Here is a 72,089-nt window from a genome sequence, read left to right on the forward strand (position 1 = left end):
ATTTAAATCTCTAATACATATCTCCAAACTTTAACTAAAGGTAATAAGTCCCAAATTCCCTAATACCTCTGGGGTAAACAGGATACAATATTTACAATGTAAACAGGTGTATGCATTGCAATACCAGATTTTTAAAATTCAGATTTCAGGATCTTTAGAAAAATACTTCTTACCAATTTCTCTTTAACACAATGTAATAATCCTTTGAGACATTGTAAAACATTCAAACCTAATACTTTTCTTGAAGTTTTAAGATTAGATTTACCCAATTGCCTTTGTGTTTAAGTATAAATTTATCCATTGTTTTATACAGCATGCTGACAATTTAACCTTGAACATGTTCACTCACTCATTCACACACATTCATACTCAAAGATATTAAAGCGTGCAAAATTAATATCGGCTGTTCATTTTCCGGAAGTTTGTGTCAAGAGAGCTTTGCCAATTTTACTCTTGCAGGTAAGAACCAGGTTCAAAACAAAACTTTTTGCAAGGCAACTTAGCTGGAATTTATTTTTCCAGGGCTTGTTACAACTGCAGACATGCGGGAGCAGCCATACTAGGCCCAGAAATGTTCAAATAAATAACAAGGATGTGTGCTTGAGTACACACAGAAAAGCCATAAGGATCCATATTTAGAACTGGTACCAATTTTAAAGACAAAACTGGACAAGGAAAATAAGCCATCAGCCTCAAACTGAGTCTATTTTTTTATTTATATTTTTTTGCCAGTTCTGGAGCTTGAACTCAGGGCCTGAGAGCTGTCCTTGGACACATTTTGCTGAAGGGTAGCACTCTGCCACTTGAGCCACAGCACAATTTCTGGCTTTCTCTGTGTATGTGGTACCAAGGAATGGAACTACATTCATGCTAGGCAAACATATTACCACTAGGCTGTGTTCCTGGTCATATATATATATATATATATATATATATATATACATATATTATATATATTGTGTGTGTTTGTGTGTCATAAGGTTGGAACTTAGTGTGGGCACTGTTCCTGAGCTCTTCAACACAAGGCTACCACCCTGGCCCTGTGCCCGGGTCGTGTCCCTGAGCTCTTCAGCTCCAGGCTATTGCCCAACCTGTGAGTCAAGCCCCACATGCATTTTGTAGCAGTTAATTGGAGATGAGAGTGTCTGGACCTTTTGTGCCCAGATTGACTTTGAACCTCGATCCTCAGGTTTAGCCTCCTGATTAGCTAGGATTAAAGACATGAGCCACTGTGCCTGGCTTGCCCAAGAGATTTTGGTTAAACACTAGCTTAGTAACACATGAGCCACTGCACAACTTCTGGCATTTTATTTTATTGCTGTTGGACAAGAAGTGATGAGTCCGTGGGCTCTCCTGCCTGGGATCATCTTCAACTTAGATCCTTGGACCTGAGCCTCTAGAGAAACTGGAATCACAGGTGTGTGCCACCTATGCTTAGCTCATTTTAAACTTTGAAATTGGGCTCTTTTTTCTCTTCTTCCACCTTCATTTGATTTAGTTATTGTATTCTTTTTGTATGTGCTGGACATTGATCTCAAGGTCTGAGTGCCATTCCCATAAATTACATTGTCATTTCTGCCACTGGAGATGCAGCACACAATCCAATTTTCTGGGTTTTTTTGTTTGTTTGTTTGTTTTTGGAGATTAGTTGATGACATGAGTCACATGCCAAGCCATCATGACTGAGGCTCCAGGCTCAAAGCCAGCCCCAGCACTGAAGTCCAGGAGATGCGTATCTCTGAGAATTTTTTTTCCATTTCTATGGCTTGAACTCATGGCCTGAGCTTTGTCCTTCGGCTTTCTCGAGGCTAGATCACTATCACTTGAGCCATAGCACCATTTCCACCTTTTTTTCCTAAGTTTGTAGTACTGAGGAATCAGTACCAGAATGCCCACCTTTACTGATCATCAGAGAAGATATACAGGAGAAAAACTTAACACATGTAGTAAATGTGGAAAATCTTTCATCCTCAAGGCAGGCCTTATTAATCATAAGGGAAGACATAGAGGAGAGAATCCATAACAAATGTGCAAAATCCTTCACATATATATCAGACCTCAACCACCATTAAAGAATTCTCCCAGGTATGAAGCCTTTCTCTTAGAAGAAAACTCAGTTTGCATCAGAGTACCCACAACGGAGAGAAGGCTTTTGAATGTAGCACAAGTCACTGGTCAGGGTTCCTCACTGAACACCATGGGAGTGAAATCCTGTGAATAAAACCAATGTGGAAAGTTTTTCAAGAAGTCATAACTCAGAAAACACAAAGGAGAGAGATTGTATGAATGGAACAACTGTGGAATGTGCTTTCCCAAGAAATCGTGGCTCTGCATTTTTAGAATACATAGAGGAGAGAAACCTCATTAATACTACAAATAGGGAAAATTTTTCATCTGGAAGGCACAGGTAAGTGTTTATCAGAGAAGTGCTTGATATAAAAGAAAAGTGGTAAATAGAAAGAATGTTCAATGATGTTTAATCAGAAGTCAGTAGCCATTGTATTTGAGAAAATGCAAAGCAGAGAAAGTGAGTTCAGTAAATGTAGAAAAACATTTAGATGACCTATGCAGTGGCTCATGCCTGTATTACTAGCTAATCAGGAGGCTGACATCTGAGGATCAAGATTCAAAGCCAGCCCAGGAACACAAGGATCTCAGGCTTTTATCTCATATTAATCTCCTTAAAAATGGAAGTGGGGCTTGCAAAAGCATAGGGTTTGGCATCCAGCCTGGTGTCACCCAGGTCCCAACCATAGGTTGTGGATCCCGCCCTATGCCTTGGGGCCCCTACTGCCCACAGCAGCTGATTACTTCCCATTTCCATTGGAATTCCTGAAGCCTTCAGGAGGGGAAGCCTACCACTAACAATAAGGTTCATAGCCAACTCTAGCAGAGGGCATGCAACCAACCTCAGGGGGGACTTATCCCCGAGTGCCTAGGAACCCCAGCCTCCTTCAGGAGGTTTCTCTGCCCACTCAATCTGAGATCTCCAGCCACTCAAAGTAAGCAAGCTTATCTCTTACCTCAGAGGTCCTCTGCCCCCCTCAGGTGGCACCTTGCCCAGTGACCAGGCAGTGCAATGTAATGAGGAAACACAGAAAATGTGTTCTTGTTATAATGTGCAAACATTGTTGTCATGGAATTGTGCCAATAAAGGATGTGGTTTACAACCCTTCCCTTTCCTTACACCAGCTTCCTTCTAATTCTGTTTACCCAGATTTAAGCCCCTTTTCCCTGTCATTAGTTTACCCACACTAAAGCTGTATTTTTTTGTATATTTTTATTGTAATTAATAGAAGGGTTACATTATATTCACCAGACAGAAGGTGCATTCCTACACAAACATTGATACCCATTCTCATGTCTTGGTCCCCATATTTCCCTCCCCCAATCTTGTTTTCCCCCCTTCCCTATCCAATTTCAAATAACCAAATATGCATATATACACTATATCAGATAACAAGGTGAAATACTGTAACAATATGAGATAGCCAAGGGACAGCCAAAGAGATAAGAGATAATGTAGTACATTAAGGACAACAATCACTTATTCTATGGCTTTTCTTTCTATATCCTGGAGGTCCTTTCATTTAGCATCATACTGTATGGCCTTATGTATCTAGGTTTTGCTCTATTGTAAATCTCTGCTAGGAGATTCCAAGGTTTCTACTGATTATGACAAATGAAGGAAACCATTGAGCCTATGTTCCTTTGAGTCTGGCTTACTTCATTTAATATGGTATTTTCTAAGTCTTTCCATTTCCTTACCAATGGGGTGATGTCGTTCTTTCTGACAGCAGCATAGAATTCCATTGTGTATAAATACCACATCTTGTTGATCCACTCATCAAGTGAGGGTCATCTGGATTGGTTCCATACCTTTGTTATGGTAAATAGTGTTGCAATGAGTGTTCAGCATTTTTCTTATGTTGTATCTTCCTGTTGCCAAAAAGAGGGCAAGATATCATTGTATCAACCTTCATACCAAGGTCATCCTCACAAGAAGTTGACTACTCCCATTGTAATGGCATCAGTCTATTCAGGACATCCAAAACCTCATGAGTGAGGTGCTTCTGAATCCTCACAGTACATCCCTGCTACAGGCAGCATGATCTTGGTAACATATGATCTTGGACACATGTCCAAACCAGAGTAGCCCCTCTAAAGGAAACCTACCTATTCTACCATTTTGAGTTGCATCATCAGACACCTCCATCTGAAAAATGATAATGCCCTTGTACAAGGGAGAGTCTGTCAGAGAGGTCTGGCACTTGGTATTCTACTCCTATTCCACTGAAGTGGTCCTGAGAGGACACAGGTAGAGTAGTCCTCTGAATCTTACCCATAACCACTGTGAAAGGCCAATTTTAGATTCCTCACACAACTGTACATACAATTGCCATATGATCCAGGAATACGAATCCAGAATATCTATCCACAAGATGACAAGTTCGGATAGAGTAAAGCCACTGGCACAGCCATGGTAATTGTTGTAGCATTCACAACAGCGTTCTCTGGCTCCAAATTCTCAGACCTACAGTAGTGCCTTGGAAACTGGGTTTTCTATACTTGGGTTCATCTTGGGAATGTGCCCCGTGGGATGTAGTCCAACCATTCACCAATCCCAGGCAGCTTAAATGAGAAAGGAGAAATGTGGGCATTTCTTACTCCAGGTGAGGGCTGTCTGTACCCCTCTCAGATATGCCTCGTTAGAGGAGTGGTGTAGATCTCACAACTAAGCTCTCACCCACACCACCTCAAGAGTGGAGATGGACTCATACCACATCCCACTGAGATATGGTCTTGATAACTTTGTGCCCCTGTTGGCCTCAAACCACAAACTTGCCCCTCTCTGCCAATGAAGTTAGAGGCATGAACTGTGGCACCTGGGAAAATGAAGGGTTATTTTCAGTGCAACTTCCATACTTTATTGCAAATCAACACAGAGCTGAATGGTGGAGCCTGGGTTGACATACACAAGGCTCTCTATTCTGTCCAATTCGCAGCACCCAGAAAAGTCTTCCAAAGAAACAAAGTTCTTTTGAATCCTTTCAAACAGAATACTTACCTGAGACACACAACAACAGACCAGTGAATTCCTGTGCAAAGCAAAGCATCATGTGAAAAGAAACACGGCATTTCTGTATCATCTCGCTGTTCAGGTCTGCTGTCAAATTCCTGAATCTTATGCACGTACCACCTCGGATCAGGTCCAAGCAGTCTTTCGGGCCAGTTTCTCATTCTGCTCCTGTAATTGTACAGTGAGTATTCGGATCCTAAACCCTGGAGTCTTCATACTTTGATAACTGTTACAAAAGGAAAAGTTTGCCTCATTTAGCCATTAGGCATCAAAGTATCATGAATGATGTTGTAGGTTGATGAGAAATAAGTTTCTTGTATTTCTGCGTGTATGGTGCAGCCCCTCCTGCAGCGCGATGGAGTCAGCTCTAAAGGCAAGTCCTCAGGCCTGCTTCAGCAATGGGGCCTCATCCCCCCCTCCCTCAGGTGCCTCCTTTGGCCTCCAGACAAGGGCCTCTAGGCTCCAGGAAGGGCCGCTCCCACCACCTGGCCCTGAGCACATTGCTCCATTTCCATTTCCCGCTCACCTGACGACCCACCCTAAAAAGTACTATAAAGTGGGCGGTCCGAGCAGCCAGCAGGTCAGAGAGCTGTGGCTCTAGGAGCTCCCGCAGTCTCCTCACTAAGGGTGCCTCCTGTGCTAGCCTACCAGCAGCCAGCGTTCTGTGGAGGGATCGAAGGCTCCTCTGCTTCACAGAATTCTAGGAGGATTCCGAAGAGCTCCAGACATTGAGTTCTTTTCAGTGTTCCACTCGGGCTAGCTTCTGTGTTCGTGGGACCCCAGGAAACAATCTACATGATGTGGAGACAACACAGGGGGAAGCGCTTCCTGGTGAGCATGCCCTCCAAGTACCAAAAGAACATCTGGATCAAGAGAGGGGACTTTCTCATTTTTGACCCTATTGAAGAGGGACAGAAAGTGAAGGCTGAGATTTCCTTTGTGCTCTGGACCATGTGCGCTCTCTGCAGAAGGAAGGGCTGAAGCCTTCTCTGAAGTGTCTGAGAAACAGAACAACAAGAACAGGCAGGCTCAGTCAGAGCTCCCAACTGAGTGACAGACCTCAGGAGAAGAGTATGGCTCTGAAAATGATTCTGACCTCTTCACACCCACTGCAAACAGTATCATGAAAGTGAAGAGGAAGAAGCAGCCTGAGACCCAGGGACCCACTTCCCCACTTGCTCAGGGACTAGCCCCTGGTTTCTCTGGGCTTGGACATTCCTAGGGTACCCTGCAGATCTTCTGCCCTGGATGGGAACAAGGCAGGGTCCCCCTTTGAACTGACTTTCTGACGTAAGACTATGAAACCCCTGGTGGGTAATGACTTGTAATGGTATCTGAGTAAATCTCTCTGTGGAAATGAACAAACAAACAATTCAGCCTCTTTGGGAGGACTGCCAGTGGGCAGTCTGGGGAGAAAATAGGGATGAACTGTTATAAAGGTAATTTATTCACAGTCTCATTAGGCACTTAGAAAGTGCAAGGCTTAGCCTGTGCTTCACACCTGAAATCCTAGCTACTCAGGAGAATGAGCTTTGAGGATTGTGGCTGAAGGCCCGCCCAGGCAGAAAAAGCCCATGATAGGATTGTATCTCCTTTGGGAAAAACCAAACCAAACCAAACAAACAGGCAAACAAACAAAAAACATAGCCTCTGCTAGTGTGTTTTGCCTGTTATCCTAGCTACTTGGGGCTGAGATTTCAGTTCAAAGCCAGCCTAGGTAGGGTAGTGTGAGACTCTTATCTCCAGTTAAAAACCAAAAATGTATGACTCTGTAGACATGTTTTATTATATACATTAATATGTATCTATTTTAATTATGTTTTCGAGAAACTAAGTACCAGTGATTATATAGAGAAATTCCCTTCTTCAAAACTTGTTTGATACCATGTCTTTGAAATATGCATACTAATCAACATTAATAAATTTTTTAAATAAATAAAACCAAAAAATTCAATTTCCTATCCTCAGTTGTTGTGAGGATCATAGCCTAGGGGTAGATTGTTTGCCTATCATGCATGAAGCTTTGAGTTCTATTGCTCATTAACACATACACAGAAAAAGTTGTGGCTCAGGTGGCAGAGCCCTAGCATTTGAGCATAAAGTGTCCAAGATTGTGTCTAGCCCTTAATTCAAGCCCCAAAATTGGCAAAAGGGAAAGAAAAAGAAAGAAAGAAAGAAAGAAAGAAAGAAAGAAAGAAAGAAAGAAAGAAAGAAAGATTAAGAAAATTTCCTCCTGCCCTTTTCATATGTGTCTCAAAGTATAAAGCCTGTTCTAAAGTGATAAATAACAAGCCATCAAACCTGCACTAACAACAACAACCAAAATAACAAATGAAAATGTAGGCCAAGAGGTGCCAGTTTAATATGTTAAAATCTAGACTCATACCTGTAATCCAAACTGTTCAGAGTGGATGAAATCTGATGATTGTGGTTCAAAGCCATCCTAGGCCTGGAGGTTCATGAGACTAGTATTAGAGTCAGTAAATGGGCATGAACTTGAGGTGTTTCTCAAGGCTTAAGCTGTACTACTTCATGGCTCTTGGTGATAAATTAAAGATAAGAGTCCCATGGACTATCCTACCCATGCAGTCTTTGAACCCTGAGGTTCACCCTCAGAGTTCTCTGTATTCCCCTAGACTACTCATGGGATTACTACTGTAATCTCCCATTAACTATCCAACACAAAAAGCCCACAAAATAAAGAAGTTTAGCTGTGCCTCAAGTAATAGAGCATGCTATCCTTGAGGAAGGCAGGAAAGAACGAAGAAAGGAAGGAAGGAAGGAAGGAAGGAAGGAAGGAAGGAAGGAAGGAAGGAAGGGAGGGAGGGAGGGAGGGAGGGAGGGAGGGAGGGAGGGAAGGAAGGGAGGGAGGGAAGGAAGGAAGGAATTGAGGGAAGGGAAAGCAGGTTGGCAGGCAGGCAGACAGTCTAAGACATTGGGGCAATGACTTGAATCCAAACTCTAGAATATCTACCAAAAATATAAAGAAGTGAGCTGTATTTCAAGGTGTGAACCAGAGAGAGAGAGAGAGAGGGAGGGAGAGAGAGGGGGGAGAGAAAAAGTCTGGATATGTAGCTTAAACTGCTTGGGTGGCATGCATGAGGCATGAAGCCCTTGATTATATTTATCAGTAGTACAAAACCAGAAAGAATTATATTAAAAAGAAAGAAAATGTACCCAAACATCAATGAAAGGCAACATATGAGATGTCCATCAATGTAGATTCTTGGGTTAGAAATACTTCTAGGTACTAATCCTTTGAAGAGAATGCAACAAGAGGAAAGAACTTCAGAGAAAGTGGTGAGGATTTTAATAGCATGGAATAAAAACAAGAAGAAATGAGAAAGGGTATCAATGTATGTTAAATAATTCACCTTCCATCTGGCGAATGTAATGTAACCCTTCTATTAATTACAACAAAAATTATATGGAAAAAAATGAGGGGTGGGGGTGGGGGGGATAGAAATGGGGACCAAGACATGAGTAAGGGTATCAATGTATGTGAATTAATGTACCTTCTATCTGGCCAATATTATGTAACCCTTCTATTAATTACAATAAAAATATACAAAAAAGAAGAAGAAGAAGAAGAAGAAGAAGAAGAAGAAGAAGAAGAAGAAGAAGAAGAAGAAGGAGAAGGAGAAGGAGAAGGAGAAGGAGAAGGAGAAGGAGAAGGAGAAGGAGAAGGAGAAGGAGAAGGAGAAGGAGGAGAAGGAGAAGGAGAAGGAGAAGGAGAAGGAGGAGAAGGAGAGGAGGAGGAGGAGGAGGAGGAGGAGGAGGAGGAGGAGGAGGAGGAGGAGGAGGAGGAGGAAGAAAAAGAGGAAGAAAAATTGGATAGAGTGGCTCCCAACTCTAATCCTAGGTACACAGGAGGCTGAAGTGTGAGGATGGCTGTTCAAAGCCATCCCATACACTAAATCCTATGAGACTCTTATTTCCAATTTACCACCAGGAAACAGGAAGTCACACTGTGGTTCAATGGGTAGGGTACTGGCCTTGAGCTTAAAAGTTCAGTAACAGGGGCAGGCCCAGACTTCAAGGCTCACGATGAAGAAGAAGAAGAGCAAGAGGAAGAAGAAGAAAAAGAAGAGCAAGAAGAACAAGAAGAAGAACAAGAACAAGAAGAAGAACAAGAAGGAGTAGTACTTGGAGGAGGAAGGCAAAGAAGGGTTGGTTAGTGATTTTAAAATTGAGTCATAGGCTCATACTTGTAATTCAAGCTGCTCATGGAGAGGGACATCTGAGGATGATGATGCGAAGGCAGCTTAGGCAGAAAATTCCACCAGACTTATTGTAGTGACTTCATGACTTGGGCTTGAACTTGAGGTGTTTTGCTCATAGTTGAAACTCTACAACTACCTGCCTACTGATGGAGATAAGAGTCTCATGGCCTTTCCTGCCCAGACTGGTTTCAAACCACCATCTTCTTCTGATCACTGGCCTCTCTGTAGTGTTCCTTCTTACCACGGGATGCTTATCTCTTATAAACCACCAAAAATAAAATATAAAAAAGCAGTAGTTGAGCTGTGGCTCAAGTAGTAGAGTTGTAAGGTGAAGCCATATTTTGCAGGGTAGAAGCTTGGAGGTTTTGTTAAAAGGGCAGTGACTACATGGTAGAATCCTGTCACAAAGATAAGCAGCTAGCAAATACACTTAACACAGTGAGGAAACAGGCCAGAAAGAAAGAACAAAACTGTCAACAAAACACCTCCGTTCCAATGGAGAGCTGGATTGGGACACCATGGTGACCAGACAAGAACCAGGAAACTGGATATGAACTCACTTACATGAGCATGGCATGATGGCATCTGAGCTGGTTCAGGCATAAGTAAGCTCAGGCCAGGGAGCAGTGTCATAGGAAAACTCCTAGTCCCAGGCACTGGACTGACAAGTCTACTAAAACAATCAGACAAGTACCCACACATGACTCCAGGTGTTATGAGCAGGGAAGTAATTTAGCAATAGGCAGGTATACGATGCAACAGAGTTTATTGATTTAATAGAGCTTAGCAGAGTGAACACTATATTCTTGTTACTATATTCTAGTCCTAACTTGCCTAATTCTCTCCTGTGTGTCCAACATGCCTGCTGGACTCACCTCTCTGACATCTTTTAGTCCCAGAGTCAGACAAGGCCTGTCTGACAGTTGTTAGACACAGCTCCCAGTCCTGTCATGGTGTGAGCTCTGGGGCCATATGACTAGTCTCAGTCCTTGTCAGTACTCTCAGTCAAGGAGCATCTCCTGCAGGCCAAAGATGCTCAAACTATAGTCTTGGTTAAGGCCAACAGCAATGCTGCTTCTCATTCTGGTCCTTTGATTACATGGGTCCTTGGCTGTTCCTCTCTGGCCCAAACTCTACCAAGACGACAAGATGACAGACCTTTAATGGACACACTTAGATATTAGCAGAGCTTTTCAATCTACTGAAGATAGGTCTAAACCTTCATTCAATTTGCTTACCTCTTCTTGGTTCAATGTGGGTAGCCTATATTTATTTAAGAAATCATCCATTTCTACTAGATTTTCCTGTTTCTTTGAATAGAGGCCCTGGTAGTACTTATTCATACTGGACTGAATTACTTGGATATCGGTCGTGATTGTTCCCATAGGGTCTCTAATCTTGTTTATTTGAGTCTCCTTTCTCCTTTTTTTGATTAATCTTGCCAGGGGTCTGTCAATTTTGTTGACTCTTTCAAAGAACTAACTTTTTGATTTACTAAAATTATGTATAGTAGATCTTATTTCAATCTCTGATATTTCTGATACTATTTTTGTTATTTCTGTCCTTCTAGTTGTTTTAGAGTAACCTTTTTCTTGTTCCCCTAAGTGCTTCAAGTTCTTTAGGTTATTTACATGCTTTTTTTTTCTGTCTTTTTTTTTGCCAGTCCTGGGCTTGAGCTCAGGGCCTGAGCACTGTCCTTGGACTTTCTCAAGGCTAGAACTCTACCACTTGAGCCTCAGGACCACTTCTGGCTTTTCCTATATATGGTACCAAGGAATCGAACCTGGGTCTTCATGCATGCTAGGCAAGCACTTTAACCACTAGGCCAAACTCCTGGCCCTTTTCTGTCTTTTTAATCTGTGCTCCTAGTGCAATAAATTTGCCCCTTAGAACTTCCTTTGTTATGTCCCATAAGTTCCTTTGTGATGTATCTTGGTTGTCATTACATTCAGGAAAGTTTTGAATTTCTTTTTTGATTTGTTATGTAACTATGTAACCCAGGAGTTATTCAGAAGTGTGTGTTCAGATTCCAAGTGTTTGAATGGTTTTTCCCTTTTACTGTGTTGTTCTGAACTAGTCTGATTGCACTGTGATCCAATAGAATGCATGGGATTATATCAGTCCTCTTGTATCTGCTTAAGTTTTCTGTTTGAACTATTATATGATCCATTTTGGAGTATGTTCCATGTGGTGTGAGAAAAATGTATAGTTTCACGATTGGAATGAAGACTAGTGTATAACTGTTAAGCTCAACTGGGCTACGGTGTCCATTAAGTCAATGGTGTCTTTGCTTATCTTTTGTTGAGTTGACCTGTCATTTGGTGGGAGTGGCATATTGAAGTCTCCCACTATGACTGTGTGTTGAGTCTATCTTGTTCTGTAATTCTGAGAGTTTGCTTGACAAATTTGGGTGTTCCCGCGTTGGGGAAGTAAATGTTTATAACTGTAATATTCTGGGTATGAATTGTACCCTTTACAAATATGTAGTGTCCATCTTTATCTTTATGTACTAATTTTACTGAGAAGTTAATTTTGTCAGAGATTATGATTGCTACTGCTGCTTTTTTGCAAAGTGCATTGGAGTGGAAAATTCTTTTCCATCCTATCACTTGGAGTTTGTTTCTGTCCTTGTTTGGTCTCTTGGACGCAACATATGGATGTGTCTTTTTTCTTAATCCAGTCTGCTGCTCTGTGTATTTTGATTGGATTGTTCAGCCCGTTCACATTTAGGGAAATTATGAAGAAGTGGTTAGTGTCCTTTGTCATTATTTATTTTTACTTCTGAGTTTCTTTCTCTCTTTTTCCCCCTTTGTTTTTGGTGATGGGAGTTCTTTCTGTTCTGGAATTTGTTGTTGATTATTTAATATTTTTTGTAATGCTGGTTTAGTGTGCACTTATTCAAACAGTTTCTCTTTGGAATGAAATATTCTTGTTTCTCCCTCAAATGTAAATGCTAGTTTCACTTGATATATCAGTCTGGGTTAAAGTTGTTGGTCTTCAGGGCTTGAATGATATTTTTCCAAGCTTTTCTTGCATAGAAAAAAGTGGACGTGGGGCTGTGGCTCAAGTGGTAGAGCTCTAGCCTTGAGAAAGTCAAGGACAGTGCTCAGGCTCTGAATTCAGTCTCCAGGATTGGCAAAAAAAGGTAATATAATTTTATTTTAATTCAGGTGTTTCCTATCAAATGTAAACTTGGCCCTGAGGTACCTATCCATTACAGTAGACCTTAGCTCCAGTGACTACTGAGGAAAGATGACTTTACACTGAGATGCCATAAGTGTAAAATACTCCACTCTTAGTATTTAGCATGAAGAACCTGATGCTGGTGTTTCATGGTTATAATCCTTCCTAACCAAGAAATTGAGATCTGAGGATCAAGGTTCAAATCTGACCTGTGCAGAGAAGCCCATGAAACTCTTCAATAACCACACAAACACAATCCAGAAGTGGAGGTGTTACTTACAAGCAGATACACATACACACCAAAAAAAAACAAAATAGAAAAGTATTTGTACAAGTTTATTTAATTTTGTTGTTTGTTGGGAAGCAAATAGCTGTTACTATGTCATCCAGAAACTATAAGTTTCTGTAAACTGAAAGAACCTAGTAACTGTAAGACTCTGCCCGCAAACTGAAAGAATTAGTTATTGTTCCTACTACATTTCCCATGATGGCGCAAGGGCAATATCCTGGTGGGTAAAAAAGAACTTGATTTATATATTTTGCTTGGCAGAACAGCTTGACTGCCTCCTGACCCCATCCCCATGCCTGCTCCAGACACATGCCCAGACCTGTTTCAGGTACATGTTGTGCAGGTACAGTAACTAAGCAACCCACTTATGTCAATTAACTTTTTTAAGCATATATATTCTGCTGTGCAAAAACAAAGTTTGAGACCTTGATCAGAATACAGTCTTGGTCTCCTTTATCGTGACTGGTTTGTCTCTCATTCAGGTCTACTCCTCCTCGAGCTTTAGTTGACTACCCTGCTGGCTGGGGCAGTTGTTGTTGGTTGTGGTGCTTGAACTCAGGGCCTGGGTGCTGTCTCCAAGCTCTTTTGCTCAAGACTAGGGCTCTACCACTTTGACAATATTTAAAGTAAATGATCCTAAAAATAATAATACACTGTGCTGGAAATGTGAGTGACCTAGTGGTAGAGTGCTTGCCTAGCATGCAGGAAACCCTGGGTTTTATTCCTGTGTACAACATACACAGAAAAGGCTGGAAGTAGTGCTGTGCCTCAAGTGTTAGAATGCCAACCCTGAGAAATCCCAAGGACATTGCTAAGGCCCTATATTCAAGCAGCAGGACTGGCAAAAATGCTATCATAGATTAAGAGCAACTTTTTTGTTTTGGTTGTTTTCTGCCAGGCAGGTGATTGAACTTAGGACCTGAGCACGGTCCCTGGGCATTCTCAACGGTAGAATTCTACCACATGAGTCAAAGAACCACTTCTGGCTTTTCCTTTTTTCTTTTTCTTTCTGGTTCATGGCGTATAAACTTAGTCTGGGCATTCTCCCTGAGCTCTCCTGGTCAAGGGTACTGCCCTGACAGGGATTCAAGCTCCACTTTTCCTTTTCTAGATGCTAATTGGAGATAAGAGTCAAAGGAACTGTTGAACCTTTATCCACAGATCTCAGCCTCCTGAGGAGCTAGGATTACAGGTGTGAGCCACTGTGCCCAGCACTCCTGACCTTTTCTATGTATGTGGTCAAGGAATTGAAGCCAGGTCTTCACACATGCTAGGCAACCACTCTACCACGAGCCCAGACAAGAGCATCTGTGTGTGTGTGTGTGTGTGTCTGTGTCTGTATGTGTGTCTGTGTCTGTGTGTGTGTCTGTGTCTGTCTATGTGTGTGAGATAGGCATTGAACCTGGCCTGGGTGCTCTCCCCGAGCTCTTCAGCTCAAGGCTTCTACTCTATCCATGGGGGCCCGGGCACTGTCCCTCAGCTCTGCAGCTCAAGGCTACCACACTACCCTTGAGCCAAGCTCCACTTCTTATTTTCTAGGGGTTAATTGAAGATAAGAATCTCAGGTCTTTTGTGACTGGACTGGCTTTGAATCTTGATCTTCATATCTCAGCCTCATGAGTAGCTGGGATTATAGGTGTGAGCCACAGCTTCAGGCCACATTTACCATTTAAATTTCCTTCTCCTAGTCATATATATCTGTTGGCATAATTTGTTATTCTCCTTAATGTGAATAATATCTTGTAATACCATTAAAATTCAGATAAGCTAGTAATGGATTAGTACTTTCAGGAAAATATATTTTACAAATAAATTTTTAATAATTTATATTTTTAAAGCAGGGATGAGTGGTTCATTCTTTTGATCCTAGTTACCCATGAGGCTGAGATCTGAGGATCAGGGTTCAAAGACATCCTGGGCTCTAAATCCCTGAGACTCTTATCTCCAATTAACAGATAGAAAATCAGATGTGGCCCTGTAGCTCAACAGTTAGGGCATTAGTGCTGAAGTGCTCAGGGATGAAGCCCAGGCCGAGAGGTGAATCCTCACAAACAACCAAAAAAAGATTTAAAAATGCTATATTAAATATATGAAAAATTTTCAAAGAAAATATCTTTACTAATGTAACTCTGGATTTCTATATTTTACATAATACTCTTCTTTGTGGAGAATGTATTTCATACATGGATCATATCATCTCCAAAGCCTATTGCCAGTCTATCCAGAGGAGAAAAGACCAGAATATACAAGGGAAGTCATGGTAGCCACGTCCTAACATTTACCTAAAATCAGTTAAGGGTTAGAGCAGCTTAAACATAGAAAAGAAAAAAAAAGAAAAGAGGAGAATAGGAAAAACACATCAGCATTCCAAATGTGTGAGATAAAAGAGTGGGTTAAAGATGGAATAATGCTTACAGTACGTTCTTGAACAAACTTATTTTAGTATAAAGAAAGAGCAAGCAATTAAACCTCAAAGGTTCTTCATTCTTATTTTTTTTTCCAGTGGGGCTTTGACTTTGAGCCTGTTCATTGTCCCTGAGCATTTCAGCTCAGGATTCGGTCTCTACCACTTGAGCTCCAGGGCCACTTTCAGTATTCTGATGGTTACTTAGAAATAAGGGTCTCATGAACTTTTCTGCCTTTGGATGGCTGTGAACTGTGAAGCTCAGGAATCATGTGACCGTGAAAGTCCTATCTTTAGTTAACCACCAAGAAAGCTGAAAGTGGGGCTCAAGTAGCAGAGTGCTAGCCTTGAGGAAAGAAAACTCATGGACAGTGCCTAGACCCTGATTTCAAGTCCCAGAACCAGATACAACAAGAGAATAAGAGAACAACAAGGGGATGAGGAGTAGTGATTCACCAGTCATCAGATAAAATGTCAGGAGCGAATGATCCACAATGTAGGCTAGGTGCAAACAAGGCATCAACCTGAGGCACAACTCATCAGCTATTTGGAGAAGGCCAGGGACAATCAAGTAAATAAACAAATACATGAAGCAACCATTGCAAGATGAACAGTGCAGGTGAGAGTGCTTAAAAGAGTGATTGTGATCCTGTGAAGGTGGCTCTTGCCTATAATGCCAACTACTCAAGAGGCTGAGATCTGAGGATCATGGTTCAAAATCAGCCTGGGTAAAAAGTCTGTGCAACTCTTATCTCCTATTAACTAGCACTAAATCATACGAGACAATGGTGAATCATGTGGAAGAATGCCAGTCTTGAAATTAAAACTGAAACTAAAACTTAAAAAAAGTGTCCACAGTGTCCAGATCCTGAGTTCAAAATATTCAAACTCCAGAATCCACACAAGCACAAAGGGTCTCTGTGAAGAATTGACATTGAAGCCAAGACCTGCAGGATGAGTGAGCCAGTTACAAGAACATATGGGAAAACATCTGACAGATGCAATAGCTAGTGTGAAAGTCTTAGGGGTGGAATAAACTTGGAACCAGAAGAAAAGGGTGGGTGGCTGGCACAGAGTGAGAAAGAAAAATGAGGAGAAATGACATGAGAAACATGGGGAACATTTGGGCACATGTTACTCATGGCTGCAATCCTCTCAACCCAAGAGGCTGAAATCTGACAATTGTGGTTTAAAGACAACACAATCAACCACTCAGAAAAAGGTGGAAATGTGGCTGTGAGTCAAGTGGTTATGCACTACCCTTGAGCTCAGGGTAAGGTATTGAGTTCAAACCCCAGCTTGATCTTTAGCTTTAGCTTTGGTAGTATCTAGGATTACAGGTGTGAGCCTCCAATGCCAGGCAACCCTTTATTTTATATCATCTCATTTAATACCCATGACTCCCCCAATAGGAGGGCTCAGTCTTTTTTTTTTTTTGCCGGTCATGGGCTTGAGCTCAGGGCCTGAGCACTGTCCTTGGACTTTCTCAAGGTTAGAGCTCTACCACTTGAGCCTCAGCACCACTTCCGGCTTTTTTCTATGTATGTGGTACCGAGGAATCGAACCCGGGTCTTCATGCATGCGAGGCAAGCACTTTAACCACTAGGCCAAACTCCTGGCCCATGGAGGGCTCAGTCTTAAAGTAGCAGTTCTAGGTCAGTTTCAATTGGTGGTCAGCTATTATTTCCCCTGGAAATTGTCTTATCTCTGGGATAAGGATAAAGTCCCAGAAGCCATCCTCCCTGCTGTGTTTATCCTATATTGTTTAAGTGGTGAAATGTGCCTGAGGTTAAAACTGAATCTTTTTATATATACATATTTTTTGTTGTTGTTGTTAGTCATGAGACTTGAAGTGTGGGCCTAGGCCCTGGCTCTGACATGGCTGCTCAAGGCTATTGCCCCATCCCCTGAGCCAGAATGCCACTTCTAGTTTTCTGTTGGTTAACCGGAGAGAAGAGTCTCACACACTTTAGTTCCTGGTTTGGCTTTGAACCTGTATCCTCAGATCTCAGACTCCTGAGTAGCTAGCGGGCCCACTGCACCCGGCTAAAGATGTGTTCTTATTTCAGAGTCTCTGTTGTGAGATGGTTAGGCTGTTGCATAGTTTTGGTCAACAAGTGACTTTAGGGAGATATGAAAAAAAAATTCCACATCTCAAATCCATATACGTGAGGTATCAAAGAAAATCCATCAAATTTGCTGGCAACTAGTGGCTCACAATTATAATAGTAGCTACCCAGAAGTATGATAACCAAGGATGGAGGCTTCAAGAAAGACTGTTCAGAAAAGTTTCTGAGACCCTATGTTCAATTAACTACCAAAGAAGCCAGAACATTACCAAGAAAAGAACATCAGCCTTGTGCAAAATATTCAACCTGGAATGGTGAATGAATGAGGTGGCCAGTGCTGGCCAGAAAGAGCAGGCTTTCTTGATGCATAGATTTCCTGGTCAACAGCACTGTGGCAGACTACACAAAGCCAGCAGTAGGCTGAGAAGGAAGGGCAGGGAAGATAGGACAGTTTTAAGTAACTCTTTCTTTTTTCCCAGTCCTGGATTCAGAGCCTGGGTTCTGTTGCTGGGCCTCTTTGTGCTTAAGGCTAGTGCTCTCCCACCTGAGCCACAGCACAGCTTCTGGCTTTTAATGCTGGAGAAAGGTCTGAAGGAAATTTCCTGCCGCACTGGCCTATAACTGACATTTTCAGACTCAGCCTTCTGAGTAGCTAGAATTAAAGGCATGAACCACTACAGCCAGGAACCATTAACTCTGTGTGTCATCCTCAGAAATAGGGCCCCAATCACCACTATGGTAGGGACAGAAGACAGATGTCACTGGGCAGTAGGCACTGACTGCACTCCCTTTTATACAAGGGCATGCACACATTCAAGCTCTGTATTCTTTGACATGAATAAACCCAGGGCCAGGGGACCAATAGTGCACACCAGTTACAGCATGGATCCGAATCAATGGATGAAGATGCTGATATCCTAGTGTCCAAGCAAGTCTTGCTGTGCTCAGCCCCAGACCCGAGTGACTGGGCATGGGAAGGATGGGACTCCCTGACCTAACTCACAGTAGCAGAGAAGGCCAGGATCTAATCCTAGGGTGCACTGGAACTCTGCCAAAGCCCATCCTGGGCCCAGTGGGAGCCAATTAGTGTCCTAGAACACAACTCTGCATTTCCTCTTTGCCTTTGTGTGTAGGGGACCTGTGGAGGAGCGGGATTTACCACTGCGGATCAGGCAGGGGGAGATCTGATGTCAGGGTCCAGGTTGCACCATAATAGGCTGGAACAATCCACAAGAAGGTAGAGATTGATGGATACAAGCACTCGATAGCAAGTGTACTGGAGGCAATTTGGAGCCTGGAGGCTCCACTGTTCCAGACGTTGGGTATTGTCAGCGGCAACTCCCCTGGCTGAGTGGACTTAGTGGTAGCATCTGGCTCTTGGCGGGCCAGGAGATGGAAGCTTCTGGGCTGGAGCTGGAAGTCCTTTTGGCTGCTGGAGTTTGTTCTGGGCTGCTGTTGGCCCTGCTGGGGAATGAAGGCATGCTTGTGGCATGGAACCAGAATCAGAGCTGAGGGGCGCTGCTGAGGCTGAAGGACAAGCGGCTTATGCAAGTGGTGGTTCTGGTATTGGCTGCCCAGGTCTTTCTGCCAATGTGGGTTGTGTGCCCTGTAACATGTGCAGCTGCCTTTTGCCACCTCAGGGCTTTGGGAAGGCAATGGCTCCTGCACTTGGACAGGTGAGTGCCTTGGTTGTTGGTGCCCCCTCCCCCTGATTCTGGGTCTGGTTTTACTTCAAACATGGTACATCTGCTATTGAAGCAGACAAAACTATTTTGAACGGTTGAACAGTTTTAAGCTCAGCCTCTTCTGCTGGTTAATGTTGAAAACCTTCCTAAGGTATCTTGTGGATCTTCTTGGCAGAAGTTACCACATTGACTCTGTAGGGCATGTGGAAAGGTGCCTTGCTTTTTAATTAATTAATTAATTAATTAATCAATTAGTCCATGAGTCCTGTATCTCCAATTTACCATTAGAAAACTGGAAGTAGCACTGTGGCTCAAGGGATAGGGTGGTATCCTTCAGCTGAAGAGCTCAGAGACAACACACAGCTCCAGAGTTCAAAGCCTACAACCAAAAAAAAAATCCCACAATCTTAAGCTGCATGTTGATGTTGGTCTGGGAGTTTGGCCTTGTGGCAGGGACCTGGCCTCACATGTACAAAGATCAGGGTTGAATTTTGGGTATCACATACATAGAAAAAGCCGAAAGTGGTGCTGTGTCTCAAGTGGTAAAGCTCTAGCCTTGAGAAAACCCAAGGACACTGCTCAGGCCCTGATGTCATGCACCTAGACTGTCAAAAAAATGTATATTTCCTTTATTTCTGTGGGTCATTGGGCTTCAGATCAGCTTGTGGCCTGAGCTCTTCAGCACAAAGCTACCGCACTTCCCCTAGTGCTGAGCATGTCCCTGAACTCTTTAGCTGAAGTCTACCTCCCTTCCCTTGAGCCAAGCCCCACTTTCAGTTTTCTAGAGGTTAATTGGAGAAAAGATTCTCAGGTCCTTTTGTGCCCTGGCTGGCTTTGAACCTTGATCCTCAGATGTCTGCCTCCTGAGTAGCTAGGATTACATGAATGAGCCACAGGCTCACCTCACCCGCACTTTAAGGATCTTTTTGATTCGAAAATTGAGATCTGGTATTTTAAGACTCAAAGCAGTGGTTATTGGCTTAGAAAAATGGCATCCACTTTGGTTTTTTCTTTGCTTTGGCTCCATTTTGGCGACAAGTATTAGAAATTTATATGTGAAAGTCTATTGGTTTCAGAAGCTTTGTCTGTCTAAATCCACTTGTGTATTTAGGTATCAAAAGAAAAGGACAGGGAAAACCTAGAAGTCCACGCATGGTGGAAGACAATAAATAAGCTGGCATGAAGACACTTCATCTCAACCTAGTGAGATGGGCATACTGGACTGTCTTCATCCTGTCTCTTTTCCTTGCAAACTGACACTGAACATCTGATGTAGATGATGTGATTGGTATTTCTAGAAATAGATCCTTGGGAAACTTTCAAAGAGGGTTCAAAAAGATTTATCTGAGTGATGTAATTTGGTTTCAGTACTATTTGGTAATTGGTTATAGTTTTTCAAAAGAGGCACTTGCTAAGCCTGGAATTCTTGGTATAGTGTTGGTCCTTTACATTTTCTTTTTCATTAATGGGACATGGGACATGAACTCTTGGCTTGGGCACTGTCCCTTTTCTCTACAACTCCAGGCTATCACCCTTCCCTAGAGCTAAGGCCCAGGGATAAGACTCTCCTGTTCTTCTGCACTCCTTAGATCCTTGCCTCCTGAGTAACTAGGATTACAAGAGTGAGCCAACGTGCCTGTCACCAATTATATTCCTAATAAAATAATCCAAAATAGAAAGCTCCAGATTTTAAGGAAGGGTATTCACTTACTAATGTATATAAGAATAGTCCAAATCCTAAATCAAGACGTCCAGTTTAACCTGCTTGACCACCTGCATGTGGTGCTTACCTTTGAAAGCTCAAACCCACTGAAGCTTGGGGCTATTTCCAACCAGTTCCAAGATGGAGAGCAGTCTCTGTGCAGCTATTAAAATGACTCCTAACTGTATTCACTGAATGCTGTTGACTTTAATGCTGTGGGTTTGAGTCCCTCCTGAATGGATTGGATTTAACATAATTATCTCACCCTGCAGTCATAACATTTCTGGTCTCAATCATTGTTAATATGAAGACTTAGCATTAATTGAGAAGTATTTTATACATCCTTAAGGAGTATTTTCAGTAATAACTAGTTTTAGTGCAGGTGTAGTATGTTTTCATTGGTTTCAGTTATTGAATTGTTTTTATACATGCAGTTGTTCTAGAAATTCTGTATGTATATTTAGAACAGAATTGCTTTTATAAAACTTATTTCTAATAAACTGTGGATTCATCTTTAGTGGAGAGTATAATGCTCCATTAAAGATTGAGCCATTAAATATTCTTATCCCATAAGAAGGATTTATGCTTTTTCAGCCCACGTATAATTTTTTTCATATATTTTATTGTAATTAATAGAAGGGTTACATTATATTCATCATATAGAAGGTGCATTGCCTCACAAACATTGATACCCTTTATCATGTTTTGGTCCCCATTTCCCTCCCCCCTCCCCTTGCCTCCTATAATTGTGTGTGTGTGTGTGTGTGTGTGTGTGTGTGTGTGTGTGTGTGTGTGTGAAACTTGAACCCTGGGCGTAGGCTTTGTCCCTGAGTTCTTCAGCTCGAGGCTACCTTTCTACCCCTTGAGCCACAGCTCTGGTGGTTAATTGGAGTTCTCATGGACTAAACAGTCTATTGGACTGTTTAATATCAGGGCTTGCTTTGAACTGCAATCCTCAGGTCTCAGCCTCCTCAGTAGCTACGATTATAGGCCTAAGCTACTGCACCTGGAGCAGTGTAATGTTGTGAGTAGGAGAATCAGGCAAAATCACACAGGTTCTTTCCTGACTACTTCATTTGCCTTCTCTGCCATCATGCTTCCAGAATCTTCTGTTCCATGTCAACAGCAGGAAAGAATGGAAGAAGCTCTGGTGTATTGCTTTTTATTTCTCACCTTGTATTTTACGACTCTGATCTTGTCCAAGAATTAAAAACTGAAAAACAGAGTCAGTTTTGGAAACACGCTCATAAGCCAGATAAAGATGATTTGTGGATTTAGTTGATTATAACATCTTACATTCTAAGTTAGTGCAGATTTGCTTCAGTTTGTTTCTAGTTTTTCTAATGTGAGAAAAAGTAGTCACACATGTAATGTAATTCAATGATACCTATTTGTTTCCTTCATTGTTACCTTGATTTGTAGTGAATTTTATCAAAAGTTTCACTATCAACCCATCAGAGACCACATCCTCATGACAAACATTAAACTATGTTACTAAACTTTTACCGTAGTTACTGATATAGTGTGGTCAAACACAACTTTAAATAGTCTGGAGGAATGAGTTAGCTATTTGTCCTTAAATTATTCTCCATACAGACTTTTTGAAGTGCTTTGTTTACTTGAAAGATAAGTTTACTGGATGGTATAGTTTATGGTGTTTCTAGAAATCCTTTCTTTTTTTTCTTTTTGTCAGTCTTGCAGCTTGAACTTGGGGCCTGGGCTCTGTCCTTTGGCTTATTCAAGTCTAGAGCTCTACCACTTGAACACCAGCACCATTTCTGGCCTTTTCTATATATGTGGCAACGAGGAATCGAACCTAGTTATTTTTTCTTTCTTTCTTTTTCTTTTTGTCTTCAACTCAGGGCCTGAGCACTGTGCTTGGCCTTTCCCCAGGCTAGAGCTCTGCCACTTGAGCCACAGCACCACTTTTGGCTTTTGTTTTCTATGAATGTGGTTCCAAGGAATTGAACTTGGGTCTTTCTGCATGCTAGGCAAGCACTCTACCACTGGGCCAAACAACCAGCCCCAAACTCCCTCCTTTTTCTTTCCTATGGTGTCCTCACAATTTTTTTTATTGACTTTTCTCTTTAGTCTGTTTCCTTTCTCTCCTGTGTATATCTATTTTTTCTCTTTTTCTCAAACCCTCTTCCCTCCATATATGTTTTTTTTTCTTACTTTTTTTTTCTTTTCTGTGTCATGGTTCTTGATATCTGGGCCTGGGCAGTGTCCCTGAGCTCTTCAATTCAAGGTTACCCCCTTACCCCTTTAGCCACAGTCCCACTTTCTGTTTTCCAGTGATTAATTGGGAATTAAGAGTCTCAGGTTTTTAGTGCCCTGGATGGCTTTGAACTATGATCCTCAGATCTCAGCCTACTGAGTAGCTAGGATTACATTGGTGAGCTACTGAGACCAACATAAATGAAAATCTTATTTAAAAAATATTTTATGCACCTTCCACCTCTATTCTTTATTGTAGCATGTAGGCAATGTTCATAAAAGTTTGTGCTAGCAGTTCTTTTGTTTTGGAAGGAGGAATCAGGCTACAGATGATCAGCCTTAATCTCTGGAAATTTAATAACAAAACAGATTAACATAGCATGTTTTTGTGCTATTTACATTTTTTTACATGTTTTGATTTTGGGACCTAAGTCAAATCTTGTAAGGCCCCAATCAATCATTAGCTGCCTTCTTGAGTACTGGTACTCTCTTTAATACTTACCTGAAAACTATGCTTTATGAAGATCTTCTGATGCGGTTTGTATGCCCTGTGATTGTATTCCCTGTGATGTCCTGTATGTTTTGATTGCTTCAGAGGGTACTTTTTCATAGTAGGTCTAAATGACTTTTTCCATGAGGCAGAATATGAAAATGCAGAAATTATTTGTTTTCTTCTCTGTTACCTTGATTTGTAGTGAATTTTATCAAAATGAGTTAAAAGTACTCTTTCAGACACTTATTATAACTAATGTTGTCATGCCTGATTATTAGCTCCTTAGAATTTTCAGCTTTTCTCTATTCCTAGCGCTATAAATGTGTTCTGATGTATTAGGGAAACTTTGTATTGGTAATTACCTACTTAATATACGGGAACTATGTCTATTTTGAGTTTTTTTTCTCCCACTCTATGGATAACACAGAAAGCTCCAAATAGTTTATGTAAGAAAAAAAGCATACATGTGAAGAATGAACTTCCAGAATTGATGTGCTCCTGATTCCGGGCTAATTACTTGATGGAAATGTGCCATTGCAGGAAATGGTTTCATTTGGTGATGTGGCTGTGGACTTCAGCTGTGAAGAGTGGCAGGACCTTAGCATTGCTCAGAGGACCCTGTATAGAGATGTAATGCTGGAGAACTACAGAAGCCTGCTGTCACTGGGTGAGCAAAAGTCAGCTTATCTTGCAAGACCAAGTGATTTAATTTTAGTGGCTAGGTGAATTTTTACCACACTTTTGGTGCTATTTAGATGTAATATTCCTGCCCATGGGAAGTATCATTTTTTTTCTTTCTTTTTAAAATTTTATTGTTGTTGTTGATGGTGGTGGTGGTGGTGGTGGTGATCATTGGGTATGATCTCTAGGATTTGGCACCATCCTTGAGCTCTTCAGCTAAAGGCTGGTTCTCCACCACCTTGAGCTACCAGACCAGTTTTAATTTTCTAGTGGTTAATTGGAGATACACATTCTCAGAGAGTTTTGTGCCTACACTGGGTTTGAACCTCAATCCTCAGATCTCAGTCTCCTGAGAAGCTAGGATAACAGGTGTGAGCCGCCGACACCAACCAGGATGGTTTCCTTCTTTTTTTTCTTTGGCAGTCCTGGGGCTTGAACTCAAGGCCTGAGCATTGTCCTAGGACTTTTCCTCAAGGCTAGCGCTCTACCTTTTGGGCTACAGTACCATTTTGACTTTTCTAGGTATGTGGTAACAAGAAATTGAACCTGGGTCTTCATGCATTAGTAAGAACTCTACCAGTAGGCTAAAGTGCTGGCCCTAGTATCCTTTTTCATCTAAGGAAAACTTTGACTCGATTATGTAATTCTTGAGGTAATTTTATAGTCATTATTTAAGCAGACAAATCATTAGTTTGACAAAATTGTAAACTATGTTCCCGAATAAGAGATTGTCTTCATAAGCCATAGGTGATTATTGTAGTTGGACATAAAATCTAGAGTAGAATGTATATGAATACTGGAAATATGATTTCGGGAAGTAGAGCTTGGGCTCAAACTGGTAGAAGGCTAGCCTGAAGTAAAAGAGCTGAATTCCAGCCACACAATGAGAAAAAGAAATCTAATGCTAGGGAAAAATCAACCATGGAGCAAGTGCTAAATGGGAAAGAAGATTTAGGTGTAAGCTTGTGGACAAGATATGTGAGACCTTACAACACAGATGACACACCATGAGCAATACTTCACTATTTCTTTTCAACAGGGTATTGTTTTCCCAAACCTAAATTGATTGAAAAGCTGGAGCAAGGTGCAGAACCATGGATAGGAAAGGTCTCAGAAAAGAAATTTACAGGTGAGTTAACACATTTTGTATAGTGTTGGTGGAGCCACAACCCAGAAGATAAATACATCTGGAGGTGTACTGAGCAATAATATTCCTGCTTCCCCTGAGTTATGAGTGTGGCAAAGAATTAGGTGATCTTTTTTCTTAATGAATTATGAATCAAGAATTCATATGGAGTCATGTTGAATTTTGTGTGGCAGTAGAGTTACAGTTAGAAATTTTCTTTCTCTTTGTGGTAATCATTCTGAAGCAAAAAAATTAGAGACGTAGAAAATGAGGTTTCATTTACTGTATAACTAGAATAGGTATAATTTATAAAGGACTATGCCAGTGCTGGTGTTCTGTGATAAGAAAAATGTTTTAACAGTGGTGGTCAGAGACTGTGACTCAGGATCAAAGATTTTAGTCTACGGTGGATGATTGAGAGCATCCTGAGCTGCAGTACTCTTCATTTTTCATGGTTCTGATGGTCTGAATAGCCAGAAAAGGAATTTGGACTTAAACTTTGTCCCAGATTGACAGAAATGAACTTTAAAATTTCCACAAATAAATAAAGGAATTGATAGTGAGAAGTTAGTATTGAAGAGATTCATGTACTAACCTTTAATCTTGGGAACCATTCCTGCTTAGGTGAAAGGAAAGGGATGGATAAAATACTCCACTGGTCTCGGAATCTAGAAAATCTTCCTGTTCCTTACCTAATGGTTGAGAAAGAAAGCAGAAAAATATACATATTTCAAGAAAATAAAAGCAACAGCCTAAAGCTGCATGTCGTAGCTCGCACCTGTAGTCCTAGCTACTCAGCAGGTTGAGATCTGAGGATTAGGGTTAAAAGCCAGTCTGGGCACAAAAGTATCTGAAACTCTAATGGCCAATTAACCTCTAGAAAATGGCTTGGCTCTAGAGTAGGGTGGTAATTGGGGCTTCGCTCAAGGGTAGGGCAGTAGCCTTGAGCTTAAGAGCTCAGGGACAGCGTGCAGGCTGAGTTCAATCCCCATGACCCCCCCCCAAAACGGAACAGCTTATGTACCTATGAAAAATCAAAACAATATTTGAAAAAAATAAACCTAAGGATAGTATATAGAGATATTAAGTACTCAGCCAATACATAGTTGAATTATTTGAGCAAATGTTTCTTTCTCATATAAAAAGAGAGAAAACACAGAAAAACATTATTTTCCACTATAAAATATCAGTATTAGTTAATATGTCATGGAAAAAATATATATTTCTCATAAGTCAATTACTCTTTTGATATCTTCAAATACTAACTGTTAGGATGGGAGAAAATGTCTTTACCTTGACCTGGCATGTTGACTCATGCCTATAATCCTAGCTACTCAGGCTGAGATCTGAGGATCGTGTTTCAAAGCTACCCTGGGCACTAAAGACCCTGAGACTCTTATCTCCCAATTAACCACTAGAAATCCAGACATGGCACTGTGGATCCAGGGGTAGCAAGATAGCCTGTAACTGAAAAGCCCAGGGACAGTACCCTGGCCCAGACTTCAAGCCCCATGACAAACCCAAAAAAAATAGAGAAAAAGAAACAAAGAAAATGTCTTTACATTAAAAATATTTGAATCTTTGTTTTTGTCTTTTTTCCATTTTAACATATTAAAGCTGTTCAAGAAATGGAAGACATAATCAAGTTCAGCCAGAAAAATTCAGTTGAATGTCTATGTGAAGTAGCAATGGAAGAAAGACTGAGGTTAGTTAGAACTTATGATTGGAGTTCAAAACATAAGGCAGAGCTGATTAGGAAAAATCAGTGTTCCTTTCTGATGGAGACAGAAGAATTCAGTGAGTGTCAGAATATGCTTCTTTATAGTGAGCCTGATGACATACATGCTGCAGATAAGCCAGTTGTGTCTCCTGTAGTTGAAGAATCCTTTAGATATTCACAGTATTTTAGTCAAAAATTTGAGCGTCCTAATGGCAATAACAGTAACAAGCACAGGGAAGACTGTGAAAAGTCTACTCACTATACCCAAACAGCTGTTCAGACAAGGAAGAAAACACCTGAATTTACCCACTATGGAACACCAGATACCCAGAAATCAGCTCTTAGAATCCATTGGAGAATTCCTACAAAAGAGAAGCCATATGAGTGCAACAAATGTGGAAAGTCTTTCACCCAGAAAAGAGGCCTTAATAATCATCAGAGAACACACACAGGAGAGAAACCTTATGAATGCAAAGAATGTGGAAAGTCTTTCACCAGGCAGGCAAACCTTTCTAGGCATCAGAGAATACACATAGAAGAGAAATCTTATACATGTAACATGTTTGGAGAGTCTTTCACTTCGAAAGATTGTCTTACTACCCATCAGAGAATACACACAGGAGTGAAACCTTACACTCATAACACCTGTGGAAAGTCTTTCACCCAGAAGAATCACTTTTCTGCTCATCACAGAGTAAATACAGGGGAGAAACCTTATACATGTAACATGTGTGGAAAGTCTTTCAGTGATAAGTCAAGCCTTACTGTTCATCAGAACAGACACACAGGAGAGAAACCTTATACATGTAACATGTGTGGAAAATCTTTCACCCAGAAGAAACACCTTACTAGACATCACAGAATACACACAGGGGAGAAATATTATACATGTAACAAGTGTGGAAAGTCTTTCACCCGGAAGGAAAGCCTTACTAACCATCACAGAGTACACACAGGGGAGAAGCCTTATACATGTAACATGTGTGGAAAGTCTTTCACCTGGAAGGAAAGCCTTACTAACCATCACAGAGTACACACAGGGGAGAAACCTTATACATGTGACATGTGTGGTAAGTCTTTCAGTGACAAGTCAAGCTTTATTGTTCATCAGAAAAGACACACAGGAGAGAAACCTTATACATGTAACATGTGTGGAAAGTCTTTCACCATAAAAAAAGAACTTACTGCCCATCAGAGATCACACTCAGGAGAGAATCTTCATAGATGTATTGAATGTGGAAAGGTATTCACCCGGAAGACAAACCTTGTTAATCATCAGAGAACACACACAGGAGAGCAAACTCATGGATGTAATAAATGTGGAAAGTCATTTGCCCGGAAGACAAACGTTACTAACCATCAGAAACACACATAGGAGAGAATTCTTATGAATGTAACAGGTATGGAAAGGATTTCAAAATGAAGTCATACCTCACTTTGCATCAGAGAACACACTCAGGAGATAAACCTCATGAATGTAAAAGGTGTGGAGAGTCTTTTGCCCAAAAGACACAACTTAACATCCATCAGAGAACACACACAGGAGAGAAAACATACATGTAACATGTGTGGAAAAGCTTTCAGCCAGAAGGTAGGCCTTATTATACATCAGAGAAGACATACAGGAGAGGATCCATATGAATGTAAGTAATATATAAAATCTTTCACAAAGAAACTACATCAAAGCAACCATAAAAGAATTGTCACTGATGAGAAACCTTAAGAACGTAATAAAATATTTGAAGGCTTTTTCCTAGAAGAAAACTCAGTTTGCATCACAGTACCCACACAGAGAGAAGGCTTATGAATGTAGCAAATGTGCAGTCCTTCACTCAGAAGTCACAGCTCAGGGTTCCTCACTGAACACCACATGAGAAAAATTCTATGAATGAAACAAATGTGGAAAGTATTTTTTTCCTTGTTTGTTTTTACTTTTTATTTGTCAGCTTGAACTTCGATTTTCTGGCAGTTAATTGGAGATAAGAGTCTCCCAGACTTTTTTGTGTTGGGCCTGGCTTTGAATCACAGTCCTCAGATTGCAGCCTGCTCAGTAGCTTGGCATAAGCCACTAGTGTCTGGCAAGTTTTTTCAAGAAGTCATATCTCAGTTTGCATCAGAAACCACACAAGAGAGAAATTGTATGAATGGAACAATTGTGGAATGTCCTTTACCAACAATCCATGGCTCTGTACTTACAAAGACAGTAGAGACAAATCTCCTTACTATAACAATGGAGGAAAATCTTTCATCTGGAAGGCACACCTCAGTGTTTATCAGAGAAGTGATTCATACAGAAGAAAAGTAGCAAACAGTACAAATGTTCAGTGACTCTTGTTCAAGAACACAGAAACCATCAATTTCTTCACTGCTCTCCTACCAGCTCCTGCGTATGTGTGGTCCATTAATTGGAGATAAGTGTCTCTTTGTTTTTAGTGCCAGGGTTGTCTGTGAACCTCAATCCTCAGATGTCAGCCTCCTGAGTAGCTAGGAAAACAGGCATGAATCACTGTGCCCAGCTTGTCTTAACACCTTTTATCTCCTTGTTACTTCCTGAAACATTCATTGAACATGGAAAGACACACAGTAGGGGATACATTTTTTTGTGTGTGTTGGTACAAGTGTTGGCAGCTTGAACTCTGACCTTAGGCACCATTCTTCAGCATTTTTGCTTGAGGTTAATGCTCTACCAATTGAGCCACAGCTTCATTCTTGTTCTTTGGTGGGTAAATAAGGATAAGAGTCTTAAGAATTTGGATGAGTAATCCCAAAATGACTTTAGGTTTTCTTTTGATTGAATTAATCACTGGTGAGTCATTGTTTGTGATTGTTTACTCTTGCCCATTTAGTTTTTTTTTGTGAGTTACACTAAAGCACCATTGTATATATTGTGAAGAGCCCGTGTTTTATACATGTTCTGTAGGTTGAAATAAATTTCTCAGGACGATGAATATCTCTCTGCCATGACTACTTTTCCTTTCTCCATCTCTCTGAAAACAGCTGTACCAAAACACAATTAAGACAGGGTTTTGTTCACCTTAATTCTGGTAGTAATGGAAAAAATGAACTAAAGGAAGTTGGATGATTAGATGGAGCCAATTGTGGTGTTTCACACCAGTATTACTGGCTACTGAGGAGTTTGAGATCTGAGGATCAAGGTTCAAAACCAGTGGAACCAAAGGACCTGAGACTCTTATCTCCAATTAATCTGTAGAAAAAGGGATATAGAGCTCAGGGACAATGCACAGGCCCAGGGGTAGGGTGGTAGCCTTGAGTTGAAGATGTAAGGGACAGGGTCGAACCTAAGTTCAAGTCCCATGATCCACCAAAAAGAAAAAGAAGATAGTTATATGGCTAGAGAAATCCAAGGGATGAGAGATACAAAGGTAGGAAGATGCTAGACATTTGGTAAGGTAGAATTCGGGTAAAAAGTAATCCTTCGTGTGTCCATGGATGTCTCCTTGTGTGTATCTCTCTGGGTATGTCTCCCATGAGACCACTCACACTGTTGGAGTGTGCCCCTACCTTTCTATGTGTCTGCTTTTTGTAGGGTTTTTTTTTTGCCAGTCTTAGGGCTTGAACTCTGGGCCTGACCACTGTCCTTGGGCTTCTTTCTCAAGGCTAGTATTTTACCACTTGAGGCACAGTAGCATTTCTTCCTTTTTTCTATGTTTGGTGTACCAAGGAATCAGACCTGCATATTCATGCATTCTAGGCAAGTACTCTATCACTAACCCTAACTCCCAGCCCCCAAATAAACAATTATAGAATATGTGCCTAGTATTTCTCCTATAAAGGTAGTATTTCTCCAATAAACATCACATTTAGCGTGTGTTTCAGAATAATTGACAAAAGGTGCTTTCAGTGGGGATGACTGCATCCTTGCATATCCCCAACTCTCATTCTTTTTTTTTTTCTTGCCAGTTGTGGGACTTGAACTCAGGGCCTGAGTATTGTCCTTGGACTTTTCTCAAGGCTAGAGCTCTACCATTTGAGCCACAGCACCACTTCCAGCTTTTTTCTACGTATGTGGTACCAAGGAATCGAACCCGGGTCTTCGTGCATGCTAGGCAAGCAATCTACCACTAGGCCAAACTCTGGCCCTTCATCTCTCTCTCTTTAATCTTTCCAAGGGTGGACTCCAGAAAACCGGTGGTGTCTGGGGAGTGGTGCATGAGGAGAAGGAAACAAGGGGAGCTGACAATCAAACCTGGAGCCAGGTTCTACATACAGGTCACCATCTTATGCCCCAATGAAACACCTGAGTGACTCACTCATCTTGGGTCCTGGGACTGTGGCAGTGCAAGGCTATGATAGTACAACATAGATTTGTGGCACATGTGAAGGCCTGGTACCCATCTCTTGTTATGTGGCCTCTTTCTGATGAGGAAAACAGCTCATTTCTCCTAAGCTCACTGAAGGCTGGGTGCCAGTGAATCATACCCATCACCCTAGCCATCCAAGTGGGCAGAGGACCACACTTGCCATCCCAGCTCCTCTAGAGGCTTCAGATCTGAGGAGAAACATTCAATGACAACCCAAGTTGCTCTAATCTCCAAAATACTGGCAGTGTTAAAATACTGGCCTTAAGTAATAAAATCTAAGGCACAGGAATCAGACACTGAATTCAAGTTCTGGTATTAGCAGAACTAAAAATAATGTACATTTTGTGGTACCTACATGAAGCATAAAGGTGTGAGACACTGTCAAATGCTCTAAGGAACACTCAACTGTGTGGCTGGTGGCCTGCAACTGGGAAACAGGGAGGGGTAGATGGGAGCCTGTATGAGGGATAGAGCCCTGAGTGGAGGTGAGGGGTAGGTCTAGGAATTGGGCATGAGGGGTACAGCCAGAAATGGGTTTGAGGGTTGGGCTCATGGGTGAGGAATAAGAAGTGGTCCTGGAAAGGGGGAATGAGGGATGGGGACTGGAAAATGAAGTGAGGGGTGGGGCTGGCAGTGGGGAAGTTGGGGGCAGTTTGTGGGGGAGAGGATGGAGCAGGAAATGGTAATTAGTTATGTCAGGAGTGGTAGTGAAGGGTGTTGCCTTGAATGGGGATAAAGGGTGCTGGGGGCAATGAGCATACAGAGTGATTCTGGAAAGAAAAGGGATGTGTGTGCAGCTGGAAATGGGGCTTAGGGGTGGGGTCAAAAGTAGGGTGAGGAGTAGAGGTGGTAGTGGGGGACCGGGGTCAGTCTGGAACTTTCCCATTAACCTATCTCCATGTCTGATCTCTTCATTGGAGCCCTTTCCTTGATTCATGAGGTTCAGCAAGTCAGTGCTGCTTTCTTTCTCTGAAGCAGGTCAGGTCCATTCTCTCCATTGTGGGAGTCCTTGCTGTACCTGGAGAACCTACTCCTACGTAATTGCATGGGTGAAGCCCCTGCTCTCAGACTCAATGTCTCCTTGTCAGGGATATCTCCTCCCCTCTCCGCTATAATATTGTTTTCACCTCATCATCGGTCTTATGCCTCTGATTTCTGGAAAGGATCATTGTGAATTCAGGCTTTCTTCTCCAACATGATAGCAGCATAGAGGCACCACATCAACTTTTATTTCTCCAATCCCTTCAGTAGTGTCTCATCCTCAGTGCTCAGGGTCCTTGTGCTCCAGCTCATGTGATCTTAGCATCGACCAGGACAGCTCATCAAGCCATGGTCTAGTGGGTGGCAGTCATTGCCTCTCATAGTTTGTGCCTCTCTGCGTAGCTGAGTCTAACTTAGTGCATGACCAGTGCCTGACATCTACCTACTGCCAAGGCAAAGATGGATGTGACATCACAGAATTTATGGCCATTCTTTTGTGAAGCAGGGGAGTTCTCCCATCCCAACCTGAGGTACCCAAGACAGGGTTCATCCATGCCAGGAGTACATTCAGTTGCTAGCAACTAAACCTTCACTCACTCCCTGATGCATTCAGGCAATAAGACCTACCTTTTATGATCTGTCATGAATCATAGTAGTTAAGTTTTTTCTTTTTTTCCTATGTTGGGCACTTGAACTCTGGTCCTGGCACTGTCTTAGAGCTTTATTTTTGCACAAGGCCAAAGCTCTACACCTTTATCCACAGTGCCACTTCTGTCTTTCCTTCCCCTTCCTCTTCTTTTCTCCTCTTCCACCTGTTTCTCTTCTTCTTTTCCTTCTCCTCCTCCTTTGTCTTTGTCTTGTACTTTATTGGAGATAACAGTCTCACAGAATTTCCTGCCCAGGCTGGCATTGAACTGAGATTCTCTGATTAGCTAGGATTACAGAGGATGAGGGTTGCAAATTACTAACCCTCATCTCTGGTACATCACCCATTTCTGCTTTGACTTTTTCCAATCATGTATTTATACTGATATGTATATACGTACATTGTCTAACTCTACACCTGCACACAATAATGTATAAATCCAAGCTGTTTCTCTCCTTGCTATGTCCACAGTGTGTAGAATCTAAAAGGAAAGTTTTTTTTAATCTAGACTTTTTTCCCCTGGTGCTTTCCATCACTCCCTTTCACTTTACCCATTTGTAATGATGTCTTCCTGGGTGCATTGGCTTCTCAGGCCACTCACACTGCTTAGATTCAGATAGAATGCAACACTGGCTTTAGTCATGCATGGACAACAGAACAGAAAGCATCCATTGTGTGCCACCCAACACCTGTCATCCACATGCCATGCCACCTCAACTCTCCCGGCCACACAGGCAGCATTTTGTTAGCATCCTTGCAGTAGCCTAGGGATGGGTTTATGGGATCATCGGGACAGCTGTCCCTAGACCTGAATCCCCTGCATAAGGCCACATTTCCCTGGATTCCATGTATATTGGCTGATCTGGGTAATCACTGGGGTTGGAGAAAGCCAGGGCTGCTGCGCCTGCACTGCAGGACATGTCTCTCTAGAGAGGGAGCTAGGGCTCCTCCTTCCCAGACACAATGGAGATTCTGGATGAGTCCCCCTGCCCTCACCTATTAGTAATGAAAGGAAAAACTACACAGAATTTGTCAAGGTACTCTCCTGCTCTATCATCTTTATGTATACTAGGCAAGCGCTCTACCACTAGGTCAAACTCCTGTCCAAGAACATGAGACTCTTATTTCCAATTAAACACTAGAAAACAGGTAGTGGGGGTTGGCTAATGGTTACGGTAGTAGCCTTGAGCTGAAGAGCTCAGGCACAATGCCCAAGTCCAGAGGTAGGGTGGTAGCCTTGAGTTGAAAAGCTCAGGGACAGTACCCAGGCCAAGTTCAAGCCCCATGACCCACAAAAAAAGAACAAAAGATGCAAAGAAAAAAGCAAAGGAAAATTTAAAAAAAAATCAGAGGGCTGGGATGTAGCTCAGTGGCAAAGCCCTTGCCTAGGAAGTGCAACATCCTGGGTTCGATCCCCAGTGCCAAAAAAGAAAAGACAAAAAAAAATACAGTTTAAAAAAAATCAGAAGTTGAAGTGAGTCTCAAGTGGAAATGCTCCAGGGAAAAACATCCTGGAAAGAGCCCAGGTCCTGATTTCAAGCCCTAGGACCAGCATACAATAATGATAATCATGTATTATTATTATTATTATTATTATTATTATTATTATTATTAGCGGTAGTAGTAATAGTAGTAGTAGTAGTAGTAGTAGTAGTAGCAGTAGTAGTAGTAGTAATGTGAATAAAAAGGAAAGTGGAAGAGCCTATTAGCAATAGTAAAATGAAAGGCAGTGCGGTGGCTCATGCCTATGATCCCAGCTACACAGGAGGCTGAGATCTGAGGATCAAGTTTCAAAGCCAGCCTGGCACAAAAGTACCTGAGTATCTCCAATTAACCTCTAAAGAATGGGAAGTGGGGCTTGGCTCCAGGGTAGGATCATAGCCTTGAGCTGAAGAGGTCAGGAATACTGCACATGCCCAGGGTTAGGCTGGAGGCCTTGAGCAGAAGAGCTCAGGGACAGCACCCTGGCTGAATTCAAGCCCCATATCTCACAAAAAATAGGAGTAGTAAAATGGCCTGGCTGGTAGCATACCCCTGTAATCCTAGCTACTCTGGAAGGGATATCTGAGGATTGCATTTAAAGGCCATCCTGAACACTGAAAATTCCATGAAACGCTTATCTCCAATTAATCACCAGAAAATCAGAAATGACACTGTGATTCAATGGGTAGAGAAGTAGGCTTGAGCTGAAGAGCTCAGGGGCAAAGCCCAGACCCAGAGTTCAAGTCCTAGGACCAAAAAAAAATTTAAAAATTAGGGCTGGGAATTTTCCACAGTGCTTGCCTATCATACATGAAGACCGGGATTGATACCTCTGTACCACATACATAGATAAAGCTGAAAGTGGCACTGTGCCTCAAGTGTTAGAATGCTTGCCTTGAGTAAAAAGCCCAAGGACAGTGCTCAGTCCCTGTGTTCAAGCCCCAGTACTGGCAAAAAAAAAATAGTAAAATGACCCAGGCATTGGTGGCTGATGTATAATCCTACAAGTCATGAAATTTGAGAATGGTGATTCAAAATCCACCTAGACAGGAAATTCCATGAAGCTCTAATCCCCAACTCCAAGCCAGAAGTAGGTCCTGAACTGTGGTTGATTCTTTGCATAGCATTTATGAAGCCCTAGGTTTAATTTCTCAGTAATATAGAAACAGAAAAAAAACTGGAAGTGGTACTGTGGCTCAGGTGGGACAGCAACAGATTTGAGGGGGAAAAAAGCCATAGTAACCAGTCCCAGAGATCTATGGCTAGGACCACATAAACAAAGAAACACAAATGTATAAATAATAAGGGTGGAGAAAGAGCACAGAGAGCCAGATGTTACAATGAGTAGAAAGTTGATGGCGCACATTTGCAGCTCAAGATATACAAAAGACAGAACTTGAAGGTCATGATTCCAAGCCAACTCAGGAAAGAAAGTTCATCAGGAATTTATGATTATGTGTTGGCTCCTAGGTATGAACTTAGGATCTCAAATAGAAATATTGTTTTAAGGCAGCATATTATTTTAAGGTAAAACCCTGTGTTGGGGATTAAATGAGACTTATGGACTTACTTGCCTGGGCTGACTTTGAACTCCAGTCCTCAGATTTTAGGTACTGATATATATACATGTATATATATATATATATATATATATATATATATATATATATATATATTTTGCCAGTCCTGGGCTTGAACTCAGGGCCTAAGCACTGCCCTTGGACTTTCTCGGAGATAGAGCTCTACCACTTGAGCCTCAGCACCACTTCCAGCTTTTTTCTGTGTATGTGGTACTGGGGAATTGAACCCGGGTCTTCATGCATGCTAGGAAATACTCTACCACCAGGACAAACTCCTGGCCCCTAAGCACCAATATTTTCATCTCAGCTTTCATGAGGTTCTTGAACTAGGATAAAAACAAAGCATAACAAAAAGCTCAGAGTTTCAAACCACAATCTTCATCTTTCAAGCCTTTCACTTTTTCTTTTTTGTGGGTCCTGGGGCTTGATCTTTTTACCTGGATGTTGTCCCTGAGCTCTTTCAGCTCAAGGTTACGGCCCAAAACTGGAAGCCACAGCCCCATTTCCCATTTTTCTAGTAGTTAATTGGATATATGAGTCTCTTGTTCTTCACTGTTCTTTAGTGCCCTGGCTAGCTTTAAACCCCTATCCTCAGATCTCAGCCTGCTGAGTAGCTAGGATTACAGGCATGAGTTACCATCCAGCCTCTTATCTCCTATTTACCAAAAACACAAACAAACAGACAAACAAACAAACAAACAAACAAGTAAAAAAAATTAAACCTGCAGAAGTGGAACTGTGGTTCAAGTAGTAGTGTTATAAGGTGAAAATGCAGAGAAGCCACATTTTGTGGGCTATACTCTCGGAGGCTTTATTAAAAGGCCAGTGACTCTATGATGGACTCCTGTCACAAAGATAAACAGCCAACAAATACACTTAACAAAGTGAGGAAATAGGCCAGAAAGAAAGAACAAAACTACCAACAAACTGCTACACCGACTCCAGTGGAGTCTGTGCAGCATGGAGCAGAAAGAGCTTGAATGGCTGCCAGTCCTGAGGTTCGCACCAATGATGATCAGGCCTCCTGGAGGTCCCTGGCAGAGACTGGGACATATGCGTGGAATGCTCATAATGCTGGGTGCTGGGATTCTTTTATCACTCTTTTCATTTCTGATAGTTGATGGCATGGCAGTAATATTCTGTGCCAGCTACTGGCCTAAACAATTGATTGAGCGACTAGATGTTCCAGGAACTAAAAGTGCATGCCCGGCTACTCTGGTGCAAGACACACCCACAGCAGCCTTGATGACCTCAATGCATTCTATTAATAATAAGACAGAATTAGAAACTAAAATGGAAAACATGATCTGTGAATTAGTAATAAATGTTAGTTTGCCTGAATATGCCTTTAATGCGTCTGCATTACTTGTGTAAATGTTGCAAGTACATAATGAATCACATGGGAAAGGATTAGAAGGGCTAGAGCACCATGGTGTGCTCTAACTGAACAGCAACAATGGACTCTTAGGTTTAAGGTTTTACAATTCCTGGCACAGGGTATAATTACTGACTCAGAAACAGAATCATAGGAAGAACTAGAATGGAACAGATGGTAAACAAAGCTAATATTGATTATTAATGCCAAGGTGGATGATGCCTAACCACAATGTCTGACTTATTAACCATAGCTTCTTAGAATGAAGGGAGAAGTTTCTTTTCTACTCAGAAAAATGTACCCTGTAACCATTCTTAAACATGATTGTAATCTTTTGACCTTATGCCAACTGAAAGAAAGTGCTCCTACTTTGACTGTATATAATCTCACATTCAACAAGTAAAACTTCGCAGCAGATTTCAAACCTCCCTTGCGTTTGTGTCTGTTCGTCATCGCCAAATCCATTCCTGACCTGTGAATCCAGACTTGGTCTCCCCGCACTCCCGCTGAGTCAGTCTGCGGCAAGTGGCACCCGAACTGGGTGCCACCTGACTGGACAGGTAATACTTTATCCTTTCTTTTCACTTCCTTCCAAGGAGTGGTTAGGCTCTCACCAAGGGAACTGCAATCCTGCCAGTAAACCAAGGGAGACTGGTGAAGGGTGAGTAAGATTAATCATGGGGCAATCAGGAACTAAAGGACAGAAACTTTTTGTTTCAGTTCTCAAGCACATGTTAACAGAACGAGGTCTAAAAGTCTTGGGTGCTACAGGCAGAGAATTTTACACACTCTGCCAAGACCTCATTCGTCCTTTAAGGAAAACAGGTTCATTGCAAGATGAGAAATGTATAGCCTTAACTGTAATTCCCAGGATAGCAGAAGTGACTCCATTTTGTGTAGCAGCTGCAGTTTAGTTATAAAAAGAAATTGAAAAATAACCAGCAAGATGTTCACGGTCAGGATGACCGAGAACTGAAATTGTATAAACAGGATAAGGAGTAAGATAAGGTGTGTGTGTGAAACATCTTATGACCAGAAGAAGGACACGTAAGCCCTTCTCTAGCCAAAAAGGAAAATTCCACTACTATCCAGAATAAACCCCCCGCCCTATTTGAATTAACCAATCCCTACCCTGTAACTATGCTTCTGCTTCTGTAACCACGCTTCAGCTACCCATAAATACTCCCCTCTCCCCAGCCTCGGCGCGCAAGTCTTCTAGGAGACTTTGTCGCCCCGGGCGCCCGTGTACCCAAATAAACCTCTTGCTGTTTGCATCCGACTGCGTGGCCTCGTTGTTCCTTGGGAAGGGTCTCCTTCTGTAGACATCCCGTTGAGTCGGGAGTCTTACACAAGACTATATGAAAACATGTGCTGACGCCTCCCCCGCAGTAGTGCAAGGAATGGCCTACGCGGCAGCTATGAAAGGTCAAACTTTTCAGTCATATGTCAAGCAGACATATGGGGGTGGAGGACCTAAGAAAGGGCCTCAACCTACTTGTTTTGAATGTGGAGAATCAGGACATATGAAAAAGTATTGCTCTAACAAAAAACAGGGAGGAACATACAAAAAGAATCCTTCAGGAATATGTCCCCAATGCCAGAGAGTAAGGCATTGGAAAAATGAATGTAAATCAAAATTCCGCAAAGACGGAAGTAAAATAGAAGAAGAAGTCAAGGAATCAAAAAACTAGAAAAGGGGCAGCCTCTCAGCCCCAATACAAGAGAGGAAAAGGAGGGCAAGGCCAACAGTCAGGCCCTTAACCCAGAGGCTCCAGATTTCACAATACATAATTTGCCTAGAGCCAGTCCAGGAAGTGCAGGGTTAGATGTAGCGGTGGGCAAGGATGTAATCCTGTCTGTGGAAGATGGGGTTCAACTGGTGTCTACTTCGGTTCAAGGAACTCTACCCTCAGGAATTACAGGATTGTTACTGGTACGAAGTTCTAACTTTAAATTGGGGATTGAAGTGCTTCATGTAGTGATTGATTCTGGCTTTACTGGAGAAATTAAAATCATGGCTAAAAGTGTTAAAGGAACAGTAGTCCTAAGAAAAGGACAAAGAATAGCACAATTACTTTTGCTTCCTTATTTAAAATTACCTAATCCAGAGTTGTCAAAGGAAAGAGGTCAGGGCTCTTTCGGGTCAACTGACACAGTAGCTTGGGTTACGGAAATAGGAAAGGATAGGCCTTTTCTGTCTGTAAAAATCAATGGAAAAACTTTTAAGGGTATTTTAGATACAGGAGCAGATAAGACTTGTATTGCAGGAAAAGATTGGCCTCAAGCTTGGCCAGTAATAAAAACTTCCTCTTCATTACAGGGATTGGGAATGGCTTCTAATGTAGCAAAAAGTGCAGAACTCCTACGCTGGGAAGTGGATGGGAAAAAGGGAACCATCCATCCTTATGTCATTCCTTCATTGCCCTTCTCCTTATGGGGAAGAGACATAATGACAGAAATGAATGTTAAGCTATTTACAGATTCAGACATTGATGAACAATATTTTTCATAGGGGCCATTGAGGCTACATTATTTGCAGATCAAATATCTTGGAAATCTGAAGAGCCTGTATGGCTTAATAAATGGCCCCTTACCATAGAAAAAATACAGGCCATAGAAGCTATTGTTCAAAAACAGTTAAACTTAGGACATTTGGAGGAGACTACTAGTCCCTGGAATACTCCTATCTTTGCCATAAAAAAGAAATCTGGTAAATGGAGATTATTACAAGATTTAAGAGCAGTAAATGCAACCATGCATGACATGGGCGCATTGCAACCAGGGCTGCCAAATCCAGTAACAATTCCAAAAGATTGGAAAATTACAGTCATAGATTTACAAGACTGCTTCTTTACAATAAAATTACATCCTGAGGATTGTAAGAGATTTGCATTCAGTGTACCATCAGTAAATTTTATAAGACCCTACAAAAGATATCAATGGAAAGTGTTACTTCAAGGAATGAAAAATAGTCCTACGTTATGTCAAAAATTTGTGGCCAATGCTATTGAACTAGTAAGACAACAATTTCCTAATGTTTATCTAATTCATTATATGGATGATATTTTACTTGCAGCAAAAACTTGTGGGGAATTACAGGAGTCTTTAATTTTATTATTAAAATCATTGCAGAATAATGGGCTAGTTGTCACTCCTGACAAAATTCAATACCAGTTACCTATAAGATATGTAGGGTATGTTATTCATGAACAAAAAATAATGTCACAAAAATTACAAATTCGCAGGGATTCTCTACTTACTCTAAATGACTTACAAAAGGTTTTAGGAAATATCAATTGGATAAGACCTCAGCTAAAATTATCTACTGGAGAATTAAAGCCACTCTTTGAATTGTTACAGGGTGATTCCGCCCCTAATTCTCCTTGAACCCTTAATAAAGCAGCTGAAGAGGCATTGGCTATTACAGAGCAAAGACTGAGTACTTCCTTTGTTAAACAAATAGACTATAGCCAACCATGGGACTTAATTATAATAAGCACTGCTTACACCCCTACAGGATGTTTGTGGCAAAATGGAATTTTAGAGTGGATACATCTGCCCCATATACAAAATAAAGTAATTTCTGGATTTGATTATCTATGTGCACAACTAATAATCAAAGTCAAAAGAATTATTTGAACAAGAGTTTTGTAAATTGATTTTGCCTTACACTAAACAACAATTTGATTTTATATTACAAGAAAGTAATGATATAGGAATAGTATTACTAAACTTTTTGGGGGGCTTGGAGGGAAAGGTTCTTGTACTAGGGCTTGAAATCAAGGCCTGTTCATTTTCCAAAATAAATTTTCCCTAAAAGGTTCAGAAAATATCAGTACAGCTAATACTGGACTTTCAAGTTTGGTGTTTTGTTTTTCATTCAAGGCTCCCTGAGTCTACCCCACAAGCCAGAGCTCAAATTTTGCCTTTTCATTTTTTTTGGTGGTTCATAGGAGGTAAGACTGACCCTGAAACACAAAGAACACCACACAGAGCCTTAAAATCAGAAGATAGTAGCTTGAAACCATCCTGGGCAGGAAAGTACTTGAAACTCTTTTCTCCAATGATCCATCAAGATTCAGAAAGAAGTAGGGTCCCAATTATGAACAAAGCACCACCAGTTTAAGCCCAAAATTGTCAGACACACATTAAAATAAGTCTCACGGACTTTCCTACCCAGACTGACTTTGAACCACAATCCTCTGATTTCAGTGACTTTAGCAAGTAGGAAAGAGTCATGAAACAAGTTTTAAAACTTTTGCGTTGTCTCTGATGTCTTTTTCCATCTAATTCTTTTTCTCTTGCTTAAAAAATGTTGTTCCAGTATTCTAGCTTATCATAGCTTGGCTCCTTTCTCCACTCTCCTCCTCTCTCTGCTTCCTTATCGTTTTCTGCAAGGGAAGGTGGCTTTGCACCTGGAGCTACCACTCAACTTCAGAGTGGCTGGCTGGCCTACCAGCTTGCCTACCTACCTGCCTGCCTGCCGGGGCCAACCGGCAGCAAACCAGGGTTCGCAGATTGGGGTTCCTGAAATCGGGGGCAAGGACTAGCAAGAAATAGAAGAGAGACAGACACACCGGTCCGGGATGTCCGCAGTCCAGGCAAAGACTGCCGAGACTGCCGCGTTTATTTTCCACTCCCCCTTCTTCCCTCCTCCTGACCCAGGGAACCTCCAGGTGTTACATTCATATGGTAATTCTCAGGTCATTTACATAGAATAGGGCCAGAAAGCAATAAGACAATAAAGCCATCGTCTGATGCAAGTCAAGGTACAGTTTGATTCCACTCTGGCTCCCAACACCTGCCTGCCCGCCTCCCTGCCTCCTTCCCTCCCTCCCTTCTTTCCTTTCTTCCTCCATTCCTCCAGACTTCCTTTCCTACTTACTTTCTAACTTCCACCCTTCTTTTCCTTCTCTGGTGGCTTATAGGAGAAAGAGTCTCATAGGAACCTGAGGACATACTCAGGCTCTGAAATGGTTTGAAATAAGCCTAGGCAGGAAAGCCCATGACTCTTTTCTTCAATTAATCACAAAGAGACAGGAAGTAGTAGAGTTCTATCCATAAACAAAACACACCCAGTTCAAGAACACCAGTGCCAGTCTCTAAAACAGATTTCACATATTTTCCCAGTCAGGCTTCAAATAGTGATCCTCAAATTTCAGCAGTCTAGGTAGGATTACAGGTGTGAGCATGATTAAATTTTCTTTACTTGGTTCTTTTCTTTCACATTTTTTCATGTATTTTCCTTGTAATTCATAGAAGGGTTATATTATATTCACCAGATAGAAGGCACATTATTTCACATACATTGATACCCTTTCTCATGTCTTGATCCTCACTTCCCTCCCCCACCCCCGCCCCTCATCTTGTTTCCCTCCCCCTTCCTTATCCAACTTCAAATAATCAAATCTGCATATATCCAGTATATCACATAACAAGATGGAATACTGTAACAATATGAGATAACAAAGGGACAGCAAAAGTGATGAGAGATAACATAGTACATTAAGGACAATAACCACTCATTATATGGCTTTTGCTTCTATATCCTGGAGATCCTTTCATTTAGTGTCATTCTATATGGCCTTATTTGTCTAGGTTTTGTTCTATTGTAAATCTCTGATAGGAGAGTCCAAGGTTTCTACTGATTATGATAAATGAGGGAAAACATTGAGCCTATGTTCCTTTAAGTCTGCCTTACTTCACTTAATGTGATTTTTTCAAAGTTTTTCCATTTCCTTACAAATGCGGAGATGTTGTTCTTTCTGACATCAGCATAGAATTCCATTGTGTATAAATACCACATCTTGTTGATCCACTCATCAACTGAGGGGCATCTGGATTGGTTCAATATCTTTGCTATGGTAAAGAGTACTGCAATGAACATTGTTGTGCTAATGGATTTAGTAGGTCCTACTTTCTGGACCAGAAGGTAAATGCCAAGTAGTGGAATTGCTGGGTTATAGGGGATCTCTATGTTTAGTCTTTTGAGGAACCGCCATACTGCTTTCCTTAGTGGTTGAATGAGTTTACACTCCCATCAACAACACTTTTTAATTTTTTGTTTCTTTTTCTTATTTTTTTAAATTTTAGTTCAGGTCTTTTAGCTTGGTATTAGAGGCCAGCCACTGAAATGCCATTTATTTCTGTTTTGGTTTCTTTGATGGTTTTGCTTTAAAATAACAATCTTGGAAGTGGCGCTGTGGCTCAAGTGGTAGAGTGCTATCCTTGAGCTGAAGAGCTTAGGGGCAGCTCCCAGGCTCAGAGTTCATGCCCCATGCCCACCAAACAAAGTATAAAATAAAAATATATTTATAATAAAGAAAAGTTTTTAAAAAATAATAGTCTTGTTTGTGGAGAAAGAGTAACCCTTCTGCACTGCTGGTGGGAATGTAAACTAGTACGTCCACTCTGGAAGGCAGTTTGGAGGTTGCTTAAAGAATTGAAAATAGATCTTCCCTTTGAGCTGGCCATACCACTCGTGGGCATCTACCCTGAGCATCATAACCCAGGATATAATAAGAACATGTGCTCAGCCATGTTCATCTCTGTGTTATTCACAATAGCCAATTGATGGAAACAACCCAGATGCTCTACTGCAAATGAGTGGATACAAAATATGTGGTCTATATATTCAATGGAATTCTACGTAGTCAACAGACAAGATAAAATAATGGCATTTGCAGGGAAGTGGGTGAAATTAGAGTGAATCATATTGAGTGAGATAAGTCAAGACCAAAGGAACAAAAGGCTCATAGTATCTTTAATATGTGCATATTAATCCAAACAGTACAAGAGCGATGACTCAATATTTGGATACCGAAGTCATGGACATGGTCTTGGACCATAGACATAAAAATGTATGATGGGCTATATACTCTATAGACATAATATTTTATTATATATATTAATAGGTATCTATGGCATACAAGCCCTCAGCATAATATTAATTATCTTCAAAAACCTAAGTGCCGGTGATTGTATATAGAGATTCCCTTCTTGAATACTTGTTTGTTAAACATGAAATTTGAAATATGATGTAAAAACCAATGTTCACAAAATCCAAAAAAAAATGTAAAGGAATTAAGGTAAAAGAGAAATAACATAAAAATTACTCAGGATACGGGCCAGGAGTTTGGCCTAGTGGTAGCGTGCTTGCCTAGCATCCACGAAGACCTGGGTTTGAGTCCTTGGTACCACATACATAGATAAAAAGCCGGAAATAGTGCTGAGGCTCAAGTGGTAGAACTCTAGCCTTGAGAAAGTCCAAGGACAGTGCTCAGGCCCTGAGCTTAAACCCAGGACTAGCAAAAAAAAATTACTCAGGATAACCAATTTTGAAAATATTACAAAGTTGACAGATAAACAAAAGCTATAAATAAGTAAAGAAAATATGAGACAATAAATAGTCTCACCAGTCGCGGTGGCTCATGCCTGTAATGCTAGCTACTCAAGAGGCTGAGATTGAAGATCAAGGTTCAAAGCCAGCCTGGGTAATACAAAGCTGAGAGAATCTTATCTCCAATTAATCACTAGAAAATGGGAAGTGGGGCTATGGCTCAAGGGTAGGGTGGTACCCTTGAGCTGAAGAGCTCAGGAACAGTGCTCAGGCCAGAGTTCAAGCCCCATGACCCCCTACCACAAAAAAAGTAGCAGTGTCTACAATTTGGGTTTTATGTCAACTACTGGCTTTAGTTCTTTTGATTCTTGTGCTAGGGCTTGAACTCTGGAATTCTGAAGGCATTATTCTTTTCCCATAAACCTAGTAGCATTTAAAATTCAAGGCAAAACTCAACTTCTGAGTCTTTTTGTATTTTTCATTAAAAAAATTAAATGAATATGATCATGAACTGTATTTTCCAACGTTTATATGGGTTCTTTACTATGTTCTCCTTTCATCATTTTTGTTTCTTTTAAAATTTTTTCTTACATTTTTAAAAACATATTCTAGCTTGTTGTTGTGGATTGGCAACTCTCCCTGAGGTGTTTTGCTTTGCTTTGCTTTTTTCCCTCAAGGCTAACAGGCTTCACACCTGAGCGACAGCTCAACTTCAGCCTGCCTACCTTGCTTCTTTCATTTCTTCCTTCGTTCCTTCCTTCTTTCATTCCTTCCTCCCTACCTCACTCCCTTCCCCTCTTCTAGCCTTCTTTTCTTCCTTTCTCTCTGCCTCTTTGTCTATTTTTATCCTTCTCTTCCTCCCTTCCTTCCTACAGTTTTCTTCCTTTCTTTTCTCCTTTCTTCCTTTCTCTCTGCCTCTTTGTCTCTTTTCTTCCTCCTCCCCTCCCCCATTTTCTTTCTGCCTTCATTTTTCCCTTCCTACCTCCCTGATTCCAGCTCCCCCTCCCTCCTTTCTTCCTTTCTCTCTGTCTCTTTGTCTTCCTTCATTTTTATATTCCTTCCTCTCTCACACTCATTCTTTCTTTCTTTCCTTTCTTTCTTTTTTGTGGTTATAGGACAGTCTTGTGTACATGGGGGCATACACAGGCTCTGATCTGGGGTTGTGGTTCATAGCCAATATGGGCAAGAAAGTCCTTGTGACTCTTACTGGTAAGTAACCACCAAGAGGCAGAGAGGAGTAGAGCTCTAGCTATGAGCCAAACACAGCTAGTTCAAGGCCACCACTGCCACTCACTAAAACAAGTCTCATGGATTTGCTGCCCAGGCTGGCTTTGAACCATAATCCACAGACTTCAGTAACCTGAACAGGTAGGATATAGGTTTCAGTAATGATTTTAAAATTTTTATTTGGCTCTTCTGTCTTTTCACTTTATTTTGAATTTATTTTATGTATTCTGTCATTTTTTTTCATTTTAAGTCATCTGGCTTGTTGTTAAGGACTAAATACTCATCCTTATTTTTGTTAGGTTTTTTTTGTTTGTTTTTAGCTCAACATTTGGAAGCTCTGCCACCTAGGCCACAGGTCAACTACTGGCTTTGGATATTTTGGTTCTAATGCTAGTGCTTAATCTCTGGGCCTAGTCACTGTCCATAAGTAGTTTAATTTACTGAGATCTTTTGTTAAATGTAGCACTCCACCATTTTGTTCCATTGTGCAACTTCTAGGTTTTGAGTGCTTCATAGGAAGTAAATGTCTCATGGAATTTTCTGCCTGGGCTCCCATAGATCTGTGATCCTCATTTAGCAATCCCCTGGCCCCCAGTAGCCAAGATTACAGGTGTAAGCTACTTGTTCATTTTGGGTTTTATGTGCTAGGACTTGAATTCTGGGCCTGTTCAATGTCCAGGAATGGCTTTTCTTTCCCTTCTTTCTTTCCCTTCTTTCTTTCTTTCTTTCTTTCTTTCTTTCTTTCTTTCTTTCTTTCTTTCTTCCTTCCTTCCTTCCTTCCTTCCTTCTTTCTTTTTTCTTTTTCCTCAAAGCTACAATTCAAGGTAAAACTCAATCAACATCTTAGTTTTTTCTCCAAAAAAATTTGGTGTGGATACATAGGGCCTGAATTCAATGCCTGGTGATGCTCCCTGAAGATTTAAAAAAGTATATTTAATACAAGGCTCTCAGACTTTACTACATGAGCCACAGCTCAACTTCTGTCATTTTTCTTTCCTTTTTGGTTGTTAAAAAGAGATGTGTCCCATTAAAAAGAAGTGCATAGAAAGTATCCTAAAATCTGAGGACTGTGATTTAACACCAAAAAGCAGCTAGCTAGGATTACCGGCACGAGCCACTGGCACACACTTGGCTTTTTTTGTTGTTGTTGTTCTTGTGCTAGGACTTAAAGTGTGCTCTTGCACAGTGTCAAGGAGTTTCTTTCCCCACTCAATGCTAGAGCTGAAACAAACCTTACAAGTTTTTTTTTTAATTCAGTTCCCAGGATCTACATGAACCACAGTTGAACTTCTGCCTTTTCACTTTTTGTTGGTTCATAGGAGGAATGAGTGCCTGCACAGATGGGCACAATGGCTCACACCTGCCAGGATAGGGTGATAGCCTTGGGCTGAAGAGTTCAGGGACAGTGACCAGGCTGAGTTCAAGCCCCATAAGCCAGAAAAAAAATTAAATATTTGTGCCTACTCAGTTTTGAAATCTGAGGAACATGGTTTGAAGCTAGCCTGGGCAGGAAAGTCCATGATACTCCAATGAACCACCAGGAGGCAGAAAGTGGTAAGGCCCTAATCATGAGCAAAACACCACAACTTAAATCCACCACTGGCAGGCACACACTAAAATGATTCTCATGGTATTTCCTGCCCAGGCTGGATCCTCTGATTTCAGTGATCTGTGCAAGTAGGATACAGGAATTAACAGTTTTTTCAACTTTTTGAGTTCGTTCTTTGATATTTTCTCCTTTGTCATTCATTTTTATCCCTTTTTTGTTTTTGTTTTTCTTGTACAGATTTTTTAACTTACTGTTATGAATTAGTGACTTTCTCTGAGGTCTTTTTCTTTGTTTTGCTTTTCTTCCCCCTCAAGGTCAGCAAAATTCACATTTGGAGCCAAAGCTCAACTTCAGTGTTTTCTTTTTTATAATTATTTCTTGTATTTTATTGTCGGGATAACAGTTACATTCATCAGGTAGTGGGTACATTAGTTTGAAAACATTGATACACTGTCCCATGTTTTTCTCCCACTTCCCAGTCATTCTCCCCCTCCCAATCATCTGGTTTTTTCCTTCCCTTATGCATTTCAAAGAAACAAAGAAACATGTATACAACATATCAGGTAACAAAGACAGATACAGTAACAACATTAGATAAACTATAAAGGGGAAAAGAGAGAAGTAATTTCACATAGTACATTAAGAAAAACAATCACAAAGAAAAACTTATTTTTCTATCCTGGTTTTTCTGTCACTGTATATCTTTCTTTGTTTCTTTGTTTCTTTCTTTTCTTTCCTTCCTTCCTTCCTGCCTTCTTCTCTTCCTCTAGCCTTCCCTCCCTCTCCCTCCATTCCTCTGTCCCTCTCCCTTTCCTTATCTCCCCTCCCCCTCTATCTTCTCTCTCTCTCTCTCTCTCTCTCTCTCTCTCTCTCTCTCTCTCTCTCTCTCTCTCTCTCTTCTCCCCCTCTCTCTCTTTCTCTCTCCTTCTCTCAATTTATAGGAGAAAGAGTTTCATGTGAACACAGGCCCTGAAATCTGAGGATTGTGGTTTGATGCCAGCTCAAGCAGGAAAGTCCATGAGACTCTACTTTCCAATTAATGATAAAGCTCTAGGAAGTAGTAGAATTCTAGCTATGAACAAATCACAGCAAGTTCAAGCTCACTAGTACCACTCATTCAAACAGGTGTCCTGGACTTTCCTGCCCAGGCTGACATTGAACAAGAATCCTCAGTTTTCAACAAGCTAAGCAGGATTACAAGTGTGAACCATGATTTTAATTTAAATTTCTTTATTTGGCTCTTCTCTCATCTATGTTTTTTTTGGTCTTGTTTTTTCTTTTTAGTTCAGGTCTTTGGATTTGATGTTAGGGCCTAGCCACTAAGCTTGTTTGTATGTCTGTTTTGTTTGAAAATAACTGGCAGGGGCATGGTGGCTCACGCCTTAAATCCTAGCTGCTCAAGAGGCTGAGATCTGAGGATCGAGGTTCAAAGCCAGCCCGGGCACTAAAGTCTATAAGACTCTTATCTCCAGTTAACCCCTAGAAAACCGGAAGTAGTGCTGAGACTCCAGGAATAGGGCATTCGCCTTGAGTTGAAGATCTCAGTGACAATGCCCAGGCCTAGGGGTAGAGTGGTAGCCTTGAGCTAAAAAGCTCAGAGACAGTGCCTAGGCCCAGAGTTCAAGCTGCACAACCAACAACGACAGCAAAAAAAGACCTTGATGAAAATAACTAGCAGGTTTTACTACTTGGGCCACTGTTAAACTCTTGGCTTTGGGTCTTTTGGTTCTTGTGCTAGGGCTTGAACACCAGGCCTGGTCATGTCCAGGATCTTTTTTTTTTTTTTATTTCCTCAGGGTTTACAGTTTGAGGTAAAACTCACTTCAGAGTCCTTTTGTATATAAAGATGTGTATTGGTACTTAGGGTTTGAACTCACAACCTGATTACTCTACCTGAGGCTTTTATTTTCTTTTAGATTCAAGACTCCCCGGCTCTACCACTTGAGAAAAAACTCAACTTCAGTCTCATTTTTTTCCTTTTCTTTTTTTCTTTATCTTTTCTTTCTTTTTTTTTCATTACTAGCAGACAAGTGTTCCATGATAAACTCAGGGCATTATACAATATCCTAAAATCCGAGGACTATGATTTGGAGCCTGCCAGGGCAGTCAAGTCCAAGAGACCCTTATTTTCCTTTAATCACCGGGTGTTTTGTAACCTGGATGCAGCTGTTGCTGCCTCTTTGCCACACCCCCAGCATGCCTAGGGCTTCATTGTGATCCACCATAGTTTCACAGATTATTGTTTCTAGTACCTACCCACAAGAAGGCTGAGGTCTTTGTGCCTAGAGGGTAGGGGCAGTGTTCTTGGGGGAAGCAGGTCCTAGGAGCTCATGGCCCTGGAGAAGGAGGGTGGTGATTCATCACTGATTACCATAGCAGCCCACCTGGAGTCCTTGACAACAGTCCTCAAGTTCTAAGAGCTCAAGGGATCCATGCCTGGCTGTTATTGGCCCATTCCTCCCAGCTTTCTGAAGGCTCAGTTTTGATTGGTCCATTTCCTCACTGACCTCATATGCCATTGTGAGGTCCCAGCAGGCGTTATTGAAGGCAGTTGGTTGCTGTACCTTTGATACATACAGTGCTGAACTCTCTTGGATGAAATCAGAGATAGGTAAATGTTTTCTTTTTGGTTATTTGGGGGGGTGGGATAAGAGAGAGGCTTTGTGTTGTGTGGGTTTGGAAATTTCCATTAATCTGCAGTTTAGATACAGCTAATTTTATGTAAGATTTGCTACCTATCAAATTGATTCCATTCATTTCAAATATGAAATAAGCCCAGTGGCTTACACATGTAATCCTAGGTACTCAGGAAGTTGAGATCTGAGGATTGCAGTTCAAATCCAGTCCAGGCGGTAAAGACTGTGATACTTTTATCTCCAACTAATCACTAGAAAAGGGGAAGTGTGGCTGTGGCTCAAAGGGTAGGGCAGTAGCCATAAGGTTAAAAGTTTAAGGATAGTGCACAAGCCCCAGCATTGAAGCCCCATGACCTCCCCCCCCCGCAAAAAGATTTGTTACCCAACTTATTTATAGAGTAATATTTAATTATGCTTTATTTCCCCCCACCATATTTATGTAGCTAAGTTATTAAGATTGATTCCCTCACATCCTGTCTTAAGATGTAGCCATGCACATTTGAGTACATGTCATATTATTTTCTGTTGGAGATCTTTTCTGACCAATATGATGCCAAGGAGATCACTGGGGGTGGTAGCTATGGTGTGGTGGTGAAAGCCTATCACTTCCTCACAGAGAGCAAGGTGGCAGTGAAGACCCATGGCTGTTCTTACTTTGGACACAAAGCACATCGGAGGATAATGTCCTTTTCTTCAGCCAGAGAATGATAGTAGAGCCTCTAGCTTCAGGAGAAAATGGGGCAGGAAAGGGGTGGTTAGCAGGATACTGACCAGGAACAGAGCAGTTCCAGGAATGGCAATGAAGAGCCCTGAAAGGCACCAAAACCATGGAGAGCCAGAAGCCCTGTCACTGACACAGGGAAGCTTCTCACCCACCCATCTGATCACAGCAGAACCACCCCAGATAGGAGCTTTGCAACCCCAGGAGCATGCTGGGGTTCAGAAACTACTGGAGGTGCACACAGATGGGCTGGGGTTCCCAGGAGAGTTTTCAGAGCCTCTCACCAGCCACAGCTGGAGTTGCTCCCCAGCAGGGGTCTCTCGCTGTTTTCCATCTTTTCCTCTTCTTGGCTGTCTGAGGTGCTAGGTCTTAGCATAAGTCTGTTTCTTGGTCTGATGCAGTGAGATTTGTGATAGACAGTGTACCCTCAGTCGCTACACATCTGGTTAGTGGGAGACAGGTGGGGGATTTACCTACAAGGATGTCACCATCTTGGTCCTGCTATTCCCAATATTTTCTTTTCATTCATGCAGATGAAATCGCTAATATTTTGGTGGAATATATCGAAAAGCAACAGAAATCAGATAAAAACTTTCATGTGGCATTTGATTTTCAATTCTACACACACACACACACACACACACACACACACACACACACAAAACCAAGATAGGAAAAAAATGAGCAAAGAATACAAAATATTATACAAAAGCACTAAAATCAGATAGTCTCCCATCAACTTCACATCACAAAATAAGGATTGAGTATTACATGCAATGATAAACTCAGTGAAACTTTTTTCATTTTTCCTTTTCTGCTCATGGAGCTTGAACTCTGGACCTGGGTGCTGTCCCTGAGGTCTTCAGCTCAAGGCTACCGCTGTACCCCTTAAGCCACAGCCCCACTTCCCATTTTCTAGTAGTTAACTGGAGATAAGAGTCTCAAGTTATTTTGTGCCCCAGCTGGCTTTGAACCTTGATCCTCAGATCTCAGGCTTTTGAGTAGCTAGGAATACAGGCATGAGCCACTGTGCCCAGCTCACATATATAATATAATAATATAATATTTAATATAATATATAGTATAATATATTTTTATATAATACAAATTTCTATGTGTCAGATTAATAAAGAGTGATTAAATAACAATAAATTTGAAGATATAAACAATCACGTTGGAAGAAACTATTATTCATTAGAGGTGTTAATCTAAAGAGAAAAGTTGAGTGTCTAAGGAGAGAACCCAAGCCCTGAGTTCAAGCCCCAGGACTGGCAATAAGTAAGTAAATAAATAAATAAATAAATACACAAGGTGGGGTGGGAGAGAGAGCGAGAGAGAGAGAAGGGGGGCAAGAGGGAGAGAGAGTGAGGTAAAAATTCTTATGCATTATGATAATAAATTGTAGCAGGTTTTTATAGATTATGCAAGTTTTGATAAAGCCATATGAGGAAAGCAGAGTGCAAGGGAAGAGGAAGATAGAGGCAGATGAAGCATGGCAAAGAGAAAGAAAGACAGATAGAGACATACACATAGAGAAATGTCCCAGAAAACAGATTGAAGACCATTGCAAAAGGCAAATGTGTGAGTTGAAATTCAACAAAACAGCCTGTAAGGATCATGGTAAAACTTAAAACTTGGGCTGGGAGTTTTGCCTAATGGTAGAGTGCTTTCCTAGCATGCATAAAGGCCTGGGTATGATTACTCAGTACCACATATATAGAAAAGCCAAAAGTGGTGTTGTGTCTCAAGTGGCAGAGTGCTAGTGTTGAGGAAAAGCCCAAGGACAGTGCTCAGGCCCTGAGTTGAAGCTGCAGGACTGGCAAAAAAAAAGGTAAAACTTTCTTGGGAACATAACCTCATGTTAGAGTGCTTGCCTAGTATGCACAAAGCCTTGGGTTGGATTTCTCCGTAACAAATATGCACAGCAAAAAAAAAAGCCAGAAGTGGTACTGTGCCTCAAGTGATGGAACACTAGCCTTTAGAAAGCTCAAGGGCAGTGCCCAGGCCCTGAGTTCATGCCCCAGAACTGGGGAAGAAAAAAAAGGTAAAAATTTGTGAAGAGCAAACTAATGAATGAAATGTATTAGAATGATATGCAACATGATAGGGTGCAGATAGGGAGTTAGTGTATTGTAAAACTTAGAAAAGTGGGCTGGGGTGTGCCCTGATGGTAGAGTGCTTACTTAGCATGCACAGAGCCCTAGGTTCGATTTCTTGATTTCCTAATACCGCATACAAACAAAAATCCAGAAGTGGTGCTGTGTCTCAAGTGGCAGAGTGCTAGCCTTGAGAAAAGTGAAGGACAGTGCACAGGCCTTGAGTTCAAGCTCCAGGCCTAGCCGCAAAAATTGGGAAAGTGATTGAAAAAGACAACAGGGGGGACTGGGAATGTGGCTTAGTGTTAGAGTGCTTGCCTAGCATGCATGAAGCCCTGGGTTTGATTCTTCAGTACCACATAACAAGAAAAAGACAGAAATGATGCTGTGGCTCAAGTGGCAGAGAGATAGCCTTGAGCATAAAGAGCTCAGGGACATTGCTGAGGTCTTGATTTTAAGCCTCAGGATTGGGGAAAAAAAATACAACAGTGAAAAGACACAGAGGAAAGGGGAAAATAAGATTAAATGCAGATTAAATATAAAGAACCAAAAAATCTACAAGAAAAATTCCAGTTTAAATGGGAATCACCATCACTTGTGACTATGAGAAAAATGAGCAATATATATTCAATGAAGTGAATATTTCACAATACAACTAATATAGCAATGGAAAATCACTGTTGATTTAAATAAAACCTTCTATGTACTCATCAAACACAGATGAGTTTCAACCTAAGAATGTACATTTCTCTAATATTTCTTTTATCCTTGAAGCCATGCCAAAAGATTCTGTTTTGCATTAGCAAAATTATGTAACATTTTCGGGGTAAAAATGCAGCCTAAGAGCCCTGCACCAGAATCCAAGATTGAAAACACCTCCACGACCACCATAACTTTCCCATTGGCACCCTGGTAGACTGCCAGGAAAGTGAGCCAAACACTTCAGCATGCTGAATGTCGGCAGTTTGGCTTCATTGAATGTGTTAGGCAGGTTCCTGTCTAGAAAAGTCTCAGTGAAGCTGGCGAGGTCCAGGGAGCCCAGATATTCCAGGACACAGTAGAAGGCAGCGAGGGAGCCCTTGTTGCACAGAATGATGACATGCCATGTTCACTGTGTGCATCAGGGTCAATGAAGGGATGACAGGTTTCCATCCAAAGTTCACAGAGTCATCTGGGTGAGAGTGCAGATGGAGATGATGAGCTTAGGAGCCCCTGATGCCAGAAGTCACCTCATTCTTGTCCCTGGAGAAGTAGCCTTAAAGGCCAGAATCACAGTCACAGTTTTGGCCAACACTGTAGAAATGCTACAATAAACACAATTCCAAATGCAGTTTGCTGGAGAGTGCAGGTGACTGTGTTGGAATGGCCAATAAAGAGCAGGGAACAAAGGAAACCAAATATTAAGGAGATGAGCAAGGTACAGCTGAGATCTCAATTACTGGCCTCTATAGTGGCAGTGTCCTGGCATTTCACACACATCTCAAGAACAACAGAAGCGAACATACACAAGCAGAGAGCCAGGCAGGTCAGAGCTATGCCCAGGGCATCTCCAAAAGCCAGGAAACTTGCAGCTCTCAAGAGGCACTGATTTCTCTCTATGTTGCCATGTTAATGATGTAGACACCTCACACACTATTACGTATCTGGTGAGAAGTACACAAAAAACTACAACTTCTTGGTGTGAACTTAACATTCTTCTAAGAATTTAGGAAACTGTTCCCTGAGATGTCAACCTACCATGTTAGTGTTTGTTATCATAAAAGCAATTTTGTTTCATTTCTAAACCATAAACCTTCTCATTGTCATCTTTTCTGTTTAGTTTTTTTTGGCTAGTACTGGGGCTTGAACTAGGGCTCGGCACTGTCGTTGGGCTTTCTCAAGGCTAGTGCTCTACCACTTGAGCAACAGCACCACTTCCAGCTTTTTCTGTGTATGTGATATCTAGGAATCAAATCCAGGGATCCATGCATATTAGGCAAGCACTCTACCACGAGGCCACACTCCTGGTACCTGTCTTCTTTTATATTCAACATTCTTTTCCTTCATGCATTATCACATGTATTGATAATGTGCCAGTTGGGGCATTCGAATATCCTAATAACAATTTCCTATACTTTTTTTCACTGTTCTTAACAGAATTGTAAATAATTCTGCAATCCTTTTGAAAACTCTACCGAATACAACTTACAATTTCCAACATGTCTCTTTAAAACATCAATTTTATCCCTGGCTCATTCTTGCATTGGTCTCATATTTGGTCACTCCTATTCATCTGTGAAGCAATAGGAACAGAGAAACCACTCTTGGACACTCTACAGTCAGGCTCATTTCTTACACTCAATCTGCTTTTCTGAGTGCTTACTCCGTGGCATGAACAGTTCTGGGCAGTGAGAAGTTAAAATATTCCAAGATCCATGTTTTCATCCATATGTGAACAAAATGTAACATGTAAGATGAACACTGTCCTTAACAGACTAGTTTAATTTCATGTTATCATTTACATGTGTCTTAATGATTAGTAATAATAGGGAGATAATTTTGCCTGTAATGGACCAGAAAATATTTACTAAAATATGTAATTCGAAGCCATTATCTGTCATATTTCTATGAGCGATACTGCAACTTGTGAAAATTAAATTATTAACCAAGAGAAGGAAAACAGGCTCTGTATTCCCAATGCACACTTTTGTATTGACTTGGTTGGACTGAGGAAAAGTAGGAAGAGAGTGTTTCTTCATAAGCCATGGACTTACCTATCCTATTAGCAATCTCATTCTCTGGGCAATGAGTACAACCAAAGCAACAGGAGCCTTTCCCTCCTGAGGAGATTTTCTGAGCCCAGAACCACAACTCTCATTGCAGATAGAGCAAGAGGACTGAGTCAAGGATTTGTCACTAACTGTTCATATTTTACCCAACACACCAAAAAGTTCATTGCTTTAAAGAACTGGATTAAGTATAATGTTTCTATGCAGATATGAGAAGCTGACTAACTGAATTCAGTTACAGATTCCATACCCCATGACTGCCAAAGGTTTGTATGTTCAACCTTGATTTCTAGCCTGTTAAACTACCCCAAAACGAGGGATTTTTGAAAGGTGGAAACTAATGGTGAGAAGGTAAGAGTTAGTGTACAGCCCTATGAACTTCGTTGAATTCATGTTATTCAATGATTTTCCTCCTCATATGTTATGTTGTGAAAAACAAAGAGGAAGACCTCCCTTTTAAAAGGTCCTGAGAACCCCAGGCCCATCATTTCTTCCTCTATGTTTTCCATTGGGAAATCTTTCCACTGACAAACTTCTTCAATCATTCCTCTTACCAAAGTTGCCTAAGTAGCAAGATAACTACTCTTTGTAGGAGACCTCCACAGAAGAGAACAAAATAAACCTTTTAAGATGAAGAGCTGTTAACCATCAACTGATTCCTCAGGTACTTTATCACAGTGTTATAAATCAACTAAGAACAACATCATTTATATCTTGTTACCATATTCTAGTCACATCTAGCAACATTTAATATTTTGTTGCTGATCCTGGAGCTTGAAGTTAAGGTCTGGTCAATGTCCTTGTGATTTATTTTCTCAAAATGAGGAATCTACCACTTTAATCACAGCTCCTCTTCCTGATTTTTAGTAGTTAATTGGAGATAAATGAACATATATACAATATACCAGGTAACAAAGGCAGATACAGTAACATTATGAGATTAACCAACGGGAAATAAAGGAGAAGAGAAATAACATGGTACATTAAGAACAACAATCAGTCAAGATAAAGCTCTTGTTTCCATACCCTAGCTGGCAAAACACGTTAAGCACCTGCAGAAAATTAAATTTCGATCCTTCTATGTCACTCTACACCAGGATCAACTCCAAATGTATCAAAGACCCCAAGGTAAAAGCAGACACCCTAAAATCTTTACAAGAAGGAATAAGAGATATAATAGGTCTCTTTAGCACAGGTCAAAACTTTCTTAATGAAGACCCAGAAACACAACAAATTAAAGTTTGGACAAATGGGACTGCATTAAACTGCACAGGTTCTGTATGGCAAAGGACATAGCTAGCAGTCAAATAGAAAGCCCACAGAGTGTGAGAATATCTTCACTAAAAATACAACAAATGAAGGGATTATTAAATGCTGTCCAAGCTCAAGAGTGAACATCATAGATATCAAATCCCAGAGTCAAGTTTTGTAAAAGATCAGGGTTTTTCAGAACAAATCAAAGAACATATGGATAAATGGGACTGCATTAAACTACAGTGCTTCTGTATGGTAAAGACATAGCTAGCAAATTAACTAGAAAGCCTACAGAGTGGGAGAAGATCTTCACTAACCATACAACAGACAAAGGCCTCATATCAAAAATATATCAACAGCTCAAAAAATTGAATCACTCCAAAACTAATCTCCAAAGAAACAACCATCCCATTAAAAGATGGGCCAAAGACTTAAGGAGAGTCTTCTCTGAAGAAGAAACGAGAATGGCCTTTAGACACATGAAGAAATGCTTAACATCTATGGCCATTAAAGAAATACAAACCAAAACAACTCTAAAATTCCCCCTCACTTTAGTTAGAATGGCCATGATCAAGAAATCTAACAACACATGCTGGTGGTGATGTAGCCAGGAAGGATCACTACAACACTATTGGTGGGAGTGTAAACTCATCCAACCACTATGGAAAGCACCATGGCAGTTTCTCAGACTAAACACAGAGCTCCCCTATGACTCAGTAATTCCACTACTTGGCATTTACCCAATCATCCAGAAACAAGGACATACTAAAGCCACTAGCACAATGATGTTCATTGCAGCACTATTTACCATAGCAAAGATATGGAACCAACCCAGATGCCCCTCAGTTGATGATTGGATCAACAAGATGTATTTATACACAATGGAATTCTATGCTGCTGTCAGAAAGAATATTGCCCCATTTGTAAGGAAATGGAAATACTTAGAGAAAGTCATATTAAGTGAAGTAAGCCATATAGGATGACACTAAATGAAAGGACCTCCAGAATATAGAAACAAAAACTATATAATGAGTGAATGTTGTCCTTAATGTACTATGTTATCTGTCATATCATTTGCTCTCCCTTGGTTATTTCATATTGTTAGAGTATCTTACTTTGTTATCTGATATATTGGATATATGCATATTTGGTTATTTGAAATCGGATAGGGAAGGGGGGAGAACAAGATGAGTGGTGGGGGTGGAGGGGAGGGAAATGTGCATCAAAACATGATAAAGTATATCCATGTTTGTGAAGTAATGCACCTTCTATCTGGTGAATATAATGTAACCATTCTATTAATTACAATAAAAATATATGAAAAAAAAGATCAGGGTTTCTGTTAATCTCCTCAATAGCAAAAGCCAAGGCCAAAACAAAAAGGTAGTTCTTGAAGATAACTCTGCATAATAAGCATAAAAATTTAGCAGGGGCTGTGAGCATGGCCTACTGATAGAGTGTACCTAGCATGCACAAAGCCTTGAGTTCAACTCCTCAGGACCACATACACATACAAAAAGCTGGAAGTGGTGCTGTGGCTCAAGTAGTAGAGAAAGAGCACTAGCCTGTGAGGAAGCTCAAAAACAGTACCCAGGCCCTGAGTTCAAGCCCCATGCATTGAAGGAAAAAAAAAGAATTTAGGGGGAGTATTTCCAATCTTAAGACTTCTTTACTTGTGTCTTTCCCAATGAATATGTTAATATATTAACCCTAATTTGTATGGAATGTTATGTCTTATGCTTATATATATGATTACATAAGGACATGAAGATAATTTGTCATGAGTGAGATTCTGAAATGTATATAATCTGAGAGAGACATTTTTCCCCCACTATCATGTGCACCACAGCAAATAGCTCTTGCCCATTAAACGCTGATTAGACTGTCGTGAGACACCAAATATTGTGTTGCCTTTATCGTAGGGTAACTAGCTCCAGCTGAGTAAAAAATAAATCTTGTGTTTTGTGTCATCCTGTTAATACTATGTGTTTATATGACAGGACACGCTTCCTGTAAACAAAGAGAACACAGGTTCAAGACCAACTTTCAAAAGAAAAGTTATGTAAGGAGAATCTATACAGTTAGGTCTGTTCACAGACTCAACATATAGCAACCAGGTGAGGGAATTTTATTATTTATGTAGCAAAGCAGAGGGGATGTATCCAACTTCAAGGAACTCATTATGGAGAGAATTGTAAGTGAGCTTTACATCGAAATCCCTGCTCTAAGGCTATTATGGTAAAATGCAATGGGGTCTACTTTTTCCAGTACTCAAAAGCAAAGAATACGGAGGAGTAAAGATGATCAAAGGGGTTTTCTTTCTATCATATCTGTGTCTTCAGGGAGGTGTGTGTGTAAAAGTGTGGCACTGTGGCTCACGCCTGTAACACTAGCTACTCAGTAGGCTGAGACCTGAGGATCGAGGTTCAAAGCCAGCCAGTGCACTATATGACCCTGAGACTTTTATCTCCATTTAACCACAAGAAAATCAGAAATGGCACTGTGGCTCAGGGGTAAGAGAGTAGCTGAAGAGCTCAAGGACAGCGCCCAGACCCATCGTTCAAGCCCCACAACCAAAAAAAAAATTGTGTGTGTGTGTGTGTGTGTGTGTGTGTGTGTGTGTGTATGCATGTATGCATGCACTCACATTGAGAAATAAATACATAAATATAATAAAAACAAATTATTTTAAAAAGGAAGCAATTGAGGCAAGATGGAAAATTCAAATCAACATATATTGTATGCATATCTGAGATTCTCACAATGAAAGCCTTCTAAACAGAAGAAAATAGTGACTTTTGGGGGTAGGCGGAGGGAAATAGGGACAAAAACTTGAGAAGGTGTACCAATGTATGTGAAGTAATGCTTCTTCTATCTGGTAAATATAACTGTAACCCCTCTATAATTACAATAAAATATATGAAAATAAAAGAAAATAGTGACTTTGAAGAAGATCTAATTGAACATGCTCACATGGAGAAGTAAACTGAAAGCTAGTATGAAGACATGTGAAAAAAATGTTACGTTAAAAGTTGACTATTGGGGCCGGGAGTTTGGCCTAGTGGTAGAGTGCTTACCTAGCATGCACAAAGACCCGGGTTCGATTCCTTGGTACCACATACTTAGAAAAAGCCGGACGTGGTACTGAGGCTCAAGTGGTAGAGCTGTAGCCTTGAGAAAAATCCAAGGACAGTGCTCAGCCCCTGAGCTTAAGCCCAGGACTGGCAAAAAAAAGTTGACTATAGACTTCTGGGAAGATTGTGACACTGTTAGTTGTCTGTGACCAAACACAGATTTGGGGTCCAAACACCCACATTCCCTCCAAGGAGTCACACCAATCAAACTATAATAAAAATAGACACTTTCTAGCAAAGAAGAATTTGTATTACTTAAAAGTTTCTGCACAGCAAAGGGCATAGCTAGCAAGCTGAATAGATCACAGAATGGGAGATTTTTTTTAAACCAAGTATCCATCAAAGGGCTTAATATCCAAAGTATACTTAGAGCTCAAAACACTGAACCCTCGCAGGATGCAGTGGCTCATGCCTGTAATCCTAGCTACTCAGGAGGCTGAGATCTGAGGATCAAGGTTCAAAGCCAGCCAGGGCACAAAAGGACCTGAGACTCTCATCTCCAATTAACCACTGGAAAACCAGAAACAGTGCTGTGGCTCAAGGGGTGCAGCCATAGCCTTGCACAGAAGAGCTCAGGAACAGGGCCCAGGCTAAGTTCAAGCCCCGTGACCCACAAAAAAAAAGAAATCCAAATTAAAACAACTTTGAGATTCTATCTCTCTCTAGTTAAATGTCCAGTATCAAGAAATCTAATATCTGCAGATGCAGGCAGAGACATGGCCAGAAGGCAACACTGTTGGTGGAAGTGTAAACATATACAATTGCAGTATGGTGATTTTTCAAAAGATTAAACATAGAGCTCTGCTATGACCCAACAATCCAACTACTGAGCATTTACCCAAATGTCCATAAACAAAGACATACTAAAGCTACCAGCACAACAATGTTCACTGCAGTTATCATTTACCAAGGCTAAGATATGGAACCAACCCAGATGCCCCTCAAAAATATATGAAATATGGTATTTATACACAATGGAATTTTATGCTACCATCAGAAAGAATATGTGTGTGTGTGTGTGTGTGTGTGTGTGTGTGTGTGTGTGTCTGTGTGTGTGTGTGTGCATGTGCTACTAAAGAAAAGTTCTCAGACTACTGGCCTAGCTGAGTAAGGAAATGAGATTGTATCATTTCAGTACAGAACTTTTGCCAGTGACTCAGTTGTTTGTAATAGCATCACTTGATTTTCTGCAGTGATAACTGGGATGGAGAAGATACAGGAATGCCGTAGTAAAGTGAAGAACTTACTGACTTGGAAAGGAAAAGCTACACAGAAAGAAACAGAATCCTCTCCTACTAACAGGTTTTTTAAAAAATCACTCAAAAGTGGCCAGGAGTTTGGCCTAATGGTAGAGTGCTTACCTTGCATTTATGAAGACCCTGGTTTGATTCCTACATATGACCTACATAGAAAAAGCTGGTACTAGTGCTGTGGCTCAAGTGGTAGAATTGTAGCCTTGAGAAAAACAAGGATAGTGCTCAGGCTCTGAGTTCAAGCCCCAGGACTGGCAAAAAAACATCACTCAACGGTAGGTATAAGACAAAATAATGAAACTGAACTGTTCCTGGAGCAATTGGGAGAACGGTGTATAGGAGACAGAAAACATGGAGGTGTGCCCCCTAAGTTCCCTCAGCCATTACCCCTCAGAATAAAATAGTAAATGAGACTAAAATGATGAGTTACAAATGGCTTGTTCTCTTCATGCCCAGAAGCATCAGTGTTACTGCAATCTGTTCCCAAAGTGTATAGAGGGGGGAAAAAAACCAAAACAAATTATCACCTCTCCATCCACCTGTGTACGGTGCTTCATTGGAGATAAGTAGGTGGTGACAGCCAAGGACCTGGTGAGGGGAAAAAAAGAGTGTAAAGATCAAAGGGTACATCTCTGAAGCATCTGCCAATATTCTGGCTGCAACTGAGTCCCACGGTGTCAGAGTTGAATATTAATCTATCTTTGTATATGTGTATATGTGTCTTTATTAAAAGAGATCTACACAATAGCTCAACTTTCATGAAAGCCTCTTGTGAGTCCCCACAAGCAGTGGATAGAACTCTTCCCCTGGTCTCTGCACCTGAGGCTTTGCATCTAGGAGGAAAACATGAGTTAGAACACATGTTTGCAGATTTGCCTCCTTCATGCCAGGTGCTATGATTTCATCCAAGTCCATATATAATGAAGCCCCCCAAATGGAGTTATCTTGGATAACTTATTATCTTGTGCAATATCTGTGTTGAGACACTATTAGCATGAAAGCCATTTGGGATAATGCAACTACATTGCCTCAGTGTACAGTGAAATAGAAACAAAAAACTCTACGCCTATGAAATGTCCACTGGAAGTTATAAGGGTTTCACACCCAGAAGGTTGATTGACACACACACAATACCCATAATAGCCACAGAATATTGCTGGTTGATCCAGGCAGGTTTCAATAGGAATTCCAAATGCAGACTGATTTTATATATATATATATATATAGACAGATAATATTTTAAAATATATGAATATGTAGTATGTAGTATAGATAATACATAATCAAAATATAATGAATAAATATAATCTATAAAGTGTAATAAATAATAAATTACACAATATGATATCATATATTAATATGATTAAGTATATATCATGTAGTCATATAATTAATATATATTAACATGTATGTATACATATTTTATACATATGAGTATACATTTATATATACATTTTATACATATAAAATGTTTTGTGTTTTATATGTATTTATAAATTTATTTTTGTATTGTACATATATTTTAGATATTTATAAGAAATGTATTTATATTTTTAAATCTTATATATTTATAGTTATATATTTATGTATATTTATATATTTTAATACACATACACGTATTCATTGGTTAACTGGTACTGGGGCTTGAGCTCAAGGCCTGAGCATTGTTCATTAGTGTTCTAGTGGTAGAGTCTATCACTCTACCACTTGATTCACAGTTCCACTTCAAATTATTTATTTTGTTTTTGAGTCATTGGAGATTAAGAATCTCACAGTGGCAGCTTCAAGTCCCAGCCTCCTAATTAGATAAGATTACAGGTGTGACCCACAGGGTCCCAACTGGACACTTCTTTTTTCTTTGGTCAGTCATGGGGCTTGAACTCGGGGTCTTGGCTCTGTCTGTAGCTGAGCTCTACCCCTTCAGCCACAGTGCCACCTCTGGTTTTCTGGTAGTTAACTGAAGACAAGAGTATCACAGACTTTCATGCCCAGGCTGGCTTTTAACTGCAGTCCTCAGATCTCAGCCTCCTGAGTAGCTAGGATGGCAATGTGAGCCACAAGCATCCAGCTGGACACTCTTCTTAAGGAGAAAGTTGAGGCAGGAGCTTCAGCAGCTGTGTCTTGTAGTTTACACATAAACTCTCTTCTTGGAGCAAATTAAACACATCAGGGACAAAATTGAGCCATAACCCTTGTCTTGTTTTTTTTTTTTTCTGCCAGTCCTGGGGCTTGAAATCAGGGCTTGGGCACTGTCCCTGAGCTTTCTCAAGGCTAGAGCTCTACCATCTTGAGCCACAGCAACACTTATGGCCTTTTCTATGTATGTGGTCTGAGGAAATTGAACCTAGGGCTTCATGCACACCAGGGAAACATTCTACCAAGCAGGGCCCTAGTCTTTATCTCTGTTGTGACTATGTTTCTGCATGGGATCAAACAAAACAAATACTTAAATGTAAATATTTTTCTTTAGTTAAATACTTAAATGTAAACATTTTTCTTTAGTTATAATGCCCAAACTGACATTTAGAACACATAGTGGTGTCTCAAGAATCTTTATAGCCCTCAGTAATAGGTTCCCTATTTGTATTCAGTTTTCCAAGTGTGTTAGATAAATGAACAATAAGTAACATAGAACTGCTGAAGCTAAATTATTCAAAGAATTCCTATCCTTGTTCTTACTAACTGCAGAGATTTCAAGTGTTTACGATTGACAAATGGATGGAGATAGGGCTCAGTGAACTTGATAGGCACACTAAATCCTGCATTCATTTTGATGATACTTAATACAGACAAGGCACATTTTACCTTTACTGTGTCATTTTGAACTGATTACAAAAAAAATGGGAGCACATATTAAAGCACACACACACACACACACACACACACACACACACACACACAGAGGCACACAGGCACTTGGCATTGGTAGCTCAATCCTATAATCCTAGCTACTCAGGAGGCTGAGATTTGAGGATCGTGGTTCAAAGTTAACCCAGACAGGAAAATCTGTGAGTCTGTTATCTCCAAGGAACCACCAGAAAACAAGAAGTGGTGCTGTGGCTCAAAGTGGAAGAGTACCAGCTTTGAGTGAAAGAGCTCAGAAACAGCACCCAGGCCCTGAGTTAAAGCCACATGACTGACACAACACACACACACACACACACACACACACACACACACACACACAAACACACACACAAAATTTACCTTTAAAAAAATTCAGGTATTACCTAGGTATATGGTATATATGTGGCTCAAAGTAATACATATCACCTATATTTAGCATATGTGTGTGTATGGGTACATAAGTGTATATATATAGGTATGTATATTATATATTGGATATTATACAGTATCTATTATTACATACATTACATATTCCTATATTATATATATGAATCATTTCCTGATATTGTCATTCAATGTATACTTGAGTTTCTGAGGATCAAAATTCTATATTTCAAGTATAACCTGGGCCTTGTAATGGTACAACACATGCATTTCTAATATTTCAAATTAAAGTTGGGTTATCTGTACCCTCTTTAGTGGTTTGGTGATTGTTGGCTTCTGTTCCCAGGAGACAGTGCAGAAGAAGGGGTGTGGCCCTTTTGGTACCTCAGATTCAGATGGGTTCCATATTCTAGGAGAATATTCAAAGAGTTCAGTGTCCACACTTCCATACTCTGTTGAGAATGGAACAGGAAATAAATCATCATATCAATCATTCAAGAAAAGTTAGGGCTGGGAATGTGGCTTAGTGGTAGAGTGCTTGCCTAGAATGCATGATGCCCTGGGTTTAATTCCTCAGTGCCACAGAAACAGAAAAAGCCAGAAGTTGTACTGTGATTCAAGTGGTAGAGAACTAACCTTGAGCAAAAAGAAGCTCAGGGACAGGGCCCAGCCCCTGAGTTCAAACCCAGGACTGGAAAAAAGAAAGAAAAAAGAAAGAAAGAAAGAAAGAAAGAAAGAAAGAAAGAAAGAAAGAAAGAAAGAAAGAAAGAAAGAAAGGGTTTAAAAATGCACCAAACAAAACGGGTACCAAGACATGTGAAAGGGTATCAATGTATGTGAATTAATGCACCTTCTATCTGGCAAATATCATGTAACCCTTTTACTAATTACAATAAAAAATATTCTATAAAAAATTTTAAAAAATGCACCAAACACAAGCAAACTCTGTTTCTGAGTATTTTGTCAATGGGGAGGTACTATTATCCTTAAACTTCTGGCAAAACTGCCCACCTAATTCTAGAGCATGTGGAAAACATTGCAAACACACCAACCTGAGTGCCAAGTCACTGGGGTGAAATGAGAAACAAGGTGCAAAGCCAGAAGTGGACTTGAACTGTGTAATATACTGAAATGTCTGCCATATATCAATTGTCAGATACAGTCGGCCTTGTGGTCATGGAACCAAGCTAATGCCAGGTCCTGGATATATACACCCTGCTAAACTTACAGGCCTGCAAAGGAGCTGGCTAATCTAGGGAAATGGAAGATCTATTTCTAGGTTGCCCAAGGTTATCATCAAACAAAGTACAAAGAGGAACAGAAGGAGTAGGAGAAAGTCTGTTTTTTTGTTGTTGTTGTTATTTTGTTTAGGTTTTTTTTGTTGTTGTTTTTTAATTCAAGAATATAGCCTCCTGTCCATCTGGTCAGAAATGTTTCTCGACCATATTAGGGTCTGAGGTTGAACTCATTTTCCCTCATGATTGTCTTTATTTTTTTCCCCCAGTCCTGGGGCTTTAACTCAAGGCCTGGGCGCTGTCCCTAGGTCTCATTGTGCTGAAGGTTAGCGCTCTACCACTGGGCCACAGCACCAAATCACTTTGTTTGAGTCCACTGATCGGAAATAAAGAGTCTCAGGGGGACTTTCCTGCCCCGGAGTTGGCTTTGAACCGTGATCCTCAGATCTCAACCTCCTGAGTAGCTAGGATGTCACTGGATTTGAAAGTGACTCCATTGCGAGGAGTTGCTGGATTACTACAGTGTGTGTGTGTGTGTGTGTGTGTGTGTGTGTGTGTGTGTGTGTGTGTGTAGCATAGATTTGTAGATTTGTCAATGAAGAGCTCGAAAATGATCTGAACCCTAAACCAAGCCTGCCCTGTTGCTAAAACCTGCCTGGGCCCAAGGCCTCCCAGAGGTGTGCAGGGCTAGAAATCTAGGGAGGGAAGAAAGCTTAGTGGCTTGTGGGGGGGCCCTCAGCCTTCCCTCTATGATCCCCCCCACCCTGCCCTCTATTTCCCTCCCTCCCTCCCTCCCTCCCTCCCTCTCCTGGGCCAGCTGGAGAAAGGGGGCACTGCCCACTGGGACCCTACTTCCCTGACCCCCCACCCCCACCCTCGCACCCCTGCCTGGTCTCATTACCTCCTCCTGTGCCCATGTCCTCCACAAGGTAATCTGGCCTCAGGTGCCTCTCCAAGGGATCACCCTAACAGGGCTTGCACAACTCGGAGACTTCATCCCATGCACACCCAGGAGTGGGGAGAGGGGGTGGGGGGGAGTCCCAGGAACTTCTGCAAGGATTCCCCACACCAAGTCTCTCCACAAGTTGTCCCCACAGAGAAGAGGGAGGAGCCAGCAGACACCTTGCATGCTCAGCATGCCCAAGCCAGACATCACTGCCAAGCAACCCTGGTAAACACAGAGCAGGGCCTCATAGGAGCAAAGAGAGTGCAACCAGGCTTGCACACGGCTCTGTCTTGGCTGTTTCAATCTAGGCGCCCTGCCTGCTGCAGCCTCTTTGGGTAATATGCACACTGGCCAAGTTCAGGAGCCCTAACTAACACCCATGGCTGAAGTAAGCTCTCCAATACAAGGCTGCCAGAGCTACTGTGCACCTAGGTGACTTTGTCCTAAAAGACTTGGCTTGGAAGCCGATAGTCCTGGATTATGAATGTTCACCACAACCCCTCTCCAAAGAGCAGTGACAGCCCAGCACATTAACTCAAAGTCCTGAGGGAAATCACATTATATACCAAGAAGACCTGCTTTGTCAATGTCTTTTTCCCTCCCTCCCTCCCTCCCCCACCCCTCCCATAGATACATAGACGGATATATGAGTGCATAGATAGATGGATGGATACATACATACATACATACATACATACATACATACATACACAAATCAATTAGATCAACTGATAGATCGGTAGGTAGGTAGATAGGTAGGTAGGTAAGTAAACAGATACACAGACATAGATAAGATACATAGATAGACAGACTGACAGATCTCTTGCAGTATTGGGGATTGAACTCATGGCTTTTTTCATGTTAGGCAAATGCTCAACATTTCCAGCCCAAATTTTATGTTTAATACAGCAATATTAGTTTCAAGTACATATTTTCTTTCTATGACAGGCAGACAGTCAAATCCAAAAGAAAATCGTTTTTGTAAAGTTGATGTACAGAGGGGTTACAGTTACATGAGTCAGGTATGGAGTACATTTATTTTTAAACACCTCTTCCTTCATTTTCTCCCAGTTTTTCCCCTCCCAACCCCCCAGACCCCCCCAAGTTGTATAATTCATTCCCAATATAGTGTCTAGTAAGTATCACTGTTGAATTTGTCCCACCATTTCTGTGCTTCACAAATCTGATAAACTTACATACAAGACAAACAGTGCAGAAATCAAAAAAAGCAACAAATGGAGGGAAATGAAAAGAAAATAAAAAAAAACACAAATAGTTAACTTTTTAAAAAAATCTCATGTTTTCATTTATTAGAGTTCATTTTAATAAGCATAATTTTATAGATTATATGCACATAGCTTTTAAGTCTTTATGATTCTCTCCTAAGAATATCCTTCTTTGGGTTTTTCTATTATACTGTTCGCAGTTATTTCTCTCGCCCCCATCTTTCGTTTATTCCCTGTGGTCACTGTGCAATTTTTTTGTCTTTTACTATCCATTGGGCAAACTTGTAGGTAAAAAATTTTAATAGTTTTAAGCCTAAATTTAGGAGAGATAGTCCTATTAATTGAAAATTAGGATGTTACTTTGCATACTGTCTGAGTTTAAAATATACAAAAACTTCCATGTGTGCTTTACAGCCGTACTCTGATTGTTTAAGGAAAGAGCTTTAAGAAAAACATTCTATTTCTCTACACAAGTAATTATCTCTCAAGGGACCCAAAAATCTCCCATTCAAACCAAGTCTTCAGCTGGGCACCAATGACTAATGCCTGTAATCCCAGCTACTCAGGGAGCTGAGATCTCAGGATCATGGTTCAAAATCAGCCCAACAGGAAATTCCATGAGCTTCTGATCACCTGTAAACCAGTGAAGCGCTGGCAGTGAAGCTGTTACTCAAGAGGAAGAGCCCCAGGCTTAACCAGAAAGGTAGGGTCAAGCATCCAGGCCCTGAGTTCAAGCTCTGGCAATAAACAAAACAAAACAGAGTCTTCATGTAAGCCAATGTGAAAGTTATTTAAAGTTGTGAAAAGCCCTTATTTGTCTCTTAGAGGCTATACACTGATTGTACAGAAATTACTACATGGACTATCAAGGCACTAGCGGCTCACATCTGGCATCCTAGATCCTCAGGAGTCTGAAGATCTCAGGATTCGGGTTCAAAGCTAGCCTAGTTGAGAGAAGTCCCTGAGACTTGGGATTTCCTAGTCAATTTGTTTTCTGTTACCCTTACAAAGCACCTGAGTCTGGGCTATTTAAAAAGAGTTTATAAAGGTTCCTGCACTCATGACTCTGGAGACTAGAAAAATCCAAGAGCCTTGGGAGAATTGCCTGCTGCTATGTTTACTGCTGGTGGAAAGCTGAAATGCCTGCAAACACACGTGAAAGAGTCATTTTGCCAGCAGGTGACAGTCTCTCTCTGCAACCAGTTGCTCTCTTGCTGTCCAAATCAGCACTAGGAATGAAGTCTTCCCACCCAGTGAACCCAATCCCATGAGAAAGAAATGAAAACCTGAAGTCCTCACCACCTCTCAATAACTGGAGAGGGAATTACAATGGAAACTGCATTTCACCCTAAGTTATTTTTAATCTTTATTTATTTACTTATTTATTCATTGCTGGTCATGGGGCTTGAACTCAGGGCCTGGGTGCTGTCCCTGAGCCTCTGTATGCTCAGGCTTAGCACTCTACCACTCGAACCACAGCTCCACTTCCCAGTTTTTCTGCATAGTTCATTGGAGTCTCATGGACTTTTATGCCCTGGCTGGCTTTGAACCACAGTCCTCAGATCTCAGCCTCCTAAGGAGCTATCATGACAGTTGTAAGTCACCAGTGCCTGGCCCATCAGACCCTTCCTATTTCCTGTCATCCTATGAGTGTTTTGATGTTGTTATTATTTTATATATATATTAATTGCACCAAAGAGCTTCACCCCCTGTTTCTTGCACATGAATTTTAATCAGATTAACATATTCTATCTTTTCCCATCCCCTTAGTTATATTGTTTGATAACACTCAGTGAGACTTCACAGACACATACAAAATGTGTGTGTGTGTGTGTGTGTGTGTGTGTCTGTATGAGAGAGAGAAAGAGAGAGAGAGAGTGTGCACTAGCTTCCACAAATGACTAAAAACATGATATTTGGCTTTCTGATCTTGATTTATCCTACTCAACAGAATGGTCTCCAATTATATATATTCCCTGCAAATTCTGTCATTTTGATTGTTTTTACAGCTCTGTATTAGTCCATCATATTCAGATACCATTTTTTATCCACTCATTGCTTGGTGGGCAACTCCAGTGATTCCACCATTTGGCTCTTGTTGAGAGCTTCAATAAAAAACTGTGTGTAGGAGCCTTTTCATACATTGTCTAAACTCATTCATATGTCTATGAATGGTATAGTTGGATCATAAGATAGATATATGTTTAAATTCTTCTGAAATCTCCACTGTGATTTTCATTAATTTACATTCCCAACAAAAATATATGATGGTTCCTTTTCACTGAAGATTGTCATTTTGACCTGAGGTCAGATGAATCTTGGAACACTTTTTGGTTGGTTGGTTTGTCTTTGTCGGTTGTGGGGTTTGAATTCAGGCTTTGGGTACTGTCCCTGAGCTTTTCAGATCAAGTGCTCTACCACTTTGAGCCACTGCACCACTTCAGGTTTTCTGGTTGTTCATTGGAGATAAGAGTCTCATGGACTCCCCTGCCCCAGGCTGGCTTTAAACCATAATCCTCATATCTTAGTCTCTTGAGTAGCTAAAAATGACAGGCATGAGCCACCAGCATGCAACTTATTTCCTTTTATTTTTATGGCCCATCTACTTGGGGATAAACTGGATATCTTGTAATGCTTTTAATTTTCATTTCTCTAATGTTTAATTAAGTTGAGCCTCTTTTTCTATGCTGATTGGTCAGATATAGATCTAGTCCAAAGAAATATTTACTCCATTTCCCTTTTTCTTTTTGGTGCTTGGACTTGAACTCAGGACCTTAAGCTCTGTATTAGCTCCCCCCTCCCACACAGACACTACCACTTTAGCCACAGTTCCATTTCTTGGTTTGCTGACTCATTGGAGACAGGGTTTCGGGGACTTTCCTGGATTTGAGCCACAATCCTCAGAGCTCAGCCTCCCATGTAGCTAGGATTATACGTGTGAGCTGCCAGTGTCTGGCTTTTTTCCATTTTTGAGTTGAGTTCTTTGTGGTTAGAATACTAGATGGAAGACACAGTGTTTTCTCCCATTATTTGGTTTCTGTTTGTGTGCATGTGGAGTCGATAATTGAATCACATTTTTGCTTGTCTTACAATATTTTCCACTCTGCGACTCCCATCCTTTTTTTTTCTTTCCTTCCTTCCTTCATTCCTCCCTTCCTTCCCTCCTTCCTTCTTCTTTCTTCTTTGTGCCAGTCCTGGAGCTTGAACTCAGGGCCTAGACGTTCTCCTTGGTCTTGCTCAAGGCTAGCACTCTAGTACTTGAGCCACAGCACCACTTTCAGCCTTTTCTATGTATAGGGTACCTGGGAATCGAACCCAGGGCTAATTGCATGCTAGGCAAGCACTCTACCAAAAGGTCAAGCTCATTTCGTCATACCACATTTGGAAGCACAGTTGTATTCATTTTCAATATATCCTGTTTATATGATTTTGTGTGTGTGTTTGTTTATTGGGGGATTTTTTTTATTGCTTTCATCTTTTCTTGGGTTTTTGTTGTTTGGGGCTTGAGTGTTGTTTTATTTTCTGCTATACTTAGTGTCTTATTTAAGAATACGGTGTGAGTCATGTGCCATTTGCTCACACCTGACATCCCAGCTATTCAGGAGTCAGAGATCTGACTGCTATGCCAGGCAGCAAAGTCCCTAAGATTCTCATCTCCAATGAACCATTAGAAAACTGGAAGTGATGTTGTTACTCAGTGTGGTAAATAAAAGCTTATGGCCAGTGCCTAGGCCCTGAGTTCAAGCCCCATGACTGACATAAAAATAGGAGAAAGGAGGGAGAGATGGAGGGAGGGAGGCAGAAAGAAGGAAGGAAGGAAGGAAGGAAGGAAGGAAGGAAGGAAGGAAGTTAGAAGGGAAGTTAAGAGGGATAGAGAGGAGAAAGGGAAAGGGGGAGGGAGGAAATAGGGAGGAAGGGAAAGAGGGGGGGATGAAAGAAGGAAGGGAGGGAGGGATAGTTTAGGTGCTAGGCTCTCACACCTGTACTCCTAGCTACTCAAGAGGGTGAAATGTGAGGTTTAAGGTTCAAAGCCAGACTAGGCAGGAAAGTCCATGAGACTCTTATCTCCAATAGACAAGGAGAAAACTAGATGTTCTGTGTCTCAACAAGGTAGAGCGCTAGCCTTGAGCACAAAAGCTCAGGGACAGTGCCCAGGCCCTGAGTTCAAGCCTCAGGTCTGCAAAAGAAAAAAGAACAAAAAGGGAGTGAAAGACAA

General features: G+C 41.0%; 1 protein-coding gene and 1 long non-coding RNA gene across 2 annotated transcripts; one reads left to right on the forward strand and one right to left on the reverse strand.

Annotated features, from left to right (window-relative positions):
• Positions 1-5,737: 5,737 nt before the first annotated feature.
• Positions 5,738-50,265, reverse strand: LOC150039735 (uncharacterized). Its single transcript, XR_016534249.1, has 3 exons — positions 49,630-50,265; positions 25,748-25,844; positions 5,738-5,871 (listed from the first exon to the last, which is right to left on the reverse strand). It is a non-coding gene; the product is annotated as an uncharacterized LOC150039735 (long non-coding RNA).
• On the forward strand, positions 26,841-28,247 carry LOC150039736 (uncharacterized). The gene has a single exon (XM_090327612.1). The coding sequence runs from the start codon at positions 26,841-26,843 to the stop codon at positions 28,245-28,247; it is 1,407 nt and encodes a 468-aa protein (XP_090183738.1).
• Positions 50,266-72,089: the final 21,824 nt, after the last annotated feature.

Source organism: Megascapheus bottae, unplaced genomic scaffold (genome assembly GCF_031878675.1).
Source record: "Megascapheus bottae isolate mThoBot1 unplaced genomic scaffold, mThoBot2.hap1 HAP1_SCAFFOLD_45, whole genome shotgun sequence".
NCBI lineage: Eukaryota > Metazoa > Chordata > Mammalia > Rodentia > Geomyidae > Megascapheus > Megascapheus bottae.

Coding starts and splice junctions, on each gene's coding strand:
- LOC150039736 (XM_090327612.1), top strand. CDS start 26,841: ATGGAAGAAAGACTGAGGTTAGTTAGAACTTATGATTGGAGTTCAAAA.